The 72,089-nt window shown below is 37.7% G+C and overlaps 5 protein-coding genes across 12 annotated transcripts; 3 read left to right on the top strand and 2 right to left on the bottom strand.

The window, feature by feature from the left end:
• The first annotated feature begins 12,435 nt into the window (after positions 1-12,435).
• On the top strand, positions 12,436-13,278 carry LOC107765733 (uncharacterized). Its single transcript, XM_016584415.1, has one exon. It carries the CDS (start codon positions 12,436-12,438, stop codon positions 13,276-13,278), a length of 843 nt encoding a protein of 280 aa, XP_016439901.1.
• A 4,850-nt stretch (positions 13,279-18,128) lies between these two features.
• LOC107765730 (21 kDa protein-like) lies at positions 18,129-19,187 on the top strand. The gene has a single exon (XM_016584408.2). It carries the CDS (start codon positions 18,280-18,282, stop codon positions 18,898-18,900), a length of 621 nt encoding a protein of 206 aa, XP_016439894.1. The 5' UTR covers positions 18,129-18,279; the 3' UTR covers positions 18,901-19,187.
• A 10,928-nt stretch (positions 19,188-30,115) lies between these two features.
• Positions 30,116-31,119, top strand: LOC107765731 (21 kDa protein-like). The gene has a single exon (XM_016584410.2). It carries the CDS (start codon positions 30,330-30,332, stop codon positions 30,945-30,947), a length of 618 nt encoding a protein of 205 aa, XP_016439896.1. The 5' UTR covers positions 30,116-30,329; the 3' UTR covers positions 30,948-31,119.
• Positions 31,120-32,816: 1,697 nt separating this feature from the next.
• Positions 32,817-54,212, bottom strand: LOC107765732 (uncharacterized). 8 transcript variants are annotated; one of them, XR_012710672.1, is made up of 7 exons: positions 53,753-54,212; positions 53,620-53,675; positions 44,663-52,750; positions 43,511-43,634; positions 43,327-43,433; positions 33,105-33,358; positions 32,817-33,018 (listed from the first exon to the last, which is right to left on the bottom strand). XR_012710672.1 is itself a non-coding variant. In XM_016584414.2 (7 exons), the coding sequence occupies exons 1-5, from the start codon at positions 53,832-53,834 to the stop codon at positions 41,295-41,297; spliced, it is 384 nt and encodes a 127-aa protein (XP_016439900.1). In that variant the 5' UTR covers positions 53,835-54,193; the 3' UTR covers positions 32,817-33,018; positions 33,105-33,212; positions 41,250-41,294. The 8 variants fall into 8 exon arrangements, 4 of the variants coding, with proteins under 4 accessions (XP_016439900.1, XP_016439899.1, XP_016439897.1 ...); XR_012710673.1 differs by having other exon boundaries at positions 44,663-52,745; XR_012710671.1 differs by having other exon boundaries at positions 44,783-44,866; positions 44,942-53,675; positions 53,753-54,209.
• A 7,873-nt stretch (positions 54,213-62,085) lies between these two features.
• LOC107765734 (endoglucanase 8-like) lies at positions 62,086-65,182 on the bottom strand. The gene is made up of 7 exons (XM_016584416.2): positions 64,616-65,182; positions 63,968-64,375; positions 63,405-63,497; positions 63,150-63,317; positions 62,914-63,022; positions 62,658-62,815; positions 62,086-62,560 (listed from the first exon to the last, which is right to left on the bottom strand). Exons 1-7 carry the CDS (start codon positions 64,835-64,837, stop codon positions 62,237-62,239), a joined length of 1,482 nt encoding a protein of 493 aa, XP_016439902.1. The 5' UTR covers positions 64,838-65,182; the 3' UTR covers positions 62,086-62,236.
• Positions 65,183-72,089: the final 6,907 nt, after the last annotated feature.

The raw sequence follows: 72,089 nt of genomic DNA, 5'->3' as shown, positions 1-72,089 counted from the left end.
GTTTGCGGGAGAAGCGGTTGTTGTCCGGTAACAATTTCAAAAGGGCTTTTGTTTGTATGATGGCTCTTTTGAGAATTGAAACACAGTTGAGCAGCATCCAGGAGCTTCACCCAATGCTTCTGTGATCCGGTTACGAAGTTGCGGAGATATTCCTCCAGCATATCATCGAACCGGTCTGTCTGGCCATCCGATGGTGGATGGATGTCTGAGTTGAGACTCAATGTTGACCCAAAGCACCTGAAGAGATGGGTCCAAAAGTTGCTAGTGAAGCGTGAGTCGCGCCTACTAACAATGTCTTTGGGCAGGCCCCAATGTTTGACAATGTGCGAGAAGAAGAGTCGAGCTGTATCTTCTGCTGATGCATTTTGCGGGGCTGCTATGAAGGTTGCATAGTTTGAAAATTGATCTATGACAACCATGATGGATGCAAGATTACCGACTTGGGGCAATCCCGTGATGAATCTGAGGGAAACACTCTCCCATGGTCTCTGAGGGACATGTAATGGCTGCGAGGGTCTCGTCTGTGATGAGTGATCTGACTTGTCCTTGTGGCATGGCTGACAAGTCTTCACACGATGAGGAGCGTCACCAGTTTTTTGAGGCCGATGACATGATGGTTGATTGTTGCTGCGAAGGGTAGCCGGAACCAGGGGTTCATGTCTGTCGACTACCTTCTCCAACTGCATGGCCGAGATGTTTTCAGCGGCCATCTTTATGGGAAAACATGGTATGGGGCAGGGCTTGGCCCCTTTTTCTCCCATCATCAGGAGCATGTTGGCATATGGTACCGGTATGGTGTTGGTTTGCCTCATTAACTCCAAACCCACTATGATATCGAAGTCATCTATGATTGCGATGCGCAGGTCGATGCTTCCTTTGTATGGGCCAAGTTTCACTGGGACATTTGTAGTTGTTCCACCCAATGTCTGGGGTGGTGAGTTGATAGCCTTGACGCGGCCCTTGCTCTTTTGTACAACAAGACCTAGACGCTCTACTTGCGTTGATGACAAGTAGTTGTGGGTGGTACCCGAGTCTATCAATGCGTGAAGGGGCTTGCCGTTCACTTTCAATTCGACGAACATTAGGGTCCTCGCTTGTTTAGGAGGTCTGTCGTCCATCTTTTCTTTCCTTTTCTTGGTGATCGGGACTGATGTTTTCTTAGGAGGACATGCACTGGTCCCCGCTAAGGCATGTGGGATAGAGCCAACAATTGCATTGAAGGCACCTACCTGGTCGTCTTCGGATGTATCTAATATATCTGTCTCATCCTCGACAGTCTGATGGGCATTGACCTTGATGTTTGGGCATTCATTGTTCCAATGTGCCCCGCAGCAATGACGACATTCTGAGGGAGGCTTTCTCCCTTGATTGTTGTTGATAGATGCAGCACTGTTGTTGTTGGAGGGAGGAGTCTTAGTTTTGGATGCACTCCGATCTCCCCCACTTTTGCTTGGGCCACCATTGCTGGGATGGTGCCCGTTGAATCCCCCTCGGACAGACGGCTGGGGCCTGTCGTTCTGAGTTCCCAAATGATAATCGCCAAGGCATTCTGTAGCTTGAATGGCCTTGGACAGAGTGTCTACCCGTTGTCGCTGTAGTTCCATACGGGTATGAGGTTTCAAACCTTCTATGAATGCGAAGAGTTTGTCTTTGTCCCCCATGTCGCGTATGTTTAGCATGAGTGCAGAGAATTCGCGCACGTACTCCCGCACTGATTTGGTGTGGCGGAGGTCCCGTAGCTTTCTCCTTGCATTGTATTCCACATTTTGGGGGAAGAACTGCAGGCGTATGGCTACCTTCAATTCATCCCATGTCTGGAGAGTATCTTCACCGGCCTTGATGGCTTCGTATTTGACCCGCCACCAAAGTTTGGCATCGCCCTGAAGATACATGGCAGCAGTCGCTACCTTTTTGGATTCTTCCAAATGACCCACGGCATCGAAGTATTGTTCGATGTCGAAGATGAAGTTTTCCACTTCTTTAGCATCCCGGGATCCGTCGTATGGCTTTGGCTCCGGTATCTTAAGCTTTTGTGGAATGGGGGTGAGGTTTGCTGCACCCCTGATGTGGTTGTCGCCTTCTCGAAGTAGGCTCTGTAAGGCAGCATTGACAACATTGAGCTTGTCTGTCAAGTCGTTTATGGTTTGCTGCATGGCAGTTAGTCTGTCTGCCTCTTGTTGCTGATGGGCTAAATCGTCAGCACGCTTCTGTTGGAGGTCCTCAAATTTTCCATGAATATTGGCAGTTTCGATGGCTGCCGTTTGTCGGTCCTCGTCAAAGTCACGACTGATGTTTGCAATGTCATTTTCCACCTGCCGCATTCGGCGGTCCAGGTCGTCCAACCTTTGCACTAGGTTGTTGTTTTGATCAGGCACCGTATCCACGATGGGTCGTAATCGGTCAACCGTCTCTTCTAGGGATGCTAGACGCTCCCCATGATTCACCATGGTCAGAAATGGTGATGATGGCAAATGTGTTCCCTCGTCCGATGTCGAGCCTGGCTCTGATACCAACTGTTATGCAACGCCTTCCTGATGTTCTTTGGAAGGGCAACGTAAGGCTAAGCAACCGATGTCAGTGCGGTTTCTATCCGCCAATGAGGTCCCCTCCGCACGCTAGACTAGATTGTCAGTGCCGTGCGGGAAAACCAATGTCATGAGCAATTGCAGAAGCTGAGAGAGAATTGGGTTTTGAATGATGATGATGATTTTATTGATGAATGAAAATGCTGATTACAAAGATGCGGTGTCGAGGGGGAGAGACACCAGAAAATGCTTGCTTGAAATGTTTGATTGTTTGGTCCCCCTTAATAATGCTTAAAAAAATAAACCAACATTACATGACTAGTCCTAATAAAGCTGTAGAAGCACACTGAAATGAAAATGATGAAAACTAGCCTATGATTACAATGAAAATGACTTAGATTATTACAAGGTAAAACTAAGTCCGATGACAGCAACTTTGTCTTGCGGATCAGGGTCTGCGCGCGCGTTGCTGTGGGCGCGCCGACACTTGATGTGCTGGCCTGAGGCTGGGCGCTGGTGCTAGGCATCAGGGTCTGTGCGCGAGGCGCTGCTGGAATGGGCCTGCAGCTGGGCGCTGGCGAGGCATCAGGATTTGCGCGCGCGGCACTGTCAGGGAGCGCGGCGCTGTTGTTATTGGCCAGCCCTTGGGCGCTGACGAGAGGCATCGGTGGGGCGACAGAGGCGCATGCACGCTTGTCACTTGGCGCAGCCAAGACCACGGGGCCGACCATGGCGCTAGACATTGTAAGGCTTACTAGGCCGCCATGGGGGCGGCCAAGGGGTCATGGGGCGTGTCTGGAAAGCAGCCCATGGCAAGAATCATGCTTTATTCTGGTTGTCTCCATCTGCTTGTTTCTGTTTGTGAAATGTGAACACGATAAATGTAGACAGATTTCCGAGAATGGAGTTTGCGCTGTACTTTAATTTGGAGATCCAATCTGAACGTGATCTGAATTATTATTTCAAACTGTGGAAATAGTATCTGGACGCTCAAAAGCAGCAACAGAAGGGCCTTAATAGTAGCAAAAGCCGTGATTTACGAAATCCAATTCCCATATGAAAATTCCATATTCTAGTCTGGATCAAAAATTGATTGATGTTAATGTCATATTTCCCGGTAAGGACACTTGATACTGCAGATACCCTTTTGAACACAGAATCACATACTAAGAGTATTTTGATTTCCACGTGTCTCAAATTCAGAGGAGATGTAGAAAACATGTGCTGATTAATTGGAATTTGAGTCATGTGAGTCCATTATTAGTTATCGTTACTTATTGACATGATTAATTAGAATTCACGTCACGTGAGTCCATTAAAAAAGAATGCATTCTCTAGCAGAAATTTAACATTGGAGTATAAGAGACAGCAAAGGTAGTTAAAGGATTCCAAATGTCATGCCATTTACCAAAAGGAAAAATTGTTTACCAAGTTTGTTTAATTAGGAAGGAATATGAAAGAATAACATGCAGCCAGCCAATTTTCTTATCGTTTCTTAACGAAGTTCTCGAAAGAAATTGTACTGCCCTCTTAACTGAAGTTGATAAAAGTGGCAGGGTGTGAAAAGCGAAAAAGGGCTTGAACTATTCAAAATAGCTCAAAAATGTTCTCCGTTTATTTTTGGTGCCAAAAATATTCCTGCCACCTATGTTTTGGACCACAAATACCCCTAAAGGAAATGTGTGAAAAGTGGCACAAGTTTCAAGTCAACTGAAAAAACGCATCCTTTTGATTTGCATATATAAAGTAGATCCGTTCAGTATTCCGAGCTGATTAAAATAAAGGGCTCTTTGGTCCATAGGGGCGTTGTCGACGTTAGCAACAGCCGACGTGTATTCTATTTTATTTTAGGAGCCAGCCAAATCAAACATAGCAGCCAATTTGATTTACCGGACGTCAAATTAGGTCGCTTGAATAGCCAATTAACTAACAATTTTAGACTACCAAGTTTGAACTTTTAGTCAAAAGGCTGCTATGTATAGCGGTCAATATGGGCTTGGCCTGTTGGGCCAGCTCATAATTTAGTAGGACTGTGCTAGAATTTTTGGAGCCCGTTTAAAAATAAGGCTTTTAAGCCCCGGCCTGAGTAGTAAAAATTGTATGGGCGCCTTATTTGGTCACCTCCATTTAACCTATACCTATTTTTTAAAAATTTTTAACTTGTACCCACTTTTTAAAGGGATTTTTACCTATCTATACCATATATGAAACCTTATTACCCTCAATGTTTAAGGTTTGATTTAATTACAAACTCGTATGCCAAATTACCAATCATATACCATACTTAATTAAGGGTATAATTAATGGGCAGTTTTTACTCCTTAATTAAAAGTTATATCACACGTTTCTCTCTCCCCTTAATTCCTAAGATCTGACCATATTCGTTTTCCCCCTCCCATTTCTTTCTCTTCTCCATTCCTTCTTCTTCTCAAAAAATACAGAGATGAGACCCATTGAGTATATCATCTTCATCGTGGTAGATGTTTTTCGTCATCTGCCAGATTTGTAGTATATTATCTTCAGCAACACTAGCGACGACCCAGTCTTCACATGGGTTCCATGAGAAGTCAGAAATTTTACTTGTATGGCCACCATGAATAAAGAGCAACTCCGGTGGCCCATCTTCTGCATCTTCTGCTGTTTTGTTCTTCATCAATCCTGGAAAAATTGATTTGTAGTTTATTTGTAGAAATTTTGTAGATAAAGAGAAAATTTTGTAGTCAACATTTTTTTTCAACATAGATTGTATTGTAATTGTACTATAAATGTAGTAATTTTATAGATACCCTTTAAAACAATACTGCTTTATACATACGTAAACTGATTTGTAGATTTTTTGTAGAAATTTGTAGATATCTACAAACTGGATACATTGAATTTTAATATCTCAATTCTCATTTCAATTGTAGCATAATTGGCATTTTCGACATAATTGTAGAAGATTTAGAAGTTTTAGTCTTCCCAATCTACAATTTATCTACAATTGATCTACAATTCTACAATTTAGCTACAATTTTTGGAAATATGTCTTCTTCTTCTTCTTCGAGTTTCAATCTGAAATTCAGTTAAAACCAAGTCTAATCTTCACCAAAACCCCTCAAAATTGAGATATAAACTCCTAAACATATTCCGAATTATTTACAACAACACACAATCCAAACAAATAATGATTTTTGAAAACTCAAATTTGAATTCAAAGCTTTTTAATGGCTATCAATGGTGGAAAATATATGGAAGAACAGATTTTTTCAACTTTGAGTTGTTGAAACTCGAAAATTTGAATTGTTCGTTCTTTTTTTTTTCGAGAATTTGAATTGTAGTTCTGGAAAAAAATACGCAGATGAGAAATCTCCTTTCCCTTTTTAAAAATTGAATTTAATGTAGAATCAATTAACACCAAGATTCTCTCCTTAATTTTAGCGCGTTTTTAGGGAATATTCTGCTCTTTTAATGCCTAATAGTCGAATGGTATATAAATTGTAGTTAAAGTGTGGATTGGGCGGGTAATTAATAAACTATGCACATTTAGGGTAATAAGGTTTCATATATGGTATAGTTAGGAAAAATCCCCTTTTTAAACAATTTCAGCCCCCTTTCTCCTCCTCCTTCTCCTCAAAGTTTTATCTTTTCTTTTTCCAGAAGTAAGGTTCATCCCTATCTGCTTCTTTTTATTTTTCTAGTGAGTCATATAAATTTTCACGCTAACCTATACATCTGAAACAACCAATTTGCTTTCTTCGTCACTTCCTATCACGTGTTAGTTGACTTTCTTGTTTGTGGCAAATATATATATACACACAACATTGCAACAGAACTCATCAACTCACAGCTTTATCTGGGAAGGGAAAGGGTAAAAAAAGAAAGTAGAGCTATGTTTTGTACAATTAGCTTCATTTTCACATGTATTCATTGCAACTAATGGTTCTGATCATTTACGATGCAGCAATAATTTTATTCTTTATATAAATATCAAGAAACCTGTGATTTGATGGAGATGTTGTTACATCCTTTTTAGTTACTACCATAAACAACATGAACGATAGGTTATATGTATGTTATTAAAACATGATAACTACAGTTTCACGTGAATAGAAGGAGACTGATGGTCTAATAACTACAGTTTCATACAAACACGAATGAATAAATAAACAAAAACTTCAGCTCTAGAGCTGAAGTTCCCCAGTTACAAAACAAAAACTTCGCCAGTTACAAAAACAAAAACTTCAGCTCTAGAGCTGAAGTTCGCCAGTTACAAAACAAAAACTTCAGCTCTAGAGCTGAACTTCAGGCCCGGCTACTAGAATGCTGAAGTTTTGCGTGATTGCCTTTGCTACTTCAGCCCCGTATGCTGAAGTTATGCGAAAAAGCGGGTACGCTTGCAATTTTTTTTGCAAAGCGGGCACAAGTTAAAACGTGACACAAAAAGCAGATATAGATGCAAATGCCCCTCCCGAGTAAGCCCGTGGCCCGTGAGGCTTGGCTGAGGCTGGCCCGGCCAGGCCCGTGGGCCTAATAAAATATTTATTTAAAATATATAAAAAATAAAAAGTATAGTGCCATTAGAGATGGAAAGTCAGAATTGGATCTTTACTAAGAGGAACCAAAACTTGATCTTGAGAAGTTTCAAGAGATGATGTTGTCATGTATTGAAAGGATCATTCTAGAAAATATCCCGAACTTTCAATGATGGTGCGTGATGTACTTAGCATTCTTATTACCATTGTACCATCGTAATCAAGATTTAGCATTGGTGGCGTGCTCTTACAAAGTACTGAAGTTGCATTTATTATGAAAATGTCCAAACTTGTTACTACTTGAAATTGGCTGCACATGTTTTTTCGAACTCAAACTGGTAATATTTTGTATGTGAATTTAAATATTATTAATTTTTAAAATTTAATTATTTTTAATATTTAACTAATTAATATTGCATATGAATTATAGATGAAAGTGAAGATGTTAAGACAACCTTGTCACAAGCGGATTCAAATGTGTTTGATGAAGATGATGTGTTGGATATCTCATAAGCATCATGAACGTTCTCTTGAATAGTTTGTTTTAAGTTTTGACTTTTAGTGAATGAAATATAGTCCTGTCTTTTACTTTTTTTAGTATTTATTGTGATATATTGGAACAATATAAAAAATTATTAAGTTTTGCGAATTTTTTCCAAAAAGATATTTTTTAACTTTTATATAATTATTTTTTTTAGGTCAGAACTTAAAGAAAAAATATAAAATTATATTTTTAAAAATGATGGGTCAGCCCGTGGGGGCTCGCGACCCACATAGGGCTGGGGTGGGCTGACCATTATAAGGCCCATCAAAATGGTGGACTAGCCCAGCCCGTCAATTGCTAAAGCCCATGTGGGCCGGGCCTATTGACAACTCTACTGCTATGGACATATATATCCATTATTTATTGGAATTTCATTAATTAAATAATAGAAAAAGATCGGTATAACGTTTTCATACAAGGTCTATTGTACGCAGCCTTACCCTATATTTCTATAATACCTTGTTTTCACGGCTTGAACATGTGAACCTCCTAGTGTTGGGATATACTATTAAACATGCGGTTTAGACATAGTATTTTATTTCACTCTTTATGGAATAATTATTTATTTAATTTATTCAATTCAATAAAGTACTATTTTAAATAGATCATTTGTTATATGTGTGTTCTTTTAGTTATGTAGTAGACAATTTAGTCTATGGAATCTTAGCTCATGCACAGAAGATTAAATTATCGGTTCTCATAATTAATAAATTATGTTCACAATCAAAGATATTATTGGACAAAATATCTTAATGATTGTAGCATAAGATTATAGTATAATTTGTCTTGATTATGGGAGTGGTTTTACTCCGACTTCTTGTGCTAGTATACTTAGTGTATATTGAACGAACCAAGTAAAGAAAGATATTTTTGTACTGAATATATATATATTTTCTCTAATTCATTAAATAAGCTTATACTCCTAATCTTGATATTATTATTATGATCAATGTAATTTGTTTATTGTTTTGATTTATCAAAAGGTACAACTCTATTCAGAGTTAGTGTATGCCTAATAGATTGGACAATAACGAATAACATTTGTGAAATAATAATTAGTTGATAGAATCGATGACTCGGTTTTGAGCTTGATGATACCCCTTTATGTAAGCTTATAAGTTTTCATGTGAAAAATCCAGCCGGTGGATTTTGTATCCGCCACATGAAATAGTTTAAGCGGAATTGTAAAGGATTTAATTAATTGATTAAATTAAATTTTCAGTGATTTAATTAACTGGTATTTGAGATCTTAAGATGGGGAGTTAAAATAAGTGTTATTGAATTTTCGAAATTCAAATTGAGGAGTTCAATTGCAGTTTTTAGTGGAATAAATTGCAATTAATTATAGTAAGAATTAATTCATGCTAATTTCGAATTAATGCTATAATTGGTAGCCTCTTATTATTTCTGTGGTCCATGCTATACCTAGTAAAAACTTGGAGAAAATTTGGGTAAAAAGTGACTTGGGAAAAAAGTCATCTAGTAGAGCTGGAGTAGGATTCTACTTGTAAAGCAGAATCCTACACATTTTTGGAGCATAATTTCGGCCTAAAGTAAGTCTATTAAAGGAAGATTAATTTCACTCAATAACTCACTTTTTAGAGTTGTATTGGTCTTGCCCGCTCAAAAGAAAAATCATCCAAAGTTTTACTAGGCATATAGTAGGAGACTACAACCCATGATTCTTGCTGTGTAGAAGATTTGTGCAATGATTTCAAGAGGTTAGTGCTTCTAATCTTATGATTATAGCATTGTCTAGTTTACATGTATTTGATGCCTGGTTTGTATGCTTGCTTCCGCTGCGCATGTTCTAACAATTGGTATCAGACGCCGTCTTACATCTAACTAGATAATGTAATACAACATGAATAGAGTAATATTAAAACGTGTTATTATTCTATGTTAAAAACGTGATTATATTTATTAGTATTTTAATTCTATAATGATGAATTAATATACACGCATAAACTGTGGTGTTATATTTGATGACAGTCTGTGTAATTACGCTTTTGATGAATAGCAATTTATGTTTTTTAAAACGTGACTGTTTTTAAATTCTATTAATTCTGTAATTATGGGTTCTTTCTGTAATGTGTGTGTGTGTGTGTGTGTGTGTGTGTATATATATATATATATATATATATATATATATATATATATATATATATATATATATATATAAACACACACACACATACCATTAATCTGTTTTAGTTGCGTTTTGTCCATAATCACAGTGTTATATTAATAAAAACTTGAATGTTTTATATGATATTAGTTCTGAAATTTTAGATTAATAAATGGAATTATGAATAGTGGCATTTTTGAACGGTGAAAAACAAACTGTTTTTTACAATCCTGTTTGAACACGTTTTTATTAAATAATAAAAAAAATATTATTTAAGTTCTGAAATCATGTTTTAACATACATCAGTATATTATGTGATTTAAACAAGTCAAAATAATAAAAACTCCTTAAAAATGCCAAAAACAGAATTCTACAAATAGGTCATGATTTTAGAATTGTGAGCATTCAGGGTCGTTTAGATGGGTTTTTGGCCATTTTTCTATTTTCTGGAAAAAAAATTAATAAAAGAATTTTTTTTAAAAAGAAATTTGTGATGGTAGGGTTCAATTTTCATTATTTTCAATCATGTTTTACAGTAATATAATGAATTTATATATTGACATAGGTCTTCTTCCTCGTCGGATAAATTCATTATAGGTGATTACTGTAGTTTTGCCTCTAGTTATTTGATTGCTTGTATTAACTCTCCAACTGAGTTGGATGTTGATTCAATGAAACTAGAGTTTATAAAAGTGATATTTACCTATCTTAAATTAATAGCTTACTCTCTATCTGAGTTGGTCATGTTTAAATTTATGGGGTTAATATCTTATATCACTTATATATTTTGCATGAATAGTTAAGTTTCCCTAACGAATCTAATTGTTCAATGAGCATGATTATATGTGTAATGTGTTGTTTTGAATTTAATTATTCTAGATACATAATTAATGATCTATTTAATGTGAATATCTCTCAGATTAATCATGTCTACATTCAATCCACCTACCCCAATTTTGAATCAAAACAAGCTAGAAGGACCGAATTATGTTGACTGGAAAAGGAACCTTGATATTGTCCTAACTGCCGAAGGTTACAAATTTGTAATCACTGAGGAGTGCCCAGAAAAACCTGAAAATGCTACTGACGATCAGGTTAAGGCCTATGACAAATGGGTAAAGGCTGATGAGATGGTGCGATGTTACATTCTTGCCTCTATGGCGAATGTTTTACAACATCATCATTAGTTTATGGGGTCTGCTTATGATATGCTCGAAAGTCTCAAAGAGATGTTTTGTGAGAAAAATCGTGCAGCTAAGCAGATAGCCATGAAAGCCCTTTAGATGGCTGAAGGATTATCGGTCAGAGACCATGTTCTGAAGATGATGAGTCTTCTGAATGAACTGGAGGTCCTTGGAGCTGTGATTGATAAGGAGTCTCAAGTTGAGATGATCCTGCAGACTTTGCCTTATAGTTTTCAACAATTTCTCTTGAACTATAATATGAACAAAATGAATTTGTCACTAGTGAAACTGTTGAATGAGTTGTAAGCAGCAGAATCTATTATCAAACAACAAGCTCTAGTTGTGGCACTCAATGTTGAGAAAGCTTCGGTTTCTAAGTCGAAAGGCAATAAGAAAAAGAAGTAAGCTCAAAAGGTTTTGGCACCTAGTGGTGCGGTTGGTTTGAAAGAGCCCAAAGGCAAGTGCTATCATTGCAAGCAACCTGGGCATCACAAGAAGCAATGCCCTGCCTATCTGGCAAAGTTGAATAAGTAAGGCAATTCAAATTTAAATGTTGTTGAAACTTGTTTAGTGACTATTTCTACCATATTTTGGTGTGTAGATTCGGGAGCCACTAATCATATCTGCACTACTTTGCAGGGGTTTCAGGAAACGCGTCGGCTAAGTGAGAATGGAGTTTGAGTTTTTCAAGCCAATGTCAAGCCAGGACCAGCTTTAGCATTATGAGATATTAGAATTTCGTTTAGTAGTGATAGAGTTTTAGTTTTAAAAGTTGTTCTCTATGTACCTTCTATTAGAAGGAATTTGATTTCGGTTTCGAAAATAATGGATGCTGGTTATAATATTTATTTTGCTAATAACTCTGCTGTTATTAAGTTTAATAAACGTTTTATCTATATTGTTGCTAGAGTACACGACCTTTTTATTGTTGATATATCTCCTCATGTGCTACAACAACCAAAAGAATTAAAAAACATTAATCTGCCACATAAAAGAAAACGTATTTCTGAATTGAGTCAAACTTATTTGTGGCACTTACGTCTAGGTCATATAAATCTAAATAGGATTTCGAGATTGGTCTCTTATGCACCTTTGAGTTCATTGAAAGTGGAGTCACTACCAACATGCGAATCCTGTTTAGAAGGTAAAATGACCAAGAGACATTTTCCCTCAAAAGGAAATAGAGCCAGTGATAAGCTAGAATTAATTCACTTTGATTTATGTGGTCCTATGAATATACAACTAAGAGGTGGTTTTGAGTATTTTGTGACTTTCACAGATGATTACTTGAAATATGGATACATTTATCTGTTACGACGTAAGTCTGAATGCTTTGAGAAATTCAAAAAAATTTAAGATGGAAACGGAGAAACGACATGATAAATATATCAAAACATTGCAATCTGATCATGGTGGTGAATACCTTTCTGCAGAATTCATAAAATACTTATCAGATAGTGGAATTACATCTCAATTATTTGCCCCAGGAATACCACAATAAAATGGTGTGCCAGAAAGAAGAAATATGACCCTTATGGAAATGGCTAGATCAATGTTAAGTTATTCTGATTTGCCTTCTTCGTTTTGGGGATATGCTTTAGAAACAGCAAATTACATTCTAAATTTGGTTGCTTCAAAGTCAGTACCTTCAACTCCAGTAGAATTGTGGACTGGGCGCAAGCCAAGTTTACGGCACATTCGGGTTTGGGGTTGTCCAGCACATGTGCTGAAAGGGAAAGTGGATAAATTGGAATCAAAGACAGAAGTATGCATTTTTATTGGATATCCAAAAGGAATTAAAGGCGGTTTGTTTTATTGTCCCAAAGAAAATAAGATAATTGTTACGACAAATGCCAGATTTTTAGAAGAGGACTATTTAACGAACCATATTCCTAGAAGTAAACTAGTTTTACAGGAATTAAATAATGGAGTAACTCAAGACTCATCTCTAGAACGTATCCCGGAAGCCAATATTGACATACCACTGCATTATCATAGTGAGAGAAATGTCAATAGGCAGCAGATTGCACAAGAGCAATTGCCTGACATCTCACTTCCCCAAAGTAGTGGGAGTAATGTTGAGCAACCTCAGATTGTTGAAATTGTTTTACAACCTGCATTCCATGAAGAAGTTAATGATATCTCAGCACCACAAGGTGTGGAGGATAACATTGAGGCTTCAGTTCCAGAAAATGATGTTGTGATTCAACAACAAAATCAGCCTCCACCTGTAGTGACTAGTCGTAGTGGGAGAATTATTAGAAAACCTCTCCGGTTTGCGCTCTTGGGAGAATCTTATGATAGAATCCCTAAAGAGCGTAATACAGAACCTATTAGTTACGACTACAGGATACAGATACTGATAAATGGGTTGATGCTATAAAATCTAAAATGGAGTCCATGTACTCCAATCATGTATGGGATCTTGTAGAACCACCTACTGGAGTCAAACCCATTGGTTCTAGATGGATCAATAAGAAAAAAAAGGAGTGGATGGAAAAGTGCAAACTTTTAAAGCTAGGCTTGTTGCAAAAGGGTTTACTCAAAAAGAAGGGATCGATTATGAGGAAACTATTTCGCCAATAGCCATGCTTAAATCCATTAGGATTCTCTTATCCATTGCTGCTCATTACGATTATGAGATCTGAAAAATGGATGTCAAGACGGCTTTTCTAAATAGAAGTCTTGATGAGTGCATCTATATAGCACAACCAGTTGGTTTCATAAAAAGTGGCAATAAGCACATGTTGTGTAAATTAAAGAAATTCATTTATGGATTGAAACAAGCTTCTAGAGCATGGAACACTTGTTTTGATACATCGATTAAAACCTTCGGTTTTAATAAATGTGAAAATGAGTCTTGTGTCTATAAGAAATGGAATGGAGATAAAGTTACATTTTTGGTTTTGTACGTAGAAGATATTTTGCTCATAGGAAATATTGTGAGCATGTTGAATTCACTAAAGGAATGGTTGTCCTCACATTTCGAAATGAAAGACTTGGGACAGACAATACATATCCTTGGGATCAAGCTTATGCGAGATCGCAAGCAAATGATATTAGGCTTGTCCCAAGCACTTTATATTGATACTATTCTCACCAGGTTTAGCATGCAAGATTCCAAGAAAGGGTTTCTCCCTTTTAGACATGGAATCTCTCTGTCGAAAGATCAGTCCCCAAAAAACGACTGATGAGATAGAAAAGATGAAGGCGGTCCCTTATGCTTCTGCTGTAGGGAGTCTCATGTATGCTATGCTATGTACTAGACCGGATATCTGCTTTGTTGTTAGCATGGTTAGTAGATTTCAGTCTAACCCTGGACGAGAATACTAGACTGTCGTTAAACATATAATCAAGTACTTGAAAAGGATTAGGGATTATATGTTGGTTTATCACTCAGGTGATCTTGCACCCATTGGCTATACTGATTCAGATTTCCAATCAGATAGAGACTCTAGAAAATCTACCTCAGGATATATTTTTACCTTACGAGGTGGAGTCATAAGTTGGAGGAGCATCAAACAATCATGTGTTGCTGATTCCACCATGGAAGCCGAATATGTGGCTGCATCTGAGGCAGCTAAAGAGGTTGTTTGGCTCAGGAATTTTCTGAAAGAGCTTAATGTGGTTCCTTCGGTTCAAGCACCGATTATACTTTATTGTGACAATAGTGGTGCAGTTGCGAACTCGAAGGAACCAAGAAGCCATAAAAGGAGTAAGCATATTGAGCATAAATATCACTTAATTCGGGACATAACTCAGAGAGATGATGCAAGAGTATTGAAGATTGCGTCAAAGGACAACTTGGCAGACTCGTTTACAAAGAGCTTGACATAGAAGATTTTTGACAAGCATGTAGAAGAAATGGGTGTTAGAGTAGTAGGCGCATGGTTATGAGTCTAAGTGGGAGATTGTTGAGATATACTATTAACCATGCGGTTTAGACATAGTATTTTATTTTACTCTTTATGGAACAATTGTTTACTTAATTTATTCAACTCAATAAAGTACTATTTTAAATAGATCATTTGTTACATGTGTGTCCTTTTAGTTATGTAGTAGACAATTTAGTGTATGGAGTCTTAGCTCATGCACAGAAGATTAAATTGTCGATTCTCATAATTAATAAACTATATTCACAATCAAAGATATTATTGGACAAAATATCTTGATGATTGTAGCACAAGATTATAGTATAATTTGTCTTGATTATGAGAGTGGTTTCACTCCGACTTCTTGTGCTAGTATACTTAGTGTATATTGAACGGACCAAGTAGAGAAAGATGTTTTTGTACTTAAAATATACATAAAACATTTTCTCTAATTCATTAAATGAGCTTATACTCCTAATCTTAATATAATTTTTATGATAAATGTAATTTGTTTATTGTTTTGATTTATCAAAAGATACGACTCTATTCAGAGTTAGCCTAATAGATTGGACAATAACGAATAACATTTGTGAAATAATAATTAGTTGATAGAATCGATGACTCGGTTTTGAGTTTGATGATACCCCTTTATGTAAGCTTATAAGTTTTCATGTGAAAACCCAGCCGGTGGATTTTGTATCCGCCACGTGAAATAGTTTAAGCGGAATTGTAAAGGATTTAATTAATTGATTAAATTAAATTTTCAGTGATTTAATTAACTGGTATTTGAGATCTTAAGATGGGGAGTTAAAATAAGTGTTATTGAATTTTCGAAATTCAAATTGAGGAGTTCAATTGCAGTTTTTAGTGGAATAAATTGCAATTAATTATAGTAAGAATTAATTCATGCTAATTTCGAATTAATGCTATAATTGGTAGCCTCTTATTATTTCTGTGGTCTCTGCTATACCTAGAAAAAACTTGGACAAAACTTGGGTAAAAAGTGACTTGAGAGAAAAGTCATCTAGTAGAGCTGGAGTAGGATTCTACTTGTAAAAGTAGAATCCTACACGTTTTTGGAGTATAATTTCGGCAAAAAATAAGTCTATTAAAGGAAGACTAATTTCACCCAATAACTCACTTTGTAGAGTTGTATTGTTCTTGCCCACCCAAAAGCAAAATCGTCCAAGGTTTTACTAGGCATATAGCAGAAGACTGCAGCGCTAGATTCTTGCTGTGTGGAAGCTTTGTGCAATGGTTTCAAGAGGTTAGTGCTTATAATTTTGTGATTATAATATTATCTAGTTTACATGTATTTGATGCCTAATTTGTATGCTTGTTTTCGTTATGCATGTTCTAACACCTGGTCACATAGCAACAACTTTACCATTTCCTTAACTAAAAACCCCATCTCTGGTCTATCGTTATCCCTTATTATTTGTTTAATAGTTATCCGCAAAGCCATCAATGGCGGCTGTAACTTTCCAACTTGTCTACTTGGAGGTCTCCATTTTTATACCCATACTCGTGATCATATTAGCGATCCCCCTAATCGTAGTGACGGCCACTCCTGCAATTTCGGACCTTTGTACGGTACAATAGCGAATAGGGCTCCTAAAAAACGTAAACCTGTAAATGATAAAGATAACAGCTAAAAAAATGCAACCATCCTTTGAAACAATATTTTTTTTAAAAAAAAAAAAAAAGTTCTTGCATGCAAATTTAACTTCGTATACTAATCTCCAATGCGATTTAGAACTTAAAAATTACTATTCCTAAACAATTAGAAAAACTGCATTTCTTAATCTAAGGATGTTTTGTGTCTGTCCTATTGAAACAACTTTAGACTACAGATCGTTAAATTGTAATCAACCTTCTTTTAGTGTAAACTGACGCGGCTTTACCCTTTGGTCAGTTAAATAATCCTTACATTTGGTAAATGCTTATATTTACTCACGCGATTAAGAGTAATGACCTCGCAAAGGTAGAGTTCAACTGCACCTCACTTTGTATTCTTTGAAATAGCCCTCAAACATTACGTCAATGAAATAACGATATGATCTCGATTTTGAATTTCTGAGTCCCAGGTTAGTATATATATAATTACATTCCTATTATCATGGCAGATATTTCAAAAAAAAGAAAAAAGATTAAAAAAAGAAAGAAAAACTGACCTAGAAATATCTCCAGTCCGCTTCCTAGAAATATAATGCATGAACACTAGAAGATAGGACATTTAAGAGAGTCACATGGTTGTTTATGGCGAGAAATATTGCTAAAAATAAAAAAAATATGATATTATATGTCACATAAAGTTGGATAATGTAAATGTTGGAGGATAAAACACTTCAAGCCCAATCATAGGCCGACTGGTGAATGGCTGCTTAAATTTCAAATTGATTTACACCCTACCAAATACAAAAATATAAACTCTTTGGTATTGTTACTATTTGGCAATCAATCATATTCATAATTGGCATGTGAGTTGAAGCTAATTGATGAAGCGAAATTTGATGCGTGAGTAGTCTCTTTATTGCACCACACTAACTGTTGAGATATTTTGCTCAACTTATTTGAAGAAAAACAAAAATAAAAATGAACTCTTTGGACACTTTCAATCTTTCATTGCCATTTATCAAGATAATCTGATGTAACTAAAAAAATAATAGGACCAGTACCCAAAATCCAGATCTTTTCCCAGCAACAGGAAACCTTTATCAAATTTTAGTCCCCATTTAGACTACCTAATCAAAGAAGATACTCTGCATTCGACTTAATTCACGCACATTGTCAATAAGACAAAGACCTTAGCGAAGCCAACCAAACTCTTTCTTTTACTTTTTCATATTGCTCCATCAGTTTTAATTTATATCACACAGTTTAATTCGGTATGGGATTTAAAAAAAAACTTTTAAATCTTGTGGTCTTTAAAGTATAAAAGATAAAAGTTTTGTGGAGCCATAATATTTGTGTGACTATAAAAATTTCTAAAATAAAATATTTATAATTATATTATTTTCAAATATAGAATATATAATTTTTTTGGAACGGACTAATAAAAGAATTGTATTATATACTATATCAATTGAAACGGAGGGAGTAGATGGTTATCCGCACGCATCTTTAGTAGTGACAGTTATTCGATCTTATAATAGGTTGGCCTATGCATGCTGATGTATTGTCTTTTAGTAGCTACATATTGAGTTGAATTACCTTTTACCATGCCTGCGACCCCATGCAAACAAGAGCTTAGGTCCTACGAGGAATGTCCTTCTCAGCACGCCAGATGCACATACATGAACCAAGGCAAAAAAGCAAAGGAAATTTAACCTTTTTGCCATTAATTACATTTAAACTGGACTAGCTCATTCCCCCAGCTCTCTTACCCACAAGCTCCTTCTATAAATTCAGAAACCAACTGCACCCCCCACATTCATCATAACTCGATCTAACTTTAGTTATTGAGAGACAAACCAATTACAGAAGCTTAATCCTTAGAGAAATTAAGAGAGATGGAAGGTGCTTATTATATCCGTTGCCATATTCTCATCGTTTTTCTTATTTTAGTTGCCTTCACTTCTTCTTCATTCATGAAGTCATCAGTTTCAGCAGCAAGACCAGCCGCCGGAGATACAAATACAGAGTTTATAAGAACATCATGCAAGTCAACAACTTATCCAAACCTCTGTTTCAGCTCATTGTCAAGCCGTTCAGCTGCTATTGGAGTTTCCCCTCAACTTCTTGCCCATGAATCCCTCACCGTCAGTCTCGAAACTGCCCAATCAACATCTGCTATGATGCTAAAGCTAGCACACGTCCAAGGATTGACCCCTAGAGAGGTTGGTGCCATGCATGACTGTGTGGAGGAACTAAGTGACACAGTCGATGAATTGAGAAAGTCCTTGGGGGAAATGAAGCAGCTAAGGGGCAAAGATTTTGACCTTAAAATGAATGATATTCAAACTTGGGTCAGTGCTGCCTTGACTGATGAGGATACATGCACTGAGGGGTTTGCCGGAAAAGTCATGAACGGGAAAGTTAAAACTGTTGTAAGGGGAAAGATTTTGGAAGTTGCACACTTGACAAGTAATGCTTTGGCTTTGGTCAACAGCGTTGCCGCTCTTCACAGCTAAAGTTACATGTCAACTATATATAGTGCTACTCTTATTTTACAATTAGTGTACTTAATTCCAGCTTAATTAGTTGATTCCTGTAATACCAAAGACATATGCTTTAGATGAATTTTTTACATGAGTGAGGGAGCTATCAATCAAAAATGTGCGCTAAAAGTTAAAAAGTGCCAACATCAATGATTAGGTTTGCACAGTCCTAATGAGTGAAAGAGAGTAGAGGCTATTATATTAATTCTCCTTCTGTCACAATTCACATGTCAAAAAAACATATGTTTATGGGATTCAACTAATAGATGAATTTTTCTTTCAATTCTTAATTATATTTATTATGAATATTTATCTATTAAGTGACTTGATAATTAAAATGGTTTAACAAGTTATCTACCATGATTTCAAAATACTGCATGCAATATGTTTACACACAGAAATACATGTTATAAGAGTGTTCGATTTCACACAGATGATATACCCAATTTAAGAGAAGATGCAGGAAACCAGCATAGCGGGCTTTTATTTAGAGCTTGAAGAAACCAATATGGGAGTAATTAAAATAGGCAGTAAAAAGGGTAGTATTTTATACCAGTTGCCCATCAGAAATTTTTTATCAAGTTTAATTAATTTAATATACCAATTCAACTCATTAGTGAGACTGTTTTTGAGCCTAGGTCCTCACGGTTTTAAAACACTTGAGGTGGGATTCTCCATTTCCCCCCAACCTTTTCAAAAATGTGGGATTCGCCTAAACTCAGTTGATCACATATGTGTGTCTCAAAGATGTGGGATTCACCTAAACTCAATTGTTCAAAGATGTGGGATTCACCTAAACTCAATTGATCACATATGTGTGTCTCACCATCTTTCAAGGTTGCAGAGAGAGTGACTCTAATAGCATATGTAACAGCACAATCCATTAGTGATATTGTTCGTGTTAGGACTAGGCCCGCATAATTTTAAAACATGTCACTAGAGTCTAAGGCTTGTTTATTTATATACTTAGTATCTCTTTCGTATTTTGTAGATGTGAGATTCGTCTGAAGCGTCACATTTAACCAGAAGAATAAAGCAACTATACTTCTCAATCCAAAACAAGTAGAGATTAGTTATTTGGATCTTTACTTACCATGCAACTTAAGCTCATCTTGTGCCCAATATAATAACAAACAATAACAATAATAATACTAAGAAGAAAAAGAAGAAGAGTAGGAGGAATAATATTAGTACTGGAAGCGCTCAAATTAGTAGGAGTAAAAGACTCGTAGAAAACATATATAAGATTAAATAAAACGCACTAACGTGATTAAAAATAGTCCCAACTGATAATTGTTGCCCTCTATATAAGTTTTTTTTTTTCCTTCAATTGTGCGCTGTTTCTGCGCAACAAATACAATCAAGACGAAGTAATATAAAAAAATCGAATGCTCTTATTGAGAGTCAAACTCAAAATCTCTGCTTACTAAACGAGCACTCTAACCAATTAATAAGTTTCGAGAACTTGTTGCTCTCCTATTCCAGTTCAAAACAATTGATCTCTTGTTTTATAATTTTGCTATAAAATTCAAATATAACCGCGAATGATAAATTTGCTGAAAATATAACTACGTATAATAAATACAGGGTAAATATTTGAAATGTCACGTAATTTTTTCATTTTGCCTCTCAACCTTTCACATCTCTACTTGATGAGGTGGGCTCATGCCCTCTTGCATAAGTTGATTGTGATATCAAAAGGGCAAAGGCCCAACTTTACACTTTACAGTTCAACAGAAAAGTGCATCGAGTTAGATTTATATATATATATCCACATAGTAGTCTTTCATTCATGACTGTCTATCCTTGGTCCATGTTCCAGGCAGCATTATCGCATCACCTACAAAAGAAGTTTACTCTTGGCAGCCAATTTTTCTTAATGTCATTGTATAACCAATTGAGAGAAGAAATTTAGTGAAGAGCAACACTAAATAGGCAGCTATCCAATTGCCGAGTTAATTGCTCTTAATTTGATGTTGAAACTATGAGCATACGTGATTGTCAAATACCATTATTTATTAATTTTTTTCCCATTACATTTGAACATTTCCTTTATGATTTTCAATAAGTTACTGTTATCCCCGCAAATTGGGCGATTCTTCAGAATTACCAGTTCTCAGTTAATTAAGATACTCCACCAATTTTTTTGTTTTTTACAAATATTGGAAAAAATTATATGGAATCTTTTAGGTTATGCTCTACTCAACTTAGATTAGTCTGTGTTTCCGTATAAATATGTGTAGATGAAAATTGCAAAATAAAAAGAATTTTAAATTTTGATTTCTAATTCATTACTATTTCTTGATAATTAAATGAGTGCTTTACCTGAAAAAGGTTTGAAATTTCTTGAAACAAAAATAAAAATCCAAGAATAGTAAGTAGTAAAGACACTTATATTTCCATGGCAATTAATTTGAAACGTATATTGAGCAGTAAACCACAGGAGGAGAGCCTAAAAGGATTAATTGTAACACAGTTCATAGATTTTGGTGGTATACAGAAGATGCAATTCTTGTCAAAACACTTGATACATACTTTTCCCACTTGCTAGACGATGATGATTTGAAATTAGAGAGCCTCACCCCACCTTTTGTTCAAATCGTTACAGCTTCTTATTTTTAATAGAGTAGTTATCCATTGGGCATCTTGGCCTTCAACTTGTCTACTTGGAATATTTTTCCACCATTAAGAGTATTCAATATCTTATATGTAACTTAATTTTTTATCAACTTCTAATGTGAAATTTTGTATGCACACGTAACAATTTCTCCCTCGAATTAAGTACCATATGGCCCATCATTAGACTTAGGAATTTTTCTAGAGATTCACCGCGTTTTACCTATATAATCCAAGTATTTATGACCACTAAAACTCGTAGGCTTCATCTTGTGTTTTGAGTCTCCCAACTACAAGTAAATGTAGTATCCGATTTATAGACGAGCAAAGGCAATAAATTAACTCGTTCCATCGCATCACTCTGTTGTCTTGTTTCTTAGCTCTTCTTAAGCCGCAGTATGAGAGATACGTCCATTATCTCCACACCTGTTCCGCCGAACTATCTACTTTGGTATCAATTTGTTGCGTTAAAACAACTCAAAAACACTCTTAATATATGGTATTATATTGTCCATTTTAGGCCAAGTCTATAGAATTTTTTCCGAAGGGTATCACAAAATAAATAGTACCACCCTATAACTTTTATTTATCAATTTTTTATGTGAGACTTTATTTGTACGTGTTGTTGGGTTTTGTTATTATTTCTTAATAACAAAAGAGGTGTGAATGGAAAATGGTGGAAATAAAATGGAGGGAAGTGAAATTATGAATGAGTTCATTTTACTAATGCACTTTGTCCCTCATTGGTAGAAGGAAAGAAAATCTTTGTGTATATATAGAGAAGCTTATCTTTTAGCTCTTAAAGAGTCAAGAAGAAGGCAAGTCTCACGTCGTCGTCATCGTCGCTCGCTCGGCTTCGACTTCGGTCAATGATTGATTAATCTTTTTGGACAAAATTCTTTTCAAATATTTAATTAATTAACGAAAATTCGATCCGGAATAACCCGGACCTGGTCCGGTTTGGCCTGTTTCTTTCCCGAATTATTTTAAATCTGTTTTACATTTCCCGCAATATTTCCAACAGCTATGGCTGTTCTGAAACAGTGTCAAACCTGTTCCAATAGCTATGACTATTCTGAAAGGTTGCAAACCTTTTCAGAAACAGTACCAAATTGGTTATAAATATACCTTCAAATCCCAGAATATTTACTTACGAAATTTTCTGATAATCTTCTTCTTCTTCTGCACAAAAATTCCAGTGTGTTTTGTAGCCTTCGAGTGGTTCGATGTTCATCGGCGTTTTTAGTACCAACACTCCGGTGAGTTAAATCGTTCTATTCTGGTAGGATATATTCCAGAACCTCGGGTACTTGAAGGGAATAATCTCCTTAAGGACACACTGTGCATTCAGTGGGTTCGATCTGTTCTTATACTGTTTTCAGAATTTATTTTGAAGAAGTTCAAATACTATTTTCGGAATTTAATTTCTATTACCTTTTTGTTTCTGTTTTCAGAAAGATTATTATTTTATTTATTTACAGCAATACAGATTAATAACAATCTTAAGGAAATTATTTTATTATATTTTTTATTCTGTTTGTGGAGATTAAAACATGTATGGTTTTCTACTCCGTCTGAATTTTACTATTCTGATTTGAAGATATAAAAACTTTATCAGAGTATTAAAATTTAGAAAACGATTTGAAGAACATAAAAACTTTATCGTTTTTCTGTAAAACAGAATATAAAAACTTCGGTTGTTTTTTATTACGTACTATTTATTGATTACAATATTATTTGTTGTTTTGGTTTTGCCATTAATTGAACTCTTCTGTTGTTTACAGTGAGAAATGACAAATAATAACAGAAATCCTTCTACGACTATTGGTGCAACGACGATAGCCTCGTCAAGCCGCACTGTTGTTCCTTCGGCCGAGAAACCGGGGAAATTTTTTGGAGCCAACTTCAAAGGATGGAAGCAAAGGGTGTTCTTCTGGCTTACCGCACTTGGTATGCAGAAATTCACTAGTGAAGAGCCTCCAGTGCCTGCTGCGGATATGTCGGATAATGAAAAGTTCATGGTTGTTGAGGCGTGGAAGCAGACAAATTTTCTTTGCAAAGGCTATATCTTAAGTGCTTTAGAGGATGACTTGTATAATGTGTACAGTGCAATGAACACTTCGAAAAAATTATGGGACGCACTTGAGAAGAAGTACAAGACGGAAGATGCATGCTTGAAGAAGTTCGTGGTTGCCAAGTTTCTAGACTATAAAATGATAGACAACAAAATTGTTGGAACCCAAGTTCAGGAGCTTCAACTTATTTTTCCAGACCTTATTGCTGAAGGTATGGTCGTGAATGAAGCATTTCAAGTAGCTGCTATGATTAAAAAAATTCCTCCTTCGTGGAGAGATTTCAAGAACTATCTTAAGCACAAGCGCAAAGAAATGAAGTTGGAAGATCTTGTGATACGTCTAAAGATAGAGGAAGACAACAAAATAGCCGAGAAAAAGTCTCGTGGAAATTCAACGATCATGGGAGCTAATATCGTTGAGGAGACTGCTCCAAAAGTAAGAAGAGGAAGAGGTCTTCTGGACAAACTAAGGAGCAGAACAAAAAGAAATTCAAGGGCAGCTGCTACAATTGTGGAAAAGTTGGTCACAAAAGCCCCGATTGTCGTCTCCCAAAAAAGGATAATAAGAAGGGACAAGCCAACATAGTGGAGAAGAATGATGACATTGATGATCTTTGAGCAATGCTTTCGGAATGCAACCTAGTTGGAAATCCGAAGGAGTGGTGGATTGACTCTGGAGCCACTCGACATGTTTGTGATGTCAAAGAAGCATTTGCGACTTACTTTACTGCTAGTCTTGAAGAAGAAATTTCCACAGGAAATAATGCAACAGCCAAGATTGAAGGTTATGGAAAGATATTACTGAAGATGATTTCCAGCAAGGTGTTAACGCTCAACAACGTTCTTTATGTTCCTACTATTAGGAAAAATTTAGTTTCTACTTATTTACTTGTGAAGAATGGATTCAAATGTGTATTTGTTTCTGATAAAGTTGTTGTAAGCAAGAACGAAATGTATGTTGGAAAAGGCTACCTAACGGAGGGCCTTTTCAAACACAATGTAATGGTTATTGACAATATGAATAAAATTTCAGTTTCTTCTTATTTATTGAAGTCAAATGATTTATGACATATTTGTTTAGGACATGTCAATTATAAAACCTTACGGAAGTTAATTAATTTAGAAGTATTGCCTAAATTAGAGTGTAATAAATCGAAATGTCAAATACGTGTTGAATCTAAGTTTGTAAAATATCCTTATAAGTCTGTTGAAAGGAATTTAAATCCTTTAGACTTAATTCATACTGACATTTGCGATATGAAGTCGACACCATCTCGAGGTGAAAAAAAGTATTTTATTACTTTTATTGACGATTGCACTATATATTGTTATGTTTATTTGCTTAATAGTAAGGATGAAGCAATTGAAGCATTTAAGCAATACAAGAATGAAGTGGAGAATCAATTGAATAAAAAGATCAAAATGATTAGAAGTTATAGAGGTGGAGAATATGAATCTCCGTTTGTAGAAATATGTTCGGAACATGGAATTATCCATCAAACTACTGCACCTTACACACCTCAATCCAACGGAATTGCGGAAAGGAAAAATCGGACATTAAAGGAAATGATGAATTCTTTATTAATAAGTTTCAAATTACCGCAGAGTTTGTGGGGGGGAAGCTCTCCTTACAGCTAACCGAATACTCAACAGAGTGCCCCACAACAAAACTCAATCTATTCCATATGAAAAATGGAAAGGAAGAAAACCCAACTTGAAATATTTTAAAGTGTGGGGGTGTCTAGCAAAGGTACAAGTTCCTTTACCTAAAAGGGTTAAAATGGGACCAAAAATAGTAGATTGTGTTTTCATTGGATATGCTACAAACAGTAAAGCATGTCGGTTTTTGGTTCAAAATCTGATAATCCCGAGATTCATGTTAATACAGTAATGGAATCAGATAATGCTGAATTCTTTGAAAGCATCTATTTGTATAAAACTGAAAGCGAGTCGTTAAGTGAATGACCTAAATGACATCGGAAAGAACCAAAGAAAAATACTCCAAGTATAGAAGATCCAAGGCGTAGCAAACTTCAAAGAACATCTACTTCCTTTGGACCAGATTTTGTGACATTCTTGCTTGAAAATGAGCCTCAAACTTTTAAAGCATCTATGTCGTCTTCTGATTCAGCATTTTGGAAAGAGGTATTCAATAGTGATATTCAATCAATTTTGGATAACCATACATGGAAATTGATTGATCTTCCTCCAGAAAATAATCCTTTAAGTTTGAAATGGTTCTTTAAACGAAAAGTTAAAGCTGATGGCACTATTGACAAATATAAGACAAGACTTGTTGTCAAAGGTTATAGATAAAAGGAAGGCCTTGATTACTTTGACACTTACTCGCCATAACAAGGATAACATCTATTAGGGTGTTAGTGGCACTAGCGGTCGTGTATGGTCTTGAAATCCATCAAATGGATGTTAAAATAGCTTTCTTAAATGGAGAATTAGAGGAAGAAATTTACATGGAACAACCTGAGGGTTTTGTGGTTCCTGGTAAAGAAAAGAAAGTGTGCAAACTTGTTAAGTCGCTTTATGGACTTAAACAAGCACCCAAACAATGGCATGCAAAATTTGACCAAACAATGTTAGCAAATGGATTTAAAATCAACGAATGTGACAAATGTGTTTACATTAAAAATACTCCAGGTCGTAAAGTCATTGTTTGTTTATATGTTGATTACATGTTGATAATGAGCAAAAGTATGACAGATATCAATGCTACAAAACACATGTTGGCTAGCAAATTCGACATGAAAGACTTAGGAGTTGCTAATGTGATCTTAGGAATCAGATTCACAAGACTCCAAAAGGTCTAGCATTATCACAGTCTCACTACATTGAAAAGGTACTTGACAATTTTAAGTATTTGGATTTCAAAATTGCCAAGACTCCAATTGACGCGAGTTATGCACTTCAAAAGAATGAAGGTGAAAGTGACTCACAATTGGATTATGCAAGAGTATTGGGAAGTTTGATGTATGTCATGAATTGTACGTGACCACATATAGCATGTGTTATTAGCAAACCGAGTCGGTTTACAAGTAATCCCAATCAAATACATTGGATGGCAATGAAACGAGTTTTGGGATATCTAAAACATACCCAAAATTATGCTTTATATTATAACAAATATCCTTCTGTGATCGAGGGATATAGTGATGCAAATTGGATCACCGGATCATCTGAAGTTAAATCCACGAGTGGATATGTTTTCAAAATTGGGGGTGGAGCAGTGTCTTGAAAATCATCCAAATAAACGTGCATCGCCCGTTCTACAATGGAATCTGAATTCATAGCTTTAGATAAGGCCGGTAAAGAAGCTGAATGGCTCCGGAATTTCTTGGAAGATATTCCATTTTGGCCCAAACCTTTGGTACCTATTTGTATATATTGTGATAGTCAAGCGGCAATAGGTAGGTCAGGGAGTGCTATGTATAACGGAAAATCTCGTCATATTCGACGGAGACACAATACCATTAGACAACTACTCTCTATTGGTGTTATCACAATTGACTACGTAAAGTCAAGAGATAATGTGTCAGATCCACTTACAAAAGGCCTATCTAGAGAGGCAGTTGAAAGATCATCAAAGGGAATGGGATTAAAGGCGTAGGACAAGTCATCATGGCGGTAACTCTACCTAGCAGACTGGAGATCCCAAGATCTAGGTTCAAAGAGATCAAACAAAGTTATAAATGATGGTTCAACATTGTCAAATAACTCAACACATTCTCGTGATGAAGACAATGTTCAAAAAATGAGGTAAAACATTAAGGCTTTTTGATGAGTCGATAAAGCTTAAAGCTTTTTAATGATTTGCTAAGTCTGGCAAGATATGACTAGATAGTGTGTCTTTAGGATTACACGTTTAAGAATCACCTATGTGAATGTGAAGTGTAAGCTGCTCCAAGGAGAATGAAAGTAAAGGCCCATTCTCTAAGCACTCATGAAACCACGCGGTGTTTATGGCTGAAACGAACACAACCGTGAGAACCATAGATGGCTAAGGATTGATTGTGTGACTTATATTGTCTAGGTATACAACAAAGCTTGACGGTTCAAAGATATCAAATCTACCGATTGACCGAGTATATTCGATATAAGTTCACTACGGAAAGTTCAAAGGGAAACCTACTTATCCAGATGCAATTAATCCTTGGTTGTAAATCTCACACAAGTCTGTGCATTCCTTTGAGTTTATAGTCATTCCCCATTCATGTGGAGGATTGTTGGGTTTTATTATTATTTATTAATAACAAAAGAGGTGTGAATGAAAAATGGTGGGAAAAGAAATGGAGGAAAGTGAAATTTTGAATGAGTTCATTTTACTAATGCACTTTGTCCCTCATTGGTAGAAGGAAAGAAAATCTTTGTGTATATATAAAGAAGCTTACCTTTTAGCTCTTAAAGAGTTAAGAAGAAGGCAAACCTCGCGTTGTCGTCGTAGTCGCTCGCTCAGCTCGGTTTCGGCTTCAGATTTGGTCAAAGATTGATTGATTAATCTTTTTGGACAAAATTCTTTTCAAATATTTAATTAATTAATTAAATTAATTAACGAAAATTCAATCCGGAATAACCCATAACACGCGACCCGGTCCGGTTCGGCCCGTTTTCTTTCCCAGATTATTTTAAATCCGTTTTTACATTTCTCGCAATATTTTCAACAGCTATGGCTGTTCTGAAACAGTGTCAAACCTGTTCCAATAGCTATGGTTGTTCTGAAAGGTTGAAAACTTTTTCAGAAACAGTACCAAATTGGCTATAAATATACCTTCAAATCTCAGAATATTTACTTACGAAATTTTCTGATAATCTTCTTCTTCTGCTGCACAAAAATTCTAGTGTGTTTTGCAGCCTTCGAGTGGTTCGTTGTTCATCGGTGTTTTTGGTACCAACACTCCGGTGAGTTAAATCGTTCTATCCTGGGAGGATATATTCCAAAACCTCGGGTACTTGAGGGGAATAATTTCTTTAAGGACATACTGTGTATTCAGTGGACTCGATTTGTTCCTATACCATTTTCAGAATTTATTTTGAAGAAGTTCAAATACTGTTTTCGGAATTTAATTTCTACTAACTTTCTGTTTCTGTTTTCAGAAAGATTATTATTTTATTTATTTACAACAATAACGTAAATAACCCATTTTAAAATTCTAGTCTCTCATTTTACTACAACAACGGAATTTGTAATAGCATTAGTTCTGTAGATATTCAACACAAGAAATATCTGAAATATAAATAAAGTAAGCGAAAAAATTGAACGAGAAAATCTCCAATCCTTTCTCATTAATAACACTTGAACATGGTCTTTTGAGAGTCACAATTTTTGTTTTATTATTATGAGGAATAAATGTACAAGAATTATAAATTTTAGATTATAAGTGAATTATCTGAAGTGCAAAGTACCATTGTTATCTTTACGGGCCATATGTTTTTCATTATTGGTAATCAATAATGTTCGTAATGGGGACTCCATGCACATGCATTGAAGCTCCAAGTTGGAGTCGTGATTAATTTCCTAATGAGCACCACTTGCAGTTTAGATATTTTGCGCAATTTGTTTAAACGACCAAAAAAAGGAAATGAAAAGCGACCTTTAGATATTTCTCCTCTCATTCAAAAACATATTTGTGTTGTAAAAGCAATAGGTACTTGTTCAGAACCCAGATCCTTCCCACCTGCAACAAAATATCTTTGCTAAAGTTTAAACCTCATTTATGACTATCAAATCCACTTAAGATACTCTATATTCAATTGGAATATAATTTCGCCATCCCACTCTTGAATCCTTCTTTTCTTTTCTTTTTTCTTTTAATTTTCTAAATGCATATTCAGTCGGCAAAGTTTATCCTATAACATGTATGCATTGGCCGCATATAAATTGTCTTTAGATGGCTCTACTTATTCAGTTGAACGTTTCTGACCAGGCCCTTCTATACAACATCATGCAAATTAAGGAGTGGACCTACGAGGAATTTGCTTTTTGCTTCATGGACCTACGAGGAAAGATCTTCAAAGCCTGCTACAGGGACATATGTACATGATCTTTTTTAAATATGTACATGACCTAATGTTTAAAGAAAGAAAAAAGTAGAGCAACAGCAATATTTAACGAAGTTAACAATAATAACCATAGCATGATTAAACATGTTATTTAGGAAAAGCTTAAAGATCGCTTGAACTAGTCTTAACATAATCATTAAAGAAAGATAAGTGGAGAATACAAGGCATGTTATATGCTACAACAGGTAAATGTCGGTGTATATTTATTGAACTTTTTTCCCAGTCTTCAAAAAGTGACTACATTCCGGTATTTACCTTGGGTAATGATTCTAATCTAATTTTAGCAAATGTAATCGGATTTAACCACTTTTAACTCTTCCTTAAAGAATGAAAATAGAGTAATTTACAATTGATTATCCTTTTCTAAATTAAATGTGCATATTTTTGTATGTGTCATCGACATTGCTTGACTGTGACAGATTTGTAATGCTCTCTCCCAAGTGTTCAAATTATCCTTCTCTATCTAAAGAAAAGTAGAACTTCTTGTTTTTCTGTACATTTAATTCGCACTGTAAACGCTCATCCCCACTAGGGAGTTTCTCCTATAAATTAAGAACCCCGCATTCCCATTTTCATCATAACTCAACTAGCTTTAGTTATTGAGAGACAGACAGATTAACAAAAAGCTTAGGAAAGAAAAATGGAAGGAACTTGTAACAACCGTAGCCATTTCCAAACTATTTTTCTTATTTTGGTTGCCTTCAGTTCTTCTTCATTCATGGAGTCAGCTTCAGCAGCAAGGCCAGCAGCCGGAGATACAAATACGGAGTTTATAAGAACATCATGCAAATCAACTACATATCCAAACCTCTGTTTCAGCTCATTATCCAGCCGTTCAACTGCTATTGGGGTTTCCCCTCAACTTCTAGCCCATGAATCCCTCACCGTCAGCCTCGAAACAGCGCAGTCTACATCCGCCACGATGCTGAAGTTGGCTCACGGCCAAGGCATGACGGCGAGAGAGGTTGGTGCCATGCATGACTGTGTGGAGGAACTAAGTGACGCAGTCGTTGAATTGAGAAAGTCTTTGGGGGAAATGAAGCAACTAAGGGGCAAAGATTTTGATCTTAAAATGAATGATATTCAAACTTGGGTAAGTGCTGCCTTGACTGACGAGGACACTTGCACCGAGGGGTTTGCCGGAAAAGTGATGAACGGGAAAGTTAAGACAGTAGTAAGGGGAAGGATTCTGGAAGTTGCACATATGACGAGCAATGCCTTGGCTTTGATCAACAGCCTTGCCGCTCTTCACGGCTAAATCAAAAAATCAATTACACACTCCTATATAGTGTTATTTCTCGTCTTTCTCAAAGTATACTTAGTTCTTCCTTTGTTGATCCCTGAAGTACCAGGGCCGTCAGCTTTAGGTGATTTTCTTATTTAAGTCTGTTCCATATGCATTTATAGAAAAGGTAATTTTGTGCATGATATACACGGTGGTATAATCTTAAATGTATTAGTAGCGTAATTCCTCGATCAATCTTAGTTGCAACTGTGAGTGAGTGAGATCAATCAAAAATGATATGAAGTGCAAATGTGGCAATAGAATGAGTAGGACTGCCCAATCCGACTAATAGCATGTTTGATCAAGCTTCTCTAAGGCCTAAAGCATTTCTTTTTTTTTTTTTTAAAAAGATTTTGGGGTTTACTTTTTTAGTTTTCACAATCGAAAGAATCTCAAAACAAGTTTCAAAATTTTTAAGCAAAGGCAAGCTTAGGATTCGATGACTATTCTGCTTCAAATTTGGACGGGAAAGCCGTTTGCTTCAAAAACGGGAAATATTTTTTCGGGTATTATTACTTTTAGCCCGCGCCAGAAACTAATTACATCTGGTGGCCAAAAAAGTGTATAAAACTTGTTCTATGATTTTTGTATATAACATACAGAATGTATACATATACAAAAAATATACAAATTTTATACATTTTCGACTATTATTTTTATAGCGGCTATACAATGTCATTTTTCCTTTTTTTTCTATTTTTTGCTAAAGCTATTTCTCATCCAAACACCAATAAAGAAAAGTGTTTCAGTTTGTACAAAAAATAGAAAGCTACTGAACTTTCAGTATTTTGCAAAATCCGAAAAAACTTTTCCTCTTTTGGTGTTATCTGCCCCAAGGAATAGGCCATATCTTACGCATGAGCCAATCTCTAACTTGCCTTTAAGAAGTTAGGCACATGGACAGCCAAGTCTATCCAATAATTCTCCTCTTCGAGTAGCTTTCGAGAGCAGAGGGGCCCTCGAGACAAAGAGTGACATTAATAAGATTGGCTATCAGCTTTACAACAACAGACTTTATTAATGCTACGCGATATTTTGTTTGTCGAATAGCGTTTCTACACTATAATAGCAATATTCATTTTATGTTTGCACAAAAGCACTACCCAGCACTATTAATTGAAACCAAAAATGACTTCTGGCTGATGGGCATAAGCAAACCAAAGGAAAGGTTTAAATGCCTCTACTTCAAATCTATACAAGCAGGTAGAAATCGGTGATTACACTCATGCATTTACATGATCTCAACAAAGGTGAAAAAGGAAAAAATAAAACAGAATGTAAATTTGATTCATATTGAATTACTTGATGGCAGAACAAGGCATAAATTTACTGACTAGCAATCTTTTCAGAAAGTTTAACTGTATTATTTGTAAATAGCATTGTGAATTCCCGCAAAACAAGGTTAAGCTATTCTTGCATCATCATTCATGTCGTAATATCATTTTGCATATCCCCAGTTTCTGTGAATCTATTTCCTTTTTGGTCTGTTCCAAAAAGAATGAACCTTTTCTAAATTTGGTAACAATTTAGCTTTAACTTACAACTCTACCCTTAATGAGAAGTTTTTATAATCACACATACTCTGGGCCCCATTTGGACTTGTTTAGGACCACAAATTCCAAAAATCTTCATTTTTTCTTAAACTCCGTGCCCAGTCAAACAGGTTCACATAAATTGGAACGGAGGGAGTAACTAGTAACATGATTAACAAATGGTCAAAAAAGAAAGAAGGCCTAAGATTTACTGAGAAGGAAAATAAAAAAGACAAAGGCTAGGTACATCCGGACTGATACTCTAAAAAGCTATGGTTGAACATGTCAAAAGCTCAAAAGATAATGTTAATCCTAAAAGCTTGCAAAAATAGCATTGATAAAGGCAACTTACAGCAGCATCTCCGTCGAATCACAAATATATAAGAACCCTCTTTAATCAGTCAAAGAATAACACCAGAGTTACACTAACAATCAAGAAGCCCTCTTAGGAGGTGCCATATTTTTAATAAGAGAAATGGTTGTACCGATAGCCAAAAATTGTACCACAAATCCTGCAGAACAAGGACATGGTCAATACATCAATTGCATGCTCCTATGCGACATATGATGAGAACCAAATTTGCAATATGAAGCTTACCTAGTAGGACATCTGCAATCTTTAGAGTCTCCAAACTTTAATCATTTTGGCTTGATTAAAATGATAAATGGACCCGCTACGACCTTGCTGAAAGATCAATTCCCTGAACTGTTTGCAATTTCCCAATATAAGGAAGCTTCCTTGGCTTCTCCAAGAGAAACATAGATGGAGGATACGATTCATAAGGAATTTTAACGATTGGGCACTGGATAGGGAGACTGACGTTTTTTGCAACTTTAGTACCTTTCCAGCAGCTATTCAATAATGAAGAAAGAATTGCATTAATCCAGGAAAAAATGGAGTGTTCTCAGTCAAATCTTACTACAAGGTACTCTCTGGAAGCACATAACAGAACTCACCTTGGCCATGGAAAAGAATATGGAAGACAAAGTCCCCATATAAAAGTTGCTTGTTTCACATGGTTGGTAGCTAGAGGGGCATGTCTAAGTCAAGACAACCAACAGAGAAGGGGCACTAAACTTATGTAACAGGTGTTACCTTTGTGGTGAGCAATCAGAGAGTAAAAACCACCAGTTCTTACACTGCTCCCAAACCAGCCAATTTTGGAAACTATTTTTGAATATCGCGGGATTACATTGGGTCAAGCCTGGATCAATAGCAGAAGCCTTGAGGAGCTAGATTGGAAGGGGATAGGAATGGCAAGTGGGGCGGGGCGGGTTCTGCCTTAACCCGCAAAATTCAACCCGCCCCGTCCCACCCCGCATAGCATTTTCACCCGCGTTCCCCCGCCCGCATTCACACCCGCGTCCACCCGCCCCGTCCCACTAAGTTTTTCAGTACTTTTCTTCTTCAAATTGTCTTATTTTTTAGAAATTTTCAATACACTAGTTGGAGCATCTTCATATTGTCTCAAAGGCCCATTCTTGTGATATTTCCGATAATGCGATTAGAAAACTAGAAAAGTAAATTGTGATATTCACACGGATATGTTATATGAGTATATCTAAGATAAGAACCAATTCATGCTCAAATTGTTAAATCAAAATTTACTTTACAGATAATGAAAATAATTAGTTGTACCACAAGATCAATCTAGAACATTGATAAAGAAAAGAGTCAAATGAAACTCCCAAAAGAGTAAGAAAAAGGAATTCAGTGCCCATAACTAAAAAATAAAAAACAGATTAACATAACTGGGTTTTCAATAACAACAATCCTATATATGTAGACCTTCTCCATAACATGAAAAGCTTCAGAGATGCATTTTTATGGTTGACGAAGAGCACTCTCAAGTCTCACGGTATGGAGAATAGAGGAAAATATTATTTTTTTTAATTTTGAGAGGGTTAAATATTCTAAAAAAGTCAAAGTAGTTTATATATAGGAGTAGTGAAGTTCCTCTAATGTTTAATGTCATTTTCGAACATTTCGAGCTTTATACAATAATTAAAGGTATTTAGATTGAAGCATGAAAAAAATAAAAATATATGGAAATTAAAGACAACATATTATAATGATCCACGTGAATATTTTTAAAAAATGGTATAAGCAACAGATTGAAAAGCTTGAAGACGAGATTCATGCGAGTAACAAAATTTACAGTAGGAAAAAATTGACCTGCACCTGCCCCGCAACCCGCAAAAATTTCTTTGAAGAGAAATCAACCCGCCCCGCACCGCACTCGCACATGTCCAAACCCGCACCGCCCCACACCCGCACCGCCCCATTGCCATCCCTAGAAGGGGAATGACAAAATGTCAATCGAAATGGTGGAACACAACCCACCCACCCAGTAGCGAAATCAGGAAATTCAATAAGGGTGTTCAAAATTTGAACACCCTTTGTCAGTGGGCTATGCAAGAGTATTCAAAGTCTACTTTTTAATCAATAACAAGTAATATTTTACCTTACTCACCGTATCGGAGTAGGATGGACGAAGTGGAGGCTCGCTTCTGGTGTCTTGTGTGATAAGAATGTGCCGTTGAAACTTAAGGGTAAGTTCTACAAGGTAGTGATCAGACCGACTATGTTGTATGGGGCAGATTGTTGGCCAGTCCAAAAGTCACATGTCCAGCATATAAAAGTACCAGAAATGAGGATGTTGAGATGGATGTGTAGGCATACTAGATTGTATAGAATTAGGAATGAAGTTATTCGAGACAAGGTGGGAGTGGCCCCTGTAGAGGCAAAGATACGTGAGGCAAGGTTGAGATGGTTTGGGCATGTTAAGAGCAGAAACACAGATGCCCCAGTCAGGAGATGTGAGAGGTTGGCCTTGGGAGGTGAGAGGAGGGGTAGAAGTAGACCTAAAAAGTCTTGGGATGAAGTGATCAGGCAGGACATGGCGCAGCTTGAGCTGACCGAGGACATGACCCTAGATAGAAGGGGTGTGGAGGTGGAAGATTAGGGTGAAAGATTAGTAGGTAGTCGGGCGTTTCCCTTTGTCTTCCCTAGTTCGATAGTATTAGTGCTAGTATGGTACCCTTTTTTTCCTTAGTTTTATATAGCCGTGTGTCTTGTTCTGTTACTACTTACCTTTGGTAATTCCGTAGTTTGCTAGCAGAACTTCGTCATATTCTCGTGTGCTTCTTTGGACTTATCTGTCTAAATATACTATCTTGATATTACTTGTTATTGGTACTATCTCACTATTCTTTGTTGTTATATCCGATTTAGTTTTCTAACTATTTGTATTGCTATCAGGGCTTCTTTCACCTTCTTTAGCCGAGGGTCATTCGGAAACAATCTCTCTACCCTTCTAGGATAGGGGTAAGGTTGCGTACATCCTACCCTTCCCAGACCCCACTTGGTGGGATTATATTGGGTAGTTGTTGTTGTTGTATATATAGTATAATTTTTCGGCGAAGGGTGTTTAGTTGACCACCAGTCAGCCAACATAGCTTCGCCCCTGCACCTACCTACACACCCCCAAAAACCCAATGCATTTGGTGGACTATTTGGAGGAGAAGGAACTTAAGTTGCTTTGTAGACAAGCTCAACCCCATTTTCAAAAGATCAAGTCAAATTTACGACTGCAGGTAAATGAGTGTATGAAAATGATGCAGAATCCATCTAAGAAATCATCAATACCCTACAAGAATAGGCTAGATATCTTTCTTGGGGGGCTCTATCTATGCTTATGATATCTCTTTGATATATTTAACTGCACTTTTCATTGTTATGTAATTACTCCATCCGTTTCAATTTATGTGAACCTATTTCCTTTTAAGTCCGTGCCAAAAAGAATGACCCATTTCCCTATTTGGAAACAATTTACCTTTATGCAATGATTTATAGCCACACAAAATATATGTGCGTCATTTTACACCATAAGGATGGATAAGATGAAGGTAGCATAAATGAGGATGTTGAGGTAGATGTGCGGGCATACTAGGATGGATAAGATTAGGAATGATGATATTCGAGAGAAGGTTTATGTGGCTCCCATTGATGACAAGATGCGGGAAGTAAGGCTCAGATGGTTCGGGCATGTTCAGAGGAGAAGCCCAGAAGCTCCGGTAAGGAGGTGCGAACGGCTGGTTGTGGAGGGCACGAGAAGAGGTAGAGGGCGGCCTAAGAAGTATTGGGGGAAAGTGATTAGGCAGGATATGGCGAGGCTTCAGATTTCCGAGGACATGGCACTTGATAGGAACATGTAGAGGTCGAGTATTAGGGTTGTAGGTTAGGAGGTAGTTGAGTCTTGTCGTATGCGATAACTTTGTGAGACTAGTTTGGTAGGGATACTACTTCGCTTTTGCTTTGTATCCTTCTTCTTGAGTTTATGTTGTTCCTATTTTTCATATTATTTATGTGGTGTTACTGATATTTTCTTCTTTTGTCTTTTTGTCTTCTTGAGCCGAGGGTCTTTCGGAAACAGCTTCTCTACTCCTTCGGGGTAGGGGTAAGGTCTGCGTACACACTACCCTCCCCAGACCCCACTAATGGGATTTCACTGGGTCGTTGTTGTTGTTGTATGTTACACCACAAATTCAAAAGTCTTCTTTCTTTTCTTAAACTTCGTACCCAGTCAAATGGGTTCACATAAATTGAAACGGAGGGAGTATAAATATTGTCTATCCAAAAAAAAATATCCACATGGAGAAAAACATCTCTTAAACTTAAGAAATATAAGTATTGTTTCTTAAGATTTTAGGAGCCATTTGGGCAACATTTGAAGCTGAAGTTGGGAAAAAAACTTTTTGAAGTAGAAACTGGAAAAAAAAAGTTGGTGGAAGTTGAAATTCTGTTGAAAGCCGCAGTTTTTTATGGTAAAAGAGTTTGTGGAAGTTGAAAATTTGTGAGTGGAGGTTGAAAGATTTGAAAAACTTCACTTCAAATACACCTTGAAACCACAAGTAAATCTAGGTTCTCTAATTCTTCATTGGATGTTGATATTTATATAACTTTTCAGCCAAAATTGTGCATTCAACTCCCAAGAGAATGTTGCAACATTAGTGCCTGTAGTATCTCATTTTTTTGAATAAAAAGTGCTGGTAGTATCTCGTAAAGTCTGATGCAAGTACATTCTGCTACACGTGACAACTTACCATGCAGCAACAACTGCACCTCTTGAAACATAAAATAAAAGAGATAAAGTGAACCCAACCTAGTAAGTATGATTCTTTCTAAATCCAGCATAGTTGTGCCTACGCCAATTTATGAATAAAGTGTAGAAACACCGGTAGCAAGAAACATTGAGGGCACTTTTTTACTTAAGTATTTGTTCTCTTCACAACTCGTGTATTAAGTCTTCATACACCAATCTGGTGCTTAGCTTGCTAAATTTTCAGCAGTAAATAGACTTCCCAAAACATGCGTTCAACTGCCTATCCTGGATTTCAGAGGGACAATGGAGAAGAACACATCTTTACACTACAATTAGTCTTGCAAACCTCTTTATCAAAGTCACATACCCAGGCAATAGATGGGTTGACTGGGCAGTACTTAATTCAATCGGAAGAAGTGGTGGTATCATTGTTCTTTGGGACAAAAGAAAATGGCTCAACAGAGGAGTGCACCAAGGCCATTACACAATTTCATGCATGTTTGAAAGCGTAATAGAGAATTTCAGATGGTGCTTTACAGGAGTTTATAGGCCTTACAATAACTCAGAAAGAGAGATTTTTTGGCATGAACTTGCAGCCATCAGAGGAATATGGGAAGATCAATGGGTCATAGGTGGTGATTTCAATGTTTGTAGATACGAGAGTGAAAGATATAACTGCATAAGGAGATCCAGGGCCATGAAATCCTTCACTGAAATCATATAAGATCTAGGCATCATAGACTTGCCTCTCCAGGGGGCTCATTACACTTGGTTTAGGGGTGAAGACTCACTACAAGCATCCAGAATTGACAGATTCCTCATCTCCACAGAATGGAATGACAACTTCAAAGCAATCAAGAAAATAGCCATCCCTAGAGTTGTCTCTGACCACATACCCTTGCTACTACAATGTGGTGACTGGGCAGCCAACCCTTCATATTTCAAGTTTGAAAATATGTGGCTTCAGGCTGAAGGCTTCATGAACAAGGTTAAGGAATGGTGGCTCAGCTATGCAATTGATGGAAGCCCTGACTTCATATTGCTGCAGAAACTAAGGTGTCTGAAAAAAGACATCACCAGTTGGAACAAGGAGTCTTTTGGCCAACTGGAAGCAAGGAAGACCAAACTTTTGGAAGCTCTAGCTCTAATGGAAGTAGAAACCGAAAACAGACTAATGACACAAGCTGAAAAAGAAGATTCAATGCACATTAAGCTGGAGCTGCAACAGTTGGCAAAGGCAGAAGAGGTCTCGTGGAGGCAAAAGTCCAGGTGTCTATGGCTCAAAGAAGGAGATAGAAACACCAAAATTTTTCCGAAAATGGCCAACTCCCACAGAAGGAATAATTGCATAGACAAACTGATGATTGGGGAGGAAATTAGTGAGGGCAGTGAGGAGATTAAGGCTGAAATCCTAACTTTCTATCAAGACTTGTACACTGAAAATGAACCTTGGAGGCCTAGTGCTAAGTTTGAAAATCTAGCTTCCCTAACAGCAGATGAGAAGATATGGCTAGAAAGAGCTTTTGAAGAAGAGGAAGTGAAGGCATCAATCAACTCTTGTGCTCCAGATAAAAGCCCAGGACCTGATGGATTTACAATGGCTTTCTATCAAAGAGCATGGGACATAATCAAAGCAGACATAATGGGTGCTATTAACCACTTCCATCAGCATTGCTACATGATCAGGTCATGCAATGCCTCTTTTATCACACTAATCCCCAAAAAGAAAGGTGCAATAGAGTTCAGAGACTTCAGGCCCATAAGTCTCATTGGAAGTGTATACAAAATCATAGCCAAACTCTTAGCAGAAATGTTGAAGACATTTATTTGGAAGTTGGTATCAGAAAAGCAAAATGCATTCCTGAAAAGCAGGCAGATCACAGATGCTTCTCTTGTAGCAAATGAGTTACTGGATGGGAGGTTAAAGAGTGGGGTCCCAGGCATTCTATGCAAGCTAGATGTAGAGAAAGCATTTGATAAAGTCAATTGGACATACTTTCTTTCCATGTGGAAAGATATGGGGTTTGGGGACAGATGGATCAAGTTTAGCCTGACCACTATTAAATATTCCATCCTAATCAACAGAACCCCAGGTTTCTTTTCCCCACAAAAAGGGATAAGGCAAGGAGACCCCCTGTCTCCCTTCTTATTCATCTTAGCCATTGAGGGTTTGAGCAAAATGCTTGACAAGGCAAAACAAATGCAGTTGTTAAAAGGGTTTAAGGTGGACAACAATACTGACATTCCAGTATCATTTTCTCATTTGCTATATGCAGATGACACCTTAATTTTTTGTGGGGCATAGAAGCTTCAAGTTCAATACCTAAACTTGACACTTCTCCTTTTTGAAGCCATCTCAGGCTACACATCAATATGGCAAAAAGTGTGATCTACTCTGTGAATGAGGTTCCTAATTTGGAGGAACTAGCTAGAATTATGGGTTGGTGGCATTGGCCATTTCCCTACAACATACCTAGGCCTTCCTTTAGGAGCAAAATACAAAGCAACTGAAGTCTGGAATAGAGTCATTGAAAAGGTAGAGAAAAGATTGGCCACTGTTAGAAAAAGCGGTCGCTTCCTCGCTTAAAGCGAGAAGCGAAGCGACCCATTCCTCGCTTCTGCCATGTGAAGCGACTCAAGTAGGAAAAAGCGACCGCTTCCCACTAAAAAGCGAGAAGCGACCAAGCGAAGCGAAGCGACCGAAGCGAGCGCTTCTTTGATTTAAACAGCTGCCAGCCTATTTAATTAAAAAAGAAAGGTTTTCAGTGTTCTTTTATTAAACACAACCAGCAAAGCATCTGAGAGTCTCTGCGACTAGGGTTCTTCAATAGAGATTCCAGCAACAGGTATGTGATGATTTTCTCTTCTTCTTCTTCCACTGTTTCAACGTCCAAATAGTAGTGAAATGCTGGCGAATTTTTTTTACCTTCGGTTCTTTCCCAGAATCCAGCAACAGAATTTTTTTTACCTTCAGTTCTTCTTTCACAGTTTCTTAGTTTTTATTGCCTTTTCTAATGTGTTATGTAGTTGTTCTTTTAATGGCACCAAAAGAAGATAGGAAAGACCCTGCTTGGGCTTACTCTACAAGAGTTAGCGAGACCAACAAGATGACAATTAGATGTCTTTTTTGTGACAAGATTTCAAATGGGGGAATCTATCGTCAAAAAGCGCATCTAATCGGTGGTGGTCCAAATGTCGCATCTCGCTTGATAATCTTGTAGAAGAATAGGATGCTCATTTTGTGCTTTAATTGATGCTACTCTTTAGTTTTTACATTGAAGTATTGAACATTTGCTTACAGTTTACTTGTGTTGTCTATGCAGTATTTATTTTAATATACTTTTTCTAAATTCCGCTTCACTTCAAAAAAGCGAGCACTTCGCTTCTCGCTTCTTGCTTTAAGCGAAATGGGGGTTGTCGCTTTTTCTCGCTTCACGCTCTTCACAACACTGAGATTGGCAACATGGAAAATGCAATATTTGTCGATGGGGGAGATTGACACTGTCAATAGTGTTTTGGATAGCATTCCTACTTACATCATGTCTCTTTTTCCTATGCCAAGTAAAGTCCAAAAGCAACTAGACAAAACCAGAAGAACTTTTCTATAGGAGGGCAACAGTGAAGGTCATAAATTCCACCTGGTTAAGTGGTCCAAAGTCATCATGCCAAAGAACCAAGGTCGTCTAGGTATCAGAGACCTGCAAAAGCACAACAAGAGCCTACTATTAAAATGGTGGTGGAGGTGGAGGTATGCACAAGAAAGCACCAGCATATGGGAAAAGGTGGTAACAGCAAAGTATGGGAAGCTAGACAATTGGAGCACAAAGAAAAGCAGAGCTCCATATGGAGTAGGGCCTTGGAAACATATCAACAATATGAAAGAAGAATTCTTTCAAGAGGTATCCTTCAAAGTAGGAAATGGTAATTCTGTCAAATTCTGGAAGGATAGGTGGCTTCAAAACCAACCTCTAAAAGATTCCCACCTTGGCATATATCAGATAGCTATTGATCCTGAATCAACAATAGCCCAGAACAGAGCAGGGAACATATGGGAACCTCTTTTCAGAAGGAACATGCAGGACTGGGAACTAGATCAACTCTTTGACCTCTACAGAATTATTGAAGGTTTCTCCATAGACCTCCAAACTCAAGACAGACTAAAGTGGGGCAATTCTAGCAAGGGTAATTATACAGTGAAGGCTGGGTACAACAAACTATGTGAATCCAATGGAATGATAGATAATTGGCCATCGAAGCATATATGGAGGTCAAAACTACCTACAAAAGTTATGTGCTTTTCTTGGATTGTTCTCAGAAATGCTGCCTCGACCCAGGACAACCTATGCAGAAGAAACTTCCAACTAGTCAACAGATGCTACATGTGCTACAACAATGCAGAATCAGTGAACCACCTCTTCTTGCATTGTCTAGTGGCAACAGATATATGGAATATGTTCTTAGTAGTTTTTTGCCTCAGTTGGGCCATTCCTCAGGATATCAAGGAAGCCATCGAAGGCTGGTGCTCCTGGAAAGCTGGTAAAACCATATAAAAAAAAATCTGGCAAATGATCCCAGCATGTATTTGTTGGTGTATATGGACAGAAAGGAACAACAAGTGTTTTGAAGGCATCTCAACTTCCACCAGCCTTCTGAAATCTAAGTGTCTAATGAACCTGTTTAGTTGGAGTAACCTTTTCCCTGTAAATGATGTTATTCCCCTCTTAGATTTTATTGGCTCTCTTAATATGGCTTAATAGTCATTCTTTTTGGTTTTTGGTCTTGGTTAACTCATAGCTATATAGGTTTTTTTGTCTTATAGAGTTAACCAAGGACTTACACATTGTAACTTTATAGCATCTTCTTGATGCCTTTAATGAAACACCTTCATCAAAAAAAAATAGCGCTGCAGTTTATGGGTGTGCGGGAGAAAAAGACACCACAGATGTTTGAGCACATAGAGATAGAGGAAGCATTTCATGTACTTATATATGTATCGACTAGCATTTTGGCAAAAACCTGAAGGATATATACAATGTAAACATGTTTTCTTGAGTTCTTGTCTTCTTTTCAGGATCTATAAGGGAATATGCAATCTCTTTTTGTAATTGCAACCCTTCCGATACATGTCAGCTCTCCCTTAATTCTATCTCTTATTCAATTAAATAATCCATTATCGAAAAGCAAAAAAAGAACAAAGCAAACACTTTCCTCCCCCCCCCCCAATCTCTTGGGATGAGGTGGGGCTAACCAACAATTGTCAGCATGCAACGTCCAAATTGCAGTATAATGTTATGAGCCGTCAATGAAAAAAAGAGAGGCAATTTTGGAACTTAAAAGTGATCAAATTCTATCATCAGAAGGTATAAGTATTTTAGTTTGTAGGGCCTAAGATAATTCTGTAGTCAGATACAAAATCTCAGATTTGAAAAGATTGTGCATACTGCTGAATAAAATCACAGACAAACTTGTTATTTGTTGCTCATGTCCCAAAATTCTTGTGTTAGTATTTAGCAAGCTACGGTAAGGTTGAAATAAGTAAAACAACCATATTTGTTGCAGCAATTTTGATACTAACTCAATCATACCAAATAGTGGATGAGGTCCCTATTCAGCATAATTAAATATAAAGCAAAAACGTCATAGATAATTTTCAGTCAGTAATAACAGCTAGTAGCACCAATTTTCGTATCAGAATAAATTAACAAATAACCATACCTCCAATGAGAAATTGCTCATAGCAAGATAGGCCACTGACAGCAGGATCGCCATGGATGACCCAAAGACATAAAACTTCAAAAAGTTGGATCTGCTTCTCTTTCGACCTAAATATAACAAGAGAAAATGTCTCATTAAAAGGTGAAAATCAAAATAATTAGGTCAATGAGATCCAGTAGCAAACCTAGTTCCCCTGCCAGAACAGAGACCAAGGCAATTGCAAGGGAAGAAACAAAAACTCTATCAGGAGACTCCTTCTTTGCTAATGAAATAAACACATTAGCTTCTATCATCAATTGAGTGACTGCCTGCAGTACATGATACAAGTTTATAAACTACTACATAAAGATGCTACATTCACGTTGGCACAATTCAAGTCGAGATATTGCTGATGAATTAGAAATATGTGAATGAGCAACTAACTTATTGTCACACCTCCTTTTACCTTACACTCCCGTAAAGGGGTGTATAAGGGAGTTTTTTCCAATTTAAGTGACAATCGAAACGGAATTATTTTATTTGAAATTCAGAGTCGCCACTTGAGATAATTTATAGTGTCCCAAGTCACCGGTTTAAATCCCGAATCGAGGAAAAGATTGACTTTATTATCGGTCCGCGAACACAGAAATCCGGGTAAGGAATTCTGTTAACCCGGGAGAAAGTGTTAGGCATTCCCGAGTTCCGTGGTTCTAGCACGGTCGCTCAACTGTTATAATTGGCCTATTATCTGGTTTTAGTACATGTTTAGCCTATGATACAATTTTAAATAATTAACCGCTTTTAATCATTTTTAAGGAAGATTGCAACGTCATTTAAAATACGTCTTCAACCACGTCACATAAATGCACCCGCGGTCCCTGACACATTTTATCCAACGTTGTTGTGATTTGGATTTGGGTCACATAAATGCGCACCCGAGTTTAGGAAGGTAAATTATTAACTAGCACGCCTAAAGCAAGCTACGCATTTGAATTATTTTCCTAATCTTTGAGATTGTTATAAGGCCAAATTTATGAACAAGATATTATTGGGGCAAATAGGCTAGCCAACATGATCTATTAATTGGCCGGATTCCCTATGGTCCAAAATCAACCTAATGGCCAATGCTTATTCCTTGCCAAGAAAGAAACAACCCCGATTTTTCCATCTAACCGATTAAAAGCATTTATTCAAGATCCCAAGACTACATGCATCACAATCGAAATAAAAACTAATTAAAACAATTTTAAGGAAAACGAAGACATGCTACTCAAACAACGTAGAATCACAAAACAACCAACACGCGCACAAAGCTATCATAACACAATAAAATGAGACTGAAAATTGAGAAGTGAACCTTTTATTGATGAACAAAGCTGAAAATTGCAAGTCAATCGGGCTAAGCAAAGCAACAATACTTGTACCGAAACACCGAAATTACAAACTGAAACCTCGAATACACCGAAAAAAACAATACCTAGCCCATGATATGGAGCAAAAACAACCGTAGTCATTATAAACACGAACAGCCCCACCTTCCTTCTTCTCAAGGCGACATGCACTTGAACCAACACAAATGTCACTGTAATACGCTAGCTTGGTAAAATCACCAGAGGCAATGGCATCAATGTAATACCTATCATTGTAGCGAATTGGGAAAATTGCAATATTGATTTACTTCAATTACATCACAATCTTGTCCCTCACTCCATCCAATGAAATTGCCACCTCACGTCCTCCTACCCCCATTCTTTGATAATCCTGCTCTGGATTTTGGTATTTGGAGTTAAATAATTGGAGCTCCAAAAAGGAGCTTTAGGAGTTAGAAGCACGTAATTATTAGAAGAAGAAAGGAATCAGCTGAAGAACAGAACAGTGTATAGTCAACATAATGGTTGCTACCGTTTTGCTATATCTGAGAATTGGAGACCATGGACTCCTCTTTTGAATCCGCCGTTTTTGTGTGTTAGCTAGGTTTTTGGAATTAAAAACTTAAAGGATAGGGTTTCTATAATTTGGTATTTTATATGGAAGTGGGAAAGGATGATGGCCATTGGATTAGAAGGAAATAGATGGCTAGGATTAAATCTTGCACTTAAATGAGCTAATGGGTTGGGAAGAATGGGCTAAGGATAATTAGGTTGGACCATGTCTTTTGTGTCTCAATTTTGGGCTAAGAAGACTCCAAAAATTATTATTCAAAAAACCATAGCTAAATTCCTTTAATATAAGATAACTATACTACATGATGCAAAAACAAATTCTAATTAATTAAACTAAACTATATTAAAACATGAAACTATTATATATTTTTTATATTTTTCAAGATTATATAAAGATAAAAATAAGGTACTATTTTTGTAATTTTTTTTACTTTATGAAAGGTACATAAAATAAAATATTTTTGTAATTTTCATTTTCTTGTAATTAAATAAAGTAAAAGAGTCAAAATTAGTTGAAATAGCGATATTAGACCAAAATTAAATATTTACATGCTAAAGTATAAAAAAACTTGGGGAGGGTCAAAAATCACATGTCTACAGCTGCCCCTCTTTGACTGGAAAGACGAAGTATTTTCAGACAAAGAACGACTAGACAAGTTTTTTGACCCGACCCTTATTTGGAGAAACTAAAACTAAGAGAGAGGGGAATGTGACCGAGCCCTGGTATCTGAGTTGTCTACATATCCTTGGCTATAAAGGAATCAGGCCACGTGTAGTTCAAAGGTGAGTGAGATGATGGAGTGTGCCGAGATGGAGAGCCGGTCGAGATGTCATTCCGCCGAGGTTCCGGTCCGCGATCTCGTTATTACATCAAAATCAAAAATAAAAAAGATTAACTAAGCCTATCAGCTACGAATTACAAGATTCCTATCTATGAGTCTTCTGAAGCTTGATCTTGAGTCTTGGTTGGTTTTTCATGCGGACTCTGATCTGAATCTTGATACTTGTTAGCTGCGGGTGTTAGTTCAATCTTCTTCAGCTTTTCAAACCAAGACGGGACATGCAGAGCTTGTGACCTCAGCCCTGTCTTGAGCAACTCACATCTTTCATTAACTTCTGCATTTGGATTCACTTCTTGTCTTTCTTTTTTTTTTCTTTTTATTCTAGATTGTGACTAACTTCGGTTGATCATCTTGGACTGCTGACTCGCATTCTTGACGCGAGCTTCTTTTGTTGCTGACCTGAATTGCATTCTGAATTGAATTCCCCCTTTTGTTTTCCAAGTGGGCGCCTGATTGCTGAACTTGAACCGTCTTCTCTTGTTACTTGACATTGTTTTCCCTTGCACCTTGAACCATTTTCCCTTAAAACTTGAATTGTCTTCCTTCGAAACTGCTTTCCCTTGAAACTCGAGTTGTCTTCCTTCGAAACTGCTTTCCCTTCAAACTTGAGTTGTCTTCCCTTGTTCTCCAGGTGGGCGCCTGATTACAACAAAACAAACAAAACAAAAGAATTTTTTTCTGCCCCGGTTTGCATTAGGAAGATTTGTGAGTTGTTCGCAAAATTGTAAACAACTTGTACTATTGATGCAATGATGAGAGTAAACTAAAGAATAGACTAGGAAAACTATAAACTAAGTTTGACTAAAGTAAAGACTGACCCTATTCTCCAAGCGGGATCCCTGATTTCAAGAAAACTAAACATTGATAACTAAAGAAAACTAAAAATTGACCCCTTTTTTTTCAAATCCCGACTTCCTTTTTTTTCCAAAATATCCTAAGAGAAAATTCGTCAGACTAGGTTTTCTATCTTAGGAGAAAGATTCATCAGACTAAGACGTTAATCCTAGGAGAAAATTCATCAGACTAGGTCCTTTTTCTCTTCTTTTTTTTTGGTATCTTAGGAGAAAGATTCATCCGACTAAGATTTCTATCCCAGGAGAAAGTTCATCAGACTAGGTCTTCTATCTTAGGAGAAAAATTCATCAGACTAAGATTTTGATCCTAGGAGAAAGTTCATCAGACTAGGTCCTCTTTTTGTTATCTTAGGAGAAAGATTCATCAGACTAAGATGTTTATCCTAGGAGAAAATTCATCAGACTAGGTTTTGTATCTTAGGAGAAATATTCATCAGACTAAGACATCTATCCTAGGAGAAAGTTAATCAGACTAGGTTTTCTATCTTAGGAGAAAAATTCATCAGACTAAGATTTTGATCCCAGGAGAAAAGTCATCAGACTAGGTTTTCTAATTTATTATCTTAGGAGAAAGATTCATCCGACTAAGATTTTGATCCTAGGAGAAAATTCATCAGACTAGGTCCTCTATCTTAGGAGAAAAATTCATCAGACTAAGATTGTGATACTAGGAGAAAGTTCATCAGACTAGGTTTTCTATCTTAGGAGAAAAATTCATCAGACTAAGATTTATATTGGGAGGAAAATCCATCAGACTAGGACTTTTTATCCTAGGAGGAAAAATGTGAAGATCAATGGCAAGATTTTATGCACAATAGCAAGACAAATAAAGGCAAAGATTTGAGAAACTTCCTTTTGTCGGCTCTTCTCGTCTTTTCTTTTTTCTTCTCTTTTTTTTTGTTGTTTTTTTTCTTTTTTTTCTTTTTGAAACACTTTCCTTGCACCGCTTTGCTCCTGTTTCATACAAAGAAAAATTTGTCAGTTTTGAAAATGGTGGTCGGTTTGTGGCCTTGAGTCTTGAGCAGCTTGCCTTTTGCTTGATCATCTTGAGTCAGTCTCAAGAAACTTTTGTTCTGCACCAACTCTGACTGTTTCACACCCGGTACCATTTGTATTTCTAGCTCAATCAGCATTATCCCAACTGAAGATCTTTTCTTAGATGATCTTTTCTGATATCTGAGCAATTTGTCTATCAGAGAGAATCACAAGCTATATTTGTTTACGCCAACCAGGCTGACAAGAGTCTTTTGGGAAAGCCTTTGTATGAATCCTCAAGGCATGTTGACATTAACAACTGAGTTTGCTGGCCAAATTTACTTTGTACAACTGAAAAGCTGGTAGCAGATTTTGAAATCTTCTCTGGCTTGTTTTGAGAAGGACTGACTCAGGGTGAAAGACACAATGACACAAAGAAACAAATATTAACAAGAAATGCCCCTGTCGGAAGGACAGAAGGAAGAATTTTTTTTTTCTTTTTTTTTCCAATAACTAGCCTTAATAATCATGACATGCATTTTGGACTCAACGGCCTGATCTATCAAACTAATCCAATCTTCCTTTTTACCATTCTTATGATCTTTGAAGTCGGGCCTATCCGTGTCAATCCTTTGCATCAGCTTCACGACTCACTTTCGACTAGTAGCGCCCGAGGGGTTTTCACCAACAAGTCTCTCTCATTTATTCATCTCTGCTTACTGTCGCCTTACAGTGCCCGTGAGGGTTTTCACTAATAAGACTCTCATTTTCCTTTTTCTTTTTCTTTTTCTTTCGCTTTTCTTGTGCGAGCATCCTGACAGTGTTCTATGTCGCGTGACCGTCGTTGCTCATTGCATGTTTCTCTTGGCATTCTTGAAAGTGTATCGGGAGGTCTTTATTTGGAAGGTTTTTGGATAGGGTTAGACAAAAAGGTCGGCATGAAGGCTCAAAGTAGACTCAAAATGAGGGGTTATGGACTTACAACTCTTGGAACCGACTCTTTTACAAGTGAAATAAAAATATCTGCCCCAGTTTCAGCTATTGGGGATTTTTTTGGAATTTTTTTGCTTTTCTGAATTCTTATTTTGTTGGACCGAACCGTGAGGCTGCCTACGTATCCTTTTTTTAAGGAATCAGGTCGAACGTAGTTCAAACATCTCACCTAACTAATTTTCTCATTTTTCTTTCTGTTTTTTTTTTCTTTTCTTTTGTTTTTTCTATCTTTTCTTTTTTTCTTCTTTTTTTTTTCAAAACAAGTTGCCCCAGCTTCTATATTTTTTTAGGGCATGGACCTTTGACAATTCTTCTTTCTTTTTTTTTTAACTTGAAAATTGCCCCAGTTTGTACTCTTGGGACATGGATTTTTTTCTTTCTCTTTTTTTTGACTCTAAACTTGATTCCAAAAGAAGGTAGTCAAAGAAAATAACACAGGCTCAAAAGGGGTAGCGAAGGATATAAAGTGTTTGGATAGCAGAAAGAGGGTCTCCCAGCCTCCAGAATGCCAAACATAGTATTTTTCGCGATCACAGCATTGACGAACATGTCTGTCCTCTTGGTGTGTCATGGTCACAAGACACTTTCCGTCCCTTAATGTCGAAATTTCTAACAAACTTCAATTGATTAGACATCCTCAAGCCCGATCTTCACAATGGTTTGAATGTGAGTTTTACTCGACCTTAATTTCAAAGTATTTCAATTCTTTATTCATCCTCAAAAATGCCTTTTCCTCAGTTGTCCAATTCAAACTTAAATAAACTTTCTAAGATCTGGCCAAAATTCTGCTTGCATGCCATGTCATTAAAACTAGCGGGAAAAGAACTAAGCATGGAATGACACAAAAGGACAAATTGTATTTCATTGAGTAAACAACAAGACAAACAACCTAAAATCCGAGTTACAACCCTAAATAACCCGGCTAATGAAAATAGCAATAGAACAGAAAGACAAGACTCACACAAACAGAATGGAGGGATAGAAGGGTTTGACTCAATAAAACAAATAAAATCTGGATCACAACCCTGAAATAACCTAGATAATAGAAAAAACATCAAAACAAGCTACCAAGATTCCTTCCTAGTGAGGAGGGAATGACTTTTCAATTGCTAAGCTTGACATTTAGCCACAAATTCGCTCATCAGGATCAGCAGAGCCTTCTCCAATTTCAAAATCATTAACTTCAGTTAGCAAATTCCTGAGAGGATTCTCATACTCCCTGTCACCACGCATCATCCCCACAAAGTGTGCATCATCATGTGTAGGTAAAATATTTTGCACGATATTCTGGGTGTCATTGTCTTGGATCACAATCAGGTTTTCCTGGATCATCCTTTCTATTTCTCTTTTCAAATCCCGACAACTTTCAACATTGTGCCCATGGGAATATTTTTGGACTATTACTCTGAATTTATGAAAGAAATACTACAAAAGAAAAGAGAAAATATTTTTTGAATATTGAATTTTCTTTTGAATTTTTAAACAAATATTTTTGGATTTTGAGAGAGATTAAAAGGAAATAATTTGTATTATTTTTTTTAAAATTGAGGTCTAAAAGAAAGATTTTCTAAAGAAGCGAGTAATGGAAAATATTTTTGGATTTTTTTTTAATATGGTGGGCCGGAACCGAAGAGGTTTGCCTACGTATCTCACATCCGGTGAGAATCAGACCCGCGTAGTTCACCCATTTTGACGGAACAGAAATTGACTTATTTTGAAATGACTTTTCTTTTTTTTTTCAGAATTTCGGCAGAGTTTCAGAATTTTCTAAATACCTACCTCTCACTCTTTTTTTTTTTTGATTTTCATTTTTTTTAATTTTCTTTCCCTATTCTAGAAGCCAGTCAGCATGCAAACCGAAATAGACAGATACGCAAGTAGCACGTAAGATGTATCAGGATGGGTCTTTTAATTTGGGTGCACCTGTCCTAGACGGACCCAACCCCTGTGTTGAGTCCCCAAAGTCAAATGCACATGATACAAACAAACGTTCCTACTAGGGATCCGGCATGAGGCTGAGTTATTCTAAGCTAAAAATCTGGGTATATTGTTCTAGACTTGTGTACTCGAGCGGACAACTCGAGCCGAGGAGGGGGCTACGTACCGGGAACCAAAAGGCCATCCGGCTTTGTAACTTGTCCGAGCCTCTTTCTTATTTCAAGGTAGGACACTAACAGAAAGAGGAGTCACGCCAGCATGCACATCCCCGAAGATGAGAAGAGAAGGGTTTCGTAACAGTTTATATACTATTCAAATAATATCAAAGCGGTAAAAAGCGGCATTTAGCACATTAAGCTCAAACATGCAATAAAATCAGATACTAAATAAAGCCAATAAATAAGCTCGAATTCTTGAACCCTGAACCAGAAGTTCTGGGTTCTGATCCCCAGCAGAGTCTCGCCAGTGCTGTCACACCTCCTTTTACCTTACACCCCCGTAAAAGGGCCAATAAATAAGCTCGAATTCTTGAACCCTGAACCAGAAGTTCTGGGTTCTGATCCCCAGCAGAGTCGCCAGTGCTGTCACACCTCCTTTTACCTTACACCCCCGTAAAAGGGTATATAAGGGAGTTTTTTCCAATTTAAGTGACAATCAAAACGGGATTATTTTATTTGAAATTCAGAGTCGGCACTTGGGATAATTTATGGTGTCCCAAGTCACCGGTTTAAATCCCGAATCGAGGAAAAGATTGACTCTATTATCGGTCCGCGAACACAGAAATCCGGGTAAGGAATTTTGTTAACCCGGGAGAAGGTGTTAGGCATTCCCGAGTTCCGTGGTTCTAGCACGGTCGCTCAACTGTTATAATTGGCCTATTATCTGATTTTAGTACATGTTTAGCCTATGATACAATTTTAACTAATTAACCGCTTTTAATCATTTTTAAGGAAGATTGCAACGTCATTTAAAATACGTCTTGAACCACGTCACATAAATGCACCCGCGGTCCCTGACACATTTTATCCAACGTTGTTGTGATTTGGATTTGGGTCACATAAATGCGCACCCGAGTTTAGGAAGGTAAATTATTAACTAGCACGCCTAAAGCAAGCTACGCATTTGAATTATTTTCCTAATCTTTGAGATTGTTATAAGGCCAAATTTATGAACAAGATATTATTGGGGCAAATAGTAGACAACATGATCTATTATTTGGCCAGATGCCCTATGGTCCAAAATCCACCTTATGGCCCATGCTTATTCCTTGCCAAGAAAGAAACAACCCCGATTTTTCCATCTAACCGATTAAAAGCATTTATTCCAGATCCCAAGACTACATGCATCACAATCGAAATAAAAACTAATTAAAACAATTTTAAGGAAAACGAAGACATGCTACTCAAACAACGTAGAATCACAAAACAACCAACACGCGCACAAAGCTATCATAACACAATAAAATGAGACTGAAAATTGAGAAGTGGACCTTTTATTGATGAACAAAGCTGAAAATTACAAATCAATCGGGCTAAGCAAAGCAACAATCCTTGTACCGAAACACCGAAATTACAAACTGAAACCTCGAATGCACCGAAAAAAACAATACCTAGCCCACGATATGGAGCAAAAACACCCGTAGTCATTATGTAAACACGAACAACCCCACATTCCTTCTTCTTAAGGCGACATGCACTTGAACCAACACAAATGTCACTGTAATACGCTAGCTTGGTAAAATCACCAGAGGCAATGGCATCAATGTAATACTTATCATTATAGCGAATTGGGAAAATTGCAATATTGATTTACTTCAATTACATCACAATCTTGTCCCTCACTCCATCCAATGAAATTGCCACCTCACGTCCTCCTACCCCCATTCTTTGATAATCCTGCTCTGGATTTTGGTATTTGGAGTTAAATAATTGGAGCTCCAAAAAGGAGCTTTAGGAGTTAGAAGCACGTAATTATTAGAAGAAGAAAGGAATCAGCTGAAGAACAGAACAGTGTATAGTCAACATAATGGTTGCTACCGTTTTGCTATATCTGAGAATTGGAGACCATGGACTCCTCTTTTGAATCCGTCGTTTTTGTGTGTTAGCTAGGTTTTTGGAATTAAAAACTTAAGGGTTCTATAATTGGGTATTTTATATGGAAGTGGGAAAGGATGATAGTCATTGGATTAGAAGAAAAGAGATGGCTAGGATTAAATCTTGCACTTAAATGGGCTAATGAGTTGGGAAGAATGGGCTAAGGGTAATTGGGTTGAACCATGTCTTTTGTGTCTCAATTTTGGGTTAAGAAGACTCCAAAAATTATTATTCAAAAACCCATAGCTAAATTCCTTTAATATAAGATAACTATACTACATGATGCAAAAATAAATTCTAATTAATTAAACTAAACTATATTAAAACATGAAACTATTATATATTTTTTGTATTTTTCAAGATTATATAAAGATAAAAATAAGGTATTATTTTTGTAATTTTTTTTACTTTATGAAAGGTACATAAAATAAAATATTTTTGTAATTTTTATTTTCTTGTAATAAAATAAAGTAAAAGAGTCAAAATTTGTTGAAATAGCGATATTAGACCAAAATTAAATATTTACGTGAAGTATAAAAAATATTGGGGATGGTCAAAAATCACATGTAAGCTTATTTTAACCCTGTCTCAACATCAGAAAAATAGCCTTGAAATAACCAGTTCTGATTAAACCAGAGATTTGTATGCAATATAACAGAAATTCAATCTAACAAACCTGAGCGAAGATCAATTTGGCAAGACGAAACTTTGCCTTTGCAACTTTCGTGTATCCTACCAAAAAAAATTTAAAATAATAATTAAGAAGAACAAATTAAAAGAGAGAGAAATGGAAAAGGGGGAAAGTATACTGGAATCGACGACCATGCGGTAGGAGAAATCAGAGCCATCGGTTCTGGACGGCCTCCCTCTTCCTCCTGCCCTTTGATTCATGTTCTCCCCTCTTACTTCTTCACGAATCCCAGGAACATCTCTGGTGAATAAGAATAACGCCTCTATTTTTGGCCCATAGCCACGCACACAGAAAAGACTAGAACAGTGAAATAAACTAGAAAGTAGAAACCGAGTTGCCTAAAAACCTTTTTACATGTAGGATACAAAAATTAAATTTAAAATAAAATAAACAAACTAATTTCAATTGATTGTTCTCATTAGTTAGAATAGATATAAAAAGAAAGAGAGAAAATGATTCATTTAGATAGGAGGACAAGATGCGAAAAGTGAGGTTAAGTGGTTCGAGCATATCAAGAGGAGAGACACAGCTGCTCCAATAAGGAGATATGAGAGGTTGCTTTAATAGGTAGGAGAAGAGGAAGAAGTGTGCCAAGAAATACTGGGAGGAGGTGATAAGAGAGGACATGTTGCAGCTTTAAATTATCAAGGATATGACCCTTGATAAGAGGGTGCGTTGATCGAGGATTAGGATACAAGGTTAGTAGTTAGTTGATCGTTTTTCTTTTCTATACCAATAGTATTAGTATTGCTCTTGTATTGTTTATGTTTCTTATTCTTATCCATGTTTTCTTTCATTCGCTTCGATTAATCTATTATCGTGCTGTTATTTACGCTTGTTGCTATTGCTTTTTTTTCCATCTTTTCTTGAGCCGAGAGTCTATCGGAAATAGGTTCTGTATCCTCACAAGGTAGGTCTCGATCCTCCCCAGACTTCACTTGTGAAATTATACTAGATTTGTTGTTGTTGTATAGTTTTCAGCTTCAATAAGGTCTTTAAATTACTCCATTATTCCTATCTCTTAGGTTAATATTGTATTTTTATTTGTATAGAATTCTTGACCGGAGGTCCTAAATTTATGATCTAATGTATATTTTTGCCTCAAAATTTTGCTTATCTTGGTGCCTCATATATGTCGCATGTCGGTTTTTATTGCAACAACAACAACAACAACAACACCAACAATAATAATAATAATAATAATAATAATAATAATAATAATTTATTACAATAACATTAATAATAATTGTAACTCATATATCTAATAATATGGGTTACATATATGCTAAAGAAATAGTGATGGGACAAACATAGAAACGGTCAAGTACGTAAGCTTTATTCAAGTATGAATTAATTATTGTACATTTTCTTCAAATTTTGCCTTTGTATATCCTCTAGTAAATTCAGGTGCTAGTAGATAGGGTCAATAAGTCACAAAAATCATACATTGCAACAGAGAAAACTGTATAGATAAAAGTCTGACCCTAGTGGTCAACCAAGCTGGGATCTCGCCCAGGCGGCGAAATAGCAAAGAACACCACAACCGATCTTAGGGTCAAATCATGGACAGCGTATGTCAAGTCAATACTGTACTCGAGTAATAATGAAAAGGACAGTCACAGGAAAGCATGTTGGTCAAAGGCCACTGAATAGAAGTTCTAGGGGCTATATATGAATGGGTATAAGCACTAATAAAGAGAAAGATATCTAACGGAGAAAAGGGGGCTCTGCTTTTCCTCTTTGCTCTCTCACTTACAATTCTTTTTTGCTTGAGATGTAAGCCCAATTCTCGTATTTGACATAATATTATGACATCAATAAATCTGATACATTCTTACTTTTCGTTATTTCCCGCTGTGTACATTTGGATCCGAAGTTAATTATTCTTCGCTAAGATTTACCTTCCTTATTATTGATAATTGAAGTTGGCAAAGGAGTTTTAAACTTTTTGTTCAAATAATTTGGCACCGTATATGGGGATTTTTTAGCCAAATTTTCTAGTTTCCTTCAGATCTAAAACCAGTGAAATATAATCACCCACCCGAAAGAGTGGTAAGTAAACCTCACATGCTAATCCAGATCAGGCTGCTACATAAAAGTTGAAGTTGCAACCAATATCCACGCAAAACCCACACGAGAAGACGACACCTGCTGCGCAATCCTATAAAATAATGGGCACATCCTGTCCTACTCTCACATCCCCCCACACATCGGATGATCCATGAATAGGGTACGACATGTCTCCCTTTTTATGGGTACGAATCAGACGAGATCGATTTGGGACTCGATTTTCATACCGCAGCAGTTAAGGCGAACCCAACCCACGTAGAGCTAGGGCACCTTTAAAAAGAAATGAGAGCTAAATACAGCCGCCGAATCTAAAAACCACCATTCTATCAACCACTTAAACGCCAGGCAGAGCGAGCAACGCTATAAGGCTACCCTCGTTTACCGACTCATTGGATCGAGGTAAGGAAAATCTCATTTTGGTTTACCCTTTATTGTTTGATTAAATAGGAACACAAGAGCCGCACGGGCAAGGGATCAAAGGAGCATTCCAACTAGAAACAATGGAAGGAAGACTACTACAAAATAACTGGAATATCGCCCATCTCAAACAGTTCAACTTCTGGAAAATGACGCCCCTTAAGTCGTACTTATTTTCCCTCACCCGGGTTTTGGCCCAATTGGGTTTTCTTGGGGAGGTTTTTAACGAGGCGATGAGAGGGACGTCTCCAGGTTCAAAGGAAAATTCATCGCCCCGCCTACCGACGAGCTCTCCAGGCCAAACAATGAAGGGACTAGATATAGGGAAATTCCAATATATACATGAAACGAATGCATACGATACCCCCCCCCCCCAGTTAGCAAAATAACAACGTTTTATACTCTCTGACATCATACTCTCCAATGCAAACAAAATTAAGCAAACTAGAACTCACCCAGGAAACGCAAAAATTAAGTGAACTGGGACTCACCCAGGAAGCACAGAGGTTAAGCAAAATTGGGACTCCCCTTGGGGACCCCCGAAACTCTCCAAAAAAAAGGGGCAAAATCGAGTACGCCAAGATCTGCTCCGATGTCGACAGACAGTATGGTAGCCTATGATTCACCAAAATCTGACAATGACACAACGAGTTAACATTTCGACATCAGCTCGAAATAACACCCCTACGGCCAAAATTCATCGCCAAATAAAATGTTCGACCTCGCTCGAATCATTTAATATTCGACCTCACTCAAATTACAACGGGTTAACATTTTGACATCAACTCGAAATAACACCCCTACGGCCAAGGGTCATCGCCAAAAAGAAGAGTTCGACCTCGTTCGAATCATAACGTGTTGACATTTTGACATTAGCTTGAAATAACACCCGTACGGCGAAGGGCCATCGCCAAAAAGAAGAGTTCGACCTCGTTCGAATCATAACGGGTTGACATTTCGACATTAGCTCGAAATAGCACCCCTACGAACAAGGTCCATCGCCAAAGAGAAGAGTTTGACCTCGTTCGAATCATAACGGGTTAACATTTCGACATTAGCTCAAAATAACACCCCTACGGCCAAGGTCCATGCCAAAAAGAAGAGTTCGACCTCGTTCGAATCATAACGGGTTAACATTTTGACATTAGCTCGAAATAACACTCTTACGGCCAAGGGCCATCGCCAAAGAAAAGAGTTAAACCTCGTTCGAATCATAACGGGTTAACATTTCGACAATAGCTCAAAATAGTACCGCCACAGCCAAGGGCTATCGCCAAAGAGAAGAGTTCGACCTCGTTCGAATCATAACGGGTTAGCATTCCGATATTAGCTCGAAATGACACCTATACGGCCAAGGGCCATCAAAAAATAGAAGAAGAGTTCGACCTCGTTCGAATCATGACGGGTTAGTATTTTGACATAGCTCGAAATAGCACCCCTACGACCAAGGGCTATCGCAAAAATGAAAGGGAAATGTTCGACCTCGTTCGAATTATAACAGGTTAATATTTCGCTATTTAGCTCGAAATAACACCCCTATGGCAAAAGGCCATTGCATTAGGGAAAGTTTGACCCCGCTCGAATTATACGGACTAACATCCCAGTCTTACCCTCAATAACGCCTTTGTAGCCATCAATCGTCATCGTACATTTTTTTACTTACTAAAAAATTAATTTCGCTACAAACTCCAAGTTCGACCTCGCTTGAATATATATGAAAAGAATGACTTCGCCCAAATCAACAACAGTTTGATCCCACTCGAATGACTCAAGTCAAGACTGACTTCATCCACAACAACGAATCCGAATATAACCTCATTTGAGTCAAATATGAATATGCTTAAAGCGAAAAGTCAAAAGTCGATCTCGCCCAAATTGGCGAATTCGATGACACTCCATTCAGACTCACACGACGAAATCCTACTCGGTCCGGTTAAAATTGGCTTCCCTAAAAAGTTAGGAGTTCACCTTTCAAAAATCCGAAAGTCTACGCCAAAGATGTGTAAAGCAAGGGGAAGGGAGAGGAACACAACGGATGTACAATGACGAAAACCCTTTTTATTTAGACATTTGCGCAAATGGCTGCAGATTATACACGGTTAAAATCGGTCCAGTACAGAAAATACAAAAAACAAAATAACAAGCAAAAAAATAGACTGAGGTAACAACTTTTCACTCGGCGTCATCATTGTCGTCCTCCCCATCACCATCTCCAGGAAATTCCTCCTCAGCATCAACATCCTCGCAGGCCTCCGGTGTCACAAGATCGTAGCCACAGTTAACACGAGCCTCTCGTGCCTTTGCCCGAGCTCCTTCATAAGCGGCCTCAGAAACATTGCCTGTTTCTCACAAACTCTTGTATATGTCCCGCTGGGCTTCGACATGGACCTAGAGCTCGTGCAAATGGCGAGGAACAGTGGCGGAGGCAGATTCGACTTAGGCCAACAATTGCACCTTTTTGGCCTCAAGAACAACGACCTGATCTCCCAAGGTTGAAGCTTCCCGGTCAATTTCGCCAATGCGCTCTTCAAGCCTCGCCTCTCTGAGCGTAGATGTTGCCCTCTCAGACTTCTGTTCGAACTGAAGGATGCAGATAGTGTCCTCCAACGCTGGAGCCCCCGCTTAAGCTGACACCCAAGCACTATCGGAACTCTCCAACTCGAAGACCTTCCTCTCCAGCTCAGTTAATTTTCCCATCCACTCTGCACTCAAAGCCTCAACTCTGATGGCATTTAATCCAACTCGGACAACAACGATAGCACATTTGCCTGAAGATGCTCACACTCTACGGCGACCCCCTTTCCCAACTCAAGTTCATCGTTCTTTATATGAAGTAGCTCCTCAAGCTCGCTATTCTTGCGAATAGACTGCATCAGCTCTTGATCCCTCTTCTCCAGTTCCTCCCCAAGAGATTGACTGTCGGTGTTCGCCCTAAGCCGTCCATGCATCTCACGGCACTTGTTGCGGTAGCGCCGATACTTCTCCAACATCAACAGAAAAATTTTGGCCCGAGTGTCGGCCCTGCGAGCACTTTCAATCTCCATCATGTATGACTGAAAGCCCAAAAAGAGGAAAAGAGGCGGTAAGGGCCAAGGTCGCCAAAAACAAAAATGAACACGAAAGATAGAAGAGGAGAAAATTACCCTCAGGCCCATAGCGGCCACTTCATGCATCAAGTCGATGTCACGGATGTCCCGAAGAGCCTCACACTCTGCGTCAGAGCACAAAAAGTCAAATTGCGGTACCAAGTCTTCCGTGTCCTGTAGAAGGTTAATCTTCGACGGAATCTCAAGTATACGAGACGAACCTCCCGCTCTTACCACCGAGCGGGTAAGGCCCTCCTCGAACATTCTAACATTATCAGGATCAAGATCGGATTCTGACTCATAGTCGTCGACCACGATGACCTTTCCCCTATCTGCAACTGAAGAAGAAGCACTACTCAATCCAGAAGACGAAGGCCCACCCAAAGTGGCAACAACGACCTCGAGACCTCGACCTCCCGTCACAGTAGCATGTTGATCAATCATAGTAGCTGAATCCTCTATCGTTGTGTTGGTCACGATCGTCAGGTTTACCTCTGCGACCGGGTTAGCATCACCACCCATTTCAAACATCGTCAAGGGAAGGTCGCCTTCTGAATATACTGCGGTTGAGGGAGCCATTTTGGAATCCACTGTCTCTTCGATGGACCTTCCCTATCTTTAACACGGGAAGACTCACTCGTTGAGCGAGCAGTAGGAGTCGGAGTCCAGAGATTGAGGAACAATTTCCATACATACAGCTCCGATTGTAGGTTCAACTTGAGTAACCCGCGCTGTAGGTCGGGCAGCAGACCTTGGTGCAAGACGAGCAGAAGACGTCGGCTGATGGAATGCGAGCGGAGGAGCCCTCGCCCTTCGCACTCTCCCTGATAACGGTAATGGTCGTGTAGGCAACGAGGTCAAATTGCAAGATGAAAAATAGAAAATTTGTGGCAAGTTGACTTACCAGTAAGGGGCTTACGTCCGTATTTCTCAAAGAAGGACGTCTATTCGTGAACTACCGTCGTATGAGAAAGAATGGCATTCACCCATTCGTAGATATCATCAACAGGCATAGGGGGTAGTCTTTCGGCTGCAAAAGTAAAAACGATTTAATACTGCCCAAAGAAAAGTGGTCGACTATCATTCCGACAGGAGATACAAAAACTTACGTGCGAAGTTCCACCTCTCAGGGAACCCTACAAAGTCTGTCACAAGGTGCTCGGTCCATATATAAAAATAGTTTTCGTAGAAACGACGATTGGCTCTATCATCCATCTTCACCACTAGACTCTTCGTTCCTCGATGGCGCATGTGGATCATCGTGCCTGGAGTAAGTTGAGGGGAAAAAATATTGAGCATATGCCCTAGAGTGATCTCCTGACCGGCAAGCTCCGTGAACTTGAGTAGCATGAGGAACAATCTGTATAAGTACGACGAAAGTTGAGCCGGGCATACCTCGTAGAAATAGCAGAAGTCTACCACCAAGGAAGGAAGAGGAAGCCTATACCCGACAATAAAAGGATATGCGTAGAACGCACAATATCCTAGGAGGTCAAAATGTACAATATCATCTCCCACCGCCGGCAACATCTCAACATGAGGCGGAATCTGGACCCCATTTTATCTTAAGCTCCGCAATAGCCGCTTCATCTATAATAGAGGGAACAAGCTTCGGTTCCTCTCCGATGGGGCTGTTAAAATCGGTCCATGGCTTCCCCGGACGGGGCAATATTTCGGCCGCTGTTGGAACCCCCTCATCCTCCACCACCTCCACTCCTCCAGGAGCAAGAGCATCATTTTTCGGTCGGAACTTCGGCAAGACTATCAGCGCGGGTAGAAGTACCAGCCATTTATCTCGATTGAACAGAGAGAATAAACAAAGGGAAGTAAGAGGGAAGTCGGTGATGTCAATTTCCGACTAACAGGAGAGAGAATTAAAAATCTAAAGTATCGGAGAAGGTAAAGACTCGCAAAACTCCTTTGATAGATCGAAAAAGTGTGCCAATAAAATGGTGTTTTCCCCTATTTATAGGAACATAAATGCCCCGAGCGGGAAACCCGAGAGTCGCCAATCAAAACTGATAGGGCATGAAAAACGGTTCAATCCATAGGGAATGTGTATCATAATGACAGTAACTACAAACGACGTTTCGAATCAGCACAACGGTTCAACTCCGAACGGATGCGACAATACAAAGGTATCATTGAAGCGTTACGACATTGTCTCGATCTAAAAATCTCTCTCAAGGCGTAAACATTCAGATTTCTCCCAACTTTCGAATCGATAGATTCCGCCCGTCGAGCCCGCTAAGAGACGACCTCGACGGATGGAGGGACTAACTGTATAGGTAAAAATCTTACCCTAGTGGTCGACCAAGCTGGGATCTCGCCCAGGTGGCGAAATAGCAAAGAACACCACGACCGACCTCGGGGTCAAATCATCGACATCGTATGTCAAGTCAATATTGTACTCGAGTAATAACGAAAAGGACAGTCGCAAGAAAGTATGTTGGTCAAAGACCACTGAATAGAAGTTCTAGGAGCTATATATAGATGGGTATAAGCACTAATAAAGAGAGAAATCTCTGACGGAGAAAAGGGGGCTTTGCTTTTCCTCTTTGCTCTCTCACTTGCGATTCTTTTTTGCTTCAGATGTAAGCCCAGTTCTCGTGTTTGACATAAGATTATGACATCAATAAATCTGATACATTCTTACTTTTTGTTATTTCCCGTTGTTTACGTTTGGATCCGAAGTTAATTATGCTTGGCTAAGATTTACCTTCCTTATTATTGATAATTGAAGTTGGCAAAGGAGTTTTAAACTTTTTGTTCAAACAAAAACAAACACACAAAGCTGTACAAATTTCAATCAGGAGTTGATTTTTAATTCCTTGTACTACTAAAATACACAAGTGAAATACAAAAATCAAGAGTGAAAGAACTTTGTACAGAAGATCATCAGCCAATCTTTGGTTCTAAGTTCTAACCTTTCTTTCTGCCTGAAATTCCAAATGAATACAATTTTGGCGAAAGAAGATTCAATGATCTACTTCAAAATTAAAGTTAGTTAATTTCACAAGTATTCATGACTAGGGATGTGCTTTAAAATAAGCCAAGAGGCCAACAAGTGGTGCATTTACATATGTAGCTGGTTCTGACTGGGAAGAACTAAGTCTTGAATCAGCAAAATAATCTTTGATATCAGGTCCTCCAACTACTGCCCCTATATGCAAGTTGGGATTTGAGCTTTCACTTAGGAAATATGGTGTCCCTTCTTTACATCCTATCTTCTCTGGATATTGATCAATAGATGGCAATGAAGACCCTCTATGGTGTATTCTTTGAGGAAATTTTGTTCCATATCCAACCATGTATGACATGTTCATTGGATTTCTCCCAAGAATATAATTCACCTGCATCCATTTTATATACCTCGATCAGTTTAATTTTTTTCAAATTTATCACATTTTCAGCGTCATTGTAATATGCAACAGACAGTATATACAATACCTGGCTTCTTGCAAAACGTATTAGCATCTTTTGAGTTACATCAACGTTGCCACAGCGAATTACTCTGCTCTTCATGTAGCGCGCATAGGTTAGAAGTAGAAACGATAGAGCTGTTGGATTTTGCATATTACAAATCCCCGCTTTGTACATGAGTCCACCTGCATAATATTTGAGGATGACAACAATTATATGCGCATCATTAACAAATTATATTTTTTGCTTTTTTAGGAATACGAGAAAAGGGAAATTAATATACCTGGAGTGTATCTAACTGTATTGGTAGGAGATTCAGGTAATACACTGCAGACAAATGTATCAGCATAAGGAAGGAAGGGGTTTGCATTTGAAGGGTTATCGAGAACAAACTGCAATAATATCCAGAAATGTGAAAGATGTCAGATTGAATCAAAGACAGAGAAAATTAATTATGTATGCAGAATAAATAAGAGCCTGATTTGGTGGAATATCTAACTTGTGAATAAATTAATTAACCTTGGAGATAAGCACATTGATACCGGCATGCTTGGCATCCCATCCAAATTCTGATAATCCACTTTCGATGTCCGATTTGAAGTTTATTATATTTTGCTTAACGTAGTTCCAATATATAGGCTTCCTTGTAGCTTTGAGTAGCCATGCTGCAGCCCAAAGCAATTCATCCTGTTTCAATTTTTTCATCCTTGTAGGATTAACAACTTGTTGAATTATGTCAATACCATTTGAAGTTTATTTAGCCTTCATACTTACATTGTATCCGTTGTAATTACAGTAGAATGGGCACACCCAAGGTCCTATGCTGTCATTATAAGATCCCCTGTATTTATCCGCAAATTCAAAAACCTGAATTCCGCGCAAAAACAATATAATTATTATCACCTCAACTATTTGATAGTTATACCGGAAATTGCAACACCCTCTATATGGTTATCCTATTACTCCCTCCGTCTCGTATTATCAGTCCTGGTTACTAACTATAGTTATCACAAATTGTTTGTCACTTTAAAAGTTTAAGACAAAATTGATTATCTTTTTTCTTTTTTACCCTTAGTAATAATTATCATTGAAGACTACAAACACCTCAATTATGAATAACTTTATTCAAATACCAATGACGAAAGATTAAATATTAAGACATGAAAAAGGGTGAAGTAGTCAAAATCACATTCTAATTAATTTTTCTTAAATGGCGCGTACAAGAGAATCATGACAGATAATATGAGACAGATGTAGTAATTAATACTCCTTCTGGTTCCAAATATTAGACAAATTAAATTTGTTTCAAAATTTGATGGTAAGCAACATAATGTTACCTGGACGGCTCTGTTAGCAAGCAATTTGGAATATGCGGGATCAGAAGGCTTAAACACGACGGAGGCAGCAGCAAGAGCAGCAGCAATCTCAGCAGAAACTTCAGAACCCGGAGCTTGTGCTGTAACTGCAAAAGTAGTACGCGGCGTGTCCATATCTTCAGGCCTTTCCCAGCAGTTATGATCAGCCTCTGCGTTTCCTACTTGTGCAAATACTACGTTGGGAATGTTTGTGGCCTTTAAGAAATAGTCCGTGGACCACCTGATTGCCTCCATGGCGTGTTGTAAGTCTGATCCCATTGTATTTTTGAACTGCTCGACACTCCAAGCTAACATGGTCGTAGTAAAAGCCATTGGAAAATGGAACTTGATATTGTCACCAGCATCATAGTACCCACCTACCAAATCCACCTAAAAAAATCTTGTTTCTTTAAAATTGGGGCAATTTTTATTTGTAATAACAAGATTAAGAGCATGAATGGATATGTTGTCGAGACATATATCGTTGTATGTAGTTTTCAAATATGTAAATTTTATTTAAGAAAATTTTTCTATGCTCTAATTCGCGGTCAAAATTAAGAAGTTTGACTCTCGAAATTTTTTGAACTGTATCTAACAAATTGGGATGGAGGGAATATTATGTATACTTACACCCTTGTCAGCTCCATCATGAAGAGCAGAATCTTTTCTCCAAGTCGCGCGCTGGTTAGAGTGTAATTTACCAGACCTTTGTCCCTCGAAGAAGAGAATACTCTTTGTTAAGGCATCAGCATAATTAGGATTAGGAACCTTTGCTACAACCGTGGCTGTCAAGCAGACAATTGTTGCTATTATTCTCAGCACTTGGCAAGTAGATTTTCTGCAACCAATCATATTTCTTAATGGTCTTGTTCTAGGTACGATGTTTATTGTTTATTTTGCCAGAGAATTTAATTTGATAATATATATACACTTTTCCCCAATGCACATCTTCAGTACCTAGAATATTGCTTTTCCATAAAGATAGGAAAAGCAAGCCTTGGAAGTTCATATTCATTCTTCCGGCGCAAACTTAAAATATTGATCTCTAATTGAAGTCATCTGGGATGGCACAACATGTTCAGCAAATTGAGACTACAACTTTTTGACCCCCTTAATTAATACGTACTACTATAATAGATATTATTCACATCTGCATCATATTGTACACCAAATATCGGTATTACATACGTTTGCAAAACTTTTTACTACTATTGCTAGCTACGCAACTCACGCATCCTTCCTTCTTCACGTAAATTTTGTTTGGCAAACAGATATGAATTTTTTACGTTATGGAGTATCTTATCTATAAGTATTACGGAAGTATGAAGTTTCTTTTTTTGTATGTGCATGCATACTGTGGGCGGGAAGTTTTGGTAGCAACTTGTCATATATATTAGTATTAATTAGGTCATGAACAAGGATATCACAACACACCTTCAGTTTAAAGTAATACTATTGACTACAATTGGATCTGATTGCTCGTTATGCTCGTATATGCTCGCTGTGTACACCAATTTAAACTAAGTAATAACGGGATGAAGGATTGCAGTGTTAGTTAAGATTTGTTTTAAAATAAAATTGAACAAGGTTTGACTAGAGTATATGATTCAGAAAGAGATTTGTTTCTTGGAAATTGTGGCCGAAAGCAGAAAGAGATGTAAAACCCAAATATAATAGCCGGCCGCCTCGTTAATTTTCAGAACAAGTTACATGAGGCGCTGACTCTAGTTATTGGTTGACCTTCAATTTCCTTCCTATCTAAGCAGCTTTCGTCTTTCCCCAAGCACACCAATTGGAGCAAGCAAAAGAACAAGCGTATTAGGCACTGGTTCTTCGTTACCCTTGAGTCTTAACAACCAACAAGCTCTCATCACAGAAGGTAGAGGCAGGAGTTATCAAAGGAGTTCGAACAACTATGGTAGATCCGGAGCTCGTGGGAAGTCAAAGAACCGATCCAAATCAAGAGTCAGAAATTGCTACAACTGTAATCAACCAGGTCACTTCAAAAGAGATTGCCCAAATCCAAGGAAGGGCAAAGGTGAAACCAGTGGCCAGAAGAATGACGACAACACAGCCGCCATGGTGCAAAATAATGATAATGTTGTCCTCTTTATAAATGAGGAAGAAGAATGCATGCACCTGTCAGGTCCAGAGTCGGAATGGGTGGTTGACACAGCGGCATCTCACCATGCCACACTGGTAAGAGATCTTTTTTGCAGATATGTAGCAGGTGATTTCGGCACAGTGAAAATGGGTAACACAAGTTACTCAAAGATTGCGGGGATTGGTGACATTTGTATCAAGACAAATGTCGGATGCACATTGGTTCTAAAGGATGTGCGGCATGTACCTGATTTGCGGATGAACTTGATCTCGGGAATTGCTTTAGACCGAGATGGATACGAGAGTTATTTTGCAAATCAAAAGTGGAGACTCACTAAGGGATCATTGGTGATTGCAAAGGGAGTTGCTCGTGGCACGTTGTACAGGACAAATGCAGAAATATGCCAAGGTGAATTGAACGCGGCACAAGATGAGATTTCTGTAGATTTATGGCACAAAAGAATGGGTCATATGAGCGAGAAGGGATTGCAGATTCTTGCCAAGAAATCACTCATTTCTTATGCCAAAGGTACAACTGTAAAACCTTGTGACTACTGTTTATTTGGTAAGCAGCATAGAGTCTCATTTCAGACATCGTCTGAAAGAAAATTGAATATACTTGATTTAGTATATTCTGATGTTTGCGGCCCAATGGAAATTGAATCAATGGGCGGTAACAAATATTTTGTTACTTTTATTGATGATGCTTCACGAAAATTATGGGTTTATATTTTAAAAACCAAAGATCAGGTGTTTCAAGTTTTCCAGAAGTTTCATAAGAATAAAAGAGTAACAATGACACCAAAATTTTTACGTGGAAAACCCTTCTGAATAAGGGAAAAAACCACGACCCCGAGAGGAGCAACTGATATCACTATAGTAAGGAATTTTACAACTTTGTAGGTCGGAGGTAAATACTCCAAAGACCACTACAACACTCAAAAGAAATAACCCTCTTTTGATATTCCCACCTCACTACAATATCGCTCACTCTCTATTTTCCTCACAGACTATTTTCTTATACCTTGTCTGTGAAACCTTACTCTTTCTTTCTCTCTTTGTTGGTGTGTAGAAATGAGAGTTGAAGCTCTCCTTTTATAGCCAAAGCTTCACCCTCTAAAGCCTACAATATTTGACAATTTACACACACTTTTCACAATTCAACAAAGTTGGCTACCAAACCAAAGAAATTCAACAAGGTTGGCTACCAAACCAAACTAATTCAACAAGGTTGGCTACCAACCAAACCAAGTCAACAAGGTTGGCTACCAAACCAAAGAAAACTCTTATTAGGCACATGCCTAATACTTCTTCAATGAGATGGACATCATCAATCTCCCCCTCCAGTCTCATTCATCTAGAGGAGGTAGCACTGTCTTCTAGTTTGAGTGCATGCCGACAAGTTCTTTGCATAGCTCGAACTTGTTCCTTGGTACCACCTTGGTCAGCATATCTGCGGGATTCTCACTTGTAGAAATCTTCAAGACTTTTAGAGATTCATCATCTACCATTTCTCGAATCCAATGATATCTCACATCAATGTGTTTGGTCCTTGCATGGTACATAGAGTTCTTGCTAAGGTCTATTGCACTTTGACTGTCACAATAGACGACATACTCCTTCTGATGCAATCCAAGCTCTTGAAGGAATCGCTTGAGCCATATCATCTCCTTGCCAGTTTCTGTAGCGGCAATGTACTCTGCTTCAGTTGTTGAAAGTGCAACGCACTTCTGCAACTTAGACTGCCATGATATAGCTCCCCCTGAAAATGTAAATAAATATCCAGTAGTAGATTTTCTGTTGTCAATGTCACCTGCCATATCAGCATCTGTATAGCCCTTCAAGATTGGATCAGATCCTCCAAAGCACAAACAATCTCCCGTGGTACCTCTCAGGTACCTGAGTATCCACTTGACTGCTTCCCAATGTTCCTTTCCAGGATTTTCAAGAAACCTGCTGACAACACCAACTGCGTGAGCAATATCAGGTCTAGTACATACCATTGCATACATCAAGCTTCCGACTGCTGAAGCATAAGGAACTTTAGCCATGTTCCCTTTCTCCTCCACTGTTGTAGGACACATCTTCTTACTCAACTTTAGATGACCAGCAAGAGGTGTGCTAACTGGCTTAGCATTCTTCATGTTGAAGCGTTCTAGTACACGTTCAATGTACTTCTCCTGAGATAGCCACAACTTTCTACTTGTTCTCTCTCGAACTATCTTCATCCCTAGAATTTGTTGTGCTGGGCCCAAGTCCTTCATATCAAATGACTTGGACAGATCTCCTTTCAACTTTGCTATCAACCCCTTGTCTTTTCCTACAATTAACATGTCATCCACATACAACAACAATATAATAAAGTTATTCTCAGAAAATCTTTTGAAGTATACACATGGATCGGAATAGGTCTTTAGGTATGTTTGACTTTTCATGAATGAATCAAACTTCATGTACCACTGCCTTGGTGCCTGCTTCAATCCATAAAGACTCTTATTCAATTTGCACACCATGTGTTTCTTTCCAGCTACTTCAAATCCTTCTGGTTGCTCCATATAAATCTCCTCTTCCAAATCTCCATGAAGAAATGCAGTTTTCACATCCAACTGCTCCACTTCAAGATCTAGGCTAGCTGCTAAGCTCAAAATTGTTCGAATAGAAGTCATTTTAACAACGGGGGAGAAAATTTCGTCAAAATCAATACCTTTCTTCTGTTCGAAGCCTTTAACCACCAATCGAGCTTTGTATCTGACCAGCTTGCCATCTCCATCTTTCTTGAGTTTAAAGACCCATTTGCATTTGAGTGGTCTTTTACCCTTTGGAAGTTCAACCAGCTTGTATGTGCCATTTTTCTGGAGAGATTCCATCTCTTCTTGCATAGCTTTCATCCACTGGTTCTTTTCTGGATGGGACAACACCTCCTTAAGACTTTCTGGCTCCCCCTCATCACTGATGAGGACATACTCTATGGAAGGGTACCTGCGTGACTCTACCCTTGGCCTCTCTGATCTCCTCAGAGGTTGAGGTTGTTCTTCTCCCTGAGTGGGGGTGCTCCACTTCCTCGACACCTTCATCAAGTTGCTCCCCCTGCTCAATAACCTCACCAGGTTGCTCCCCCTGCTCGGCAACCTCGTCGGTCGTACTTTCTGCACTTGTGGGATTGTTAGAAGTAGAAGGAATAGTAACAAAGTTAGGAATTATACCATTCTTCGCCTTTTCTGACATATCAGCAGCAGTTCTAACTTCACTTTCTCGGAAGACTACATCTCTACTTCTGATGACCTTCTTCTTTACAGGATCCCACAGTCTGTACCCGAACTCTTCATCTCCATATTCGATAAATATGCAGGGAATAGATTTATCATCCAGCTTTGTTCTCTGCTCTTTTGGTACATGTGCAAAAGCTCTGCAACCGAACACCTTCAGATGCGAGTAGGACACCTCCTTGTTGGTCCAGACTCTCTCTGGGATTTCAAACGCCAACGGAACTGATGGACTCCTATTGATCAGGTAACAGGCTGTCTGAACTGCTTCACCCCAGAATGACTTAGGCAGTTTAGCCATTCTGAGCATGCTTCTCACCTTCTCCACAATGGTGCGGTTCATCCTCTCGGCTACGCTATTGTGCTGTGGGGTTCTAGGAACTGTCTTTTCATGTCTGATCCCATGACTTGAACAATACTCTTCAAATTCCCTTGAAGTGTACTCACCTCCATTGTCACTTCGGAGACGCTTTAGCTTTCGACCCGTCTCCCTTTCTACTAGAGCATGAAACTTCTGGAAAACTTGAAACACCTGATCTTTGGTTTTCAAAATATAAACCCATAATTTTCGTGAAGCATCATCAATAAAAGTAACAAAATATTTGTTACCGCCCATTGATTCAATTTCCATTGGGCCGCAAACATCAGAATATACTAAATCAAGTATATTCAATTTTCTTTCAGACGATGTCTGAAATGAGACTCTATGCTGCTTACCAAATAAACAGTAGTCACAAGGTTTTACAGTTGTACCTTTGGCATAAGAAATGAGTGATTTCTTGGCAAGAATCTGCAATCCCTTCTCGCTCATATGACCCATTCTTTTGTGCCATAAATCTACAGAAATCTCATCTTGTGCCGCGTTCAATTCACCTTGGCATATTTCTGCATTTGTCCTGTACAACGTGCCACGAGCAACTCCCTTTGCAATCACCAATGATCCCTTAGTGAGTCTCCACTTTTGATTTGCAAAATAACTCTCGTATCCATCTCGGTCTAAAGCAATTCCCGAGATCAAGTTCATCCGCAAATCAGGTACATGCCGCACATCCTTTAGAACCAATGTGCATCCGACATTTGTCTTGATACAAATGTCACCAATCCCCGCAATCTTTGAGTAACTTGTGTTACCCATTTTCACTGTGCCGAAATCACCTGCTACATATCTGCAAAAAAGATCTCTTACCAGTGTGGCATGGTGAGATGCCGCTGTGTCAACCACCCATTCCGACTCTGGACCTGACAGGTGCATGCATTCTTCTTCCTCATTTATAAAGAGGACAACATTATCATTATTTTGCACCATGGCGGCTGTGTTGTCGTCATTCTTCTGGCCACTGGTTTCACCTTTGCCCTTCCTTGGATTTGGGCAATCTCTTTTGAAGTGACCTGGTTGATTACAGTTGTAGCAATTTCTGACTCTTGATTTGGATCGGTTCTTTGACTTCCCACGAGCTCCGGATCTACCATAGTTGTTCGAACTCCTTTGATAACTCCTGCCTCTACCTTCTGTGATGAGAGCCTGTCCTTGATTTTCAGGCTTCTTTCTCATCTTCTCATTGAGTAAAAGAGCCGATGTGACATCTTTCAACTCAATAGTAGTCTTACCGTGCAGGATGGTTGTTGCCAAATTATCGTACGAAGATGGCAATGAGTTCAATAGCAAGATGGCTTTATCTTCTTCCTCGATTTTCACTCCGAGGTTGGCAAGCTGTGTGATTAGTCCGTTAAACACATTTAAATGTGACAAAAAATTCGTACCTTCACTCATGTGTAGGGCGTATAACTGCTTCTTCAGGTACAATTTATTTGTCAGCGTTTTGGACATGTATAGGCTTTCCAACCTTGTCCAAATTCCACGTGCAGTGTCTTCATCAATGATGTTATTTACCACATCATCTGATAAGTGCAACCTGATTGCACTAGCAGCTCTTTCATCCAAGTCAGCCCAATCCTCAGCTTTCATGGTATCAGGCTTTTTGGAATCAACATCTAGAACCTTGTGTAATCCTTGTTGGATGAGCAGATCTCTCATCCTTCTTTGCCATGTTGAGAAACCGTTATCTCCATTGAATTTTGCTACCTCGTACTTTACTCCGGACATTTTTATTTTTCACCAAGTATAGTACTACCGACAGTGAATAGTATTTCAGTGAACGAGCAGAACCTGTGCTCTGATACCAGTTGTTAGGAATAAACCCCTTCTCGCTATAAAAGGAGAGCTTCAACTCTCATTTCTACACACCAACAAAGAGAGAAAGAAAGAGTAAGGTTTCACAGACAAGGTATAAGAAAATAGTCTGTGAGGAAAATAGAGAGTGAGCGATATTGTAGTGAGGTGGGAATATCAAAAGAGGGTTATTTCTTTTGAGTGTTGTAGTGGTCTTTGGAGTATTTACCTCCGACCTACAAAGTTGTAAAATTCCTTACTATAGTGATATCAGTTGCTCCTCTCGGGGTCGTGGTTTTTTCCCTTATTCAGAAGGGTTTTCCACGTAAAAATCTTGGTGTCATTGTTACTCTTTTATTCTTGTTAATTACCGTATCTCGGTGCTACATTATTATTCCGCTTTATTATCGTGAATATTATTTTGGTAAGGGGTTTATTCCCAACACTTTTTGAGTTAGGACTTGGACTTTTTGGAAATTTAAATTCCGGGATAGTGTCATCAAGCATTAGTAACTGAGTTCCGAATTTAATTTATGCACATATTTTGTGAATTTTTAGTATACAGATT

Source organism: Nicotiana tabacum, chromosome 6, assembly GCF_000715075.1.
Source record: "Nicotiana tabacum cultivar K326 chromosome 6, ASM71507v2, whole genome shotgun sequence".
NCBI classification, from domain to species: domain Eukaryota; kingdom Viridiplantae; phylum Streptophyta; class Magnoliopsida; order Solanales; family Solanaceae; genus Nicotiana; species Nicotiana tabacum.
Note: the sequence above shows the minus strand (reverse complement) of the source record. Positions and strands in the feature narration are given on the sequence as shown.

What these genes read in the sequence shown, in the direction of transcription:
- LOC107765731 (XM_016584410.2), top strand. Translation starts at nt 30,330, where the DNA reads ATGGAAGGAACTTGTAACAACCGTAGCCATTTCCAAACTATTTTTCTT.
- LOC107765732 (XM_016584411.2), bottom strand. Translation starts at nt 53,834, where the DNA reads ATGAATCAAAGGGCAGGAGGAAGAGGGAGGCCGTCCAGAACCGATGGC. An exon ending in CCGCATGGTCGTCGATTCCA is followed by an intron (nt 53,676 to 53,752) that starts GTATACTTTCCC and finishes TTTTTTTGGTAG; the next exon opens with GATACACGAAAGTTGCAAAG. An exon ending in CCAAATTGATCTTCGCTCAG is followed by an intron (nt 43,635 to 53,619) that starts GTTTGTTAGATT and finishes CATGTACTGCAG; the next exon opens with GCAGTCACTCAATTGATGAT.
- LOC107765730 (XM_016584408.2), top strand. Translation starts at nt 18,280, where the DNA reads ATGGAAGGTGCTTATTATATCCGTTGCCATATTCTCATCGTTTTTCTT.
- LOC107765733 (XM_016584415.1), top strand. Translation starts at nt 12,436, where the DNA reads ATGGCTAGATCAATGTTAAGTTATTCTGATTTGCCTTCTTCGTTTTGG.
- LOC107765734 (XM_016584416.2), bottom strand. Translation starts at nt 64,837, where the DNA reads ATGATTGGTTGCAGAAAATCTACTTGCCAAGTGCTGAGAATAATAGCA. An exon ending in TTGCTAACAGAGCCGTCCAG is followed by an intron (nt 63,498 to 63,967) that starts GTAACATTATGT and finishes CGCGGAATTCAG; the next exon opens with GTTTTTGAATTTGCGGATAA. An exon ending in TCAATGTGCTTATCTCCAAG is followed by an intron (nt 63,023 to 63,149) that starts GTTAATTAATTT and finishes ATATTATTGCAG; the next exon opens with TTTGTTCTCGATAACCCTTC.